Here is a 72,089-nt window from a genome sequence, read left to right as displayed (position 1 = left end):
GGTATGTCAAGCTAGTTCGAGGATGATATATCAAGCCACCCTGAGGAGGGTATGTCAAGCTAGTCTGGGGATGGTATGTCAAGCTAGCCTGGGGATGGCATGCCATGCCAGCCTTGGGATGGGATTTCAAGCTAGTCTTTGGATGGTATGTCAAGCCAGCCGGAGGATGATATGTCCAGCTAGTCTGATGATGGTATGTCAAGCTAGCCTGGGGATGGAATATCAAGCTTCCTTGTGGGGGGTGTATATCAAGCTAGCCTGGCTATGGTATGTCAAGAAATTCTTGGAATGGTATGTGAAGCCAACCTGGGGATGGTATGTCAAGCTACTTTGGGAATGGTATGTCAAGCCACCCTGAGGAGGGTATGTCAAGCGAGTATGTCAAGATAGCCTGGGGATGGTATGTCACACCAGCTTGGGGATGGTATGTCACGCTAGCCTGGGGATGGTATGTCAAACCAGCCAGAGAATGGTATGTCAAGACTGCTTAGGGATAGTATGTCAAATCAGCAAGAGGATGATATTTCAAGCTAGTCTGGGGATGGATGTGATGGTATGTAAAACCTGCTTGGGGATGGTATGTCAAACCAGCCTGGGGATGGTATGCCAAGTAAGTCCGGATATAGTATGTTATGCCTGCCTGCGGATGGTCTGTCAAGCCAGTCTGGGGATGGTATGTCAAGCCACCTTGGGGATGGTATGTCAAGCTAGCCCGGGGGTTGTATGTCAACCTAGCCTAAGTATGGTATGTCAAGCCAGCCTGGGTATGGGATGTCAAGCTATTCTGTGGATTGTATGTCAAGCCAGCCTGGGAATGGTATGTGAAGCTAGTCTGGGGAAGGTTTGTCAAGCTAGCCTATGGATGGAATTACAAGCTTCCTTGGGACGCGGGGAGGTATGTCAAGCCAGCCTGGGGATGGTGTGTCAAGCCAGCCTTGGGATGATATCTTAAGCAAACCTGGGGATGGTATGTCAAGCCATTTCGGGGATGGTATATCAAGCTACCCTGAGGAGGGTATGTCAAGCTAACCTGGGGATGGTATGTCAAACCAGCCTAAGGATGGTATGTCAAGCCAACCTAGGAATGGTATAACAAGCCAGCCTGGGGATAGTTTGTCAAGCCTTCTTGGGCATAGTATGTCAAATCAACCTGAGGGTGGTATGTCAAGCTAGTCCAGGGATGGAATATCAAACCAGTAATGTGATGGTATGACAAACCTATTTGGGGATGGTATGTCAATCCAGCCAGGGGATGGTATGTAAAGCTAGCCTGGGTATGGTATGTCAAACCAGCCTCGGGATGGTATATCAAGGTAATCCCGGGATGGTTTGTCATGCCAGCCTAGGATGGTATGTCAAGCTAATCTGGGGACGGTATGTCAAGCCAGCCTGAGGATGGTATTTCAAGCCAGCCTGGAAATGGTATGACAAGCCAGCCTGGGGATGGTATAACAAGCTAGCCTGGGAATGGTATGTCAAACTAGTCTGTGGATGGTATGTCAAGCTAGTCCTGGGATGGTATGTCAAGCTAGTCCTGGGATGGTATGTCAAGCAAGCGTGGGGATGGTATTTCGAGCCTGCTTGGTGAGGGTATGTCAAGCCAACCTGGGAGTGGTATGTCAAGCCAGCCTATGGATGGTATGCCATGCCAGCCTGGAAATGGTATCACAAGCCTGCTTAGGGATAGTATGTCAAATCAGCCTAGGGATGATATCTCAAGCTAGACTGGGATGGAATGTCAAACCAGTCAGGTGATGGTATGTCAAACCTGCTTGGGGATAGTATGTCAAGCCAGCCTTGGGAGGGTATGTCAAGCCTGCTTGGGGATGGTATGTCAAACCAGCCTGGGCATGGTATGTCAAACAAGCCTGGGGATGATATGTCAAGTCAGTCCGGGGATGGTGTGTCATGCCTGCCTGGGGATGGTCTGTCAAGCCATTCTGGGGATGGTATGTCCAGCCACCTTAGGGATGGTATGTCAAGCCAGCCTGGGGATTGTATGTCAACCTAGCTTGGAGATGGTATATCAAGCCAGCCTGGGGATGGGATATCAAGCTAATCTGTAGATGTTATGCCAAGCCAGCCTGGGGATGGTATGTCAAGCTAGTCTGGGGATGGTACGTCAAGCTAGTCTGGGGATGGTATGTCAAGCTAGCCTGGGGATAGTATTTCAATCTTCGTTGTTCGAGGTGGGGGAGGTGTATTTCAAGGCAGCCTGGGGATGGTGTGTCAAGCCAGCCTTGGGATGGTATGTTAAGCCAACATGGGGATGGTATGTCAAGCTAGTTCGAGGATGATATATCAAGCCATCCTGAGGAGGGTATGTCAAGCTAGTCTGGGGATGGTATGTCAAGCTAGCCTGGGGATGGTAAGTCAAACCAGCCTTGGGATGGTATGTGAAGCCAGCCTGGGGATGGTATGTCAAGCCTGCTTGGGCATAGCATGTCAAATCAGCCTAGGGATGGTATGTCAATCTAGTCTGAGGATGGAATGTCAAACCAGTAATGTGATGGTATGTCAAGCCAGCCTAAAGATGGTATGCTAAGCCTGCTTGGAGATGGTATGTCAAACCAACCTCGGGATGGTATATCAAGGTAGTCCGGGGATGGTTTCTCGTGCCAGCCTAGGATGGTATGTCAAGTTAATCTGGGGATGGTATGTCAAGCTAATATGGGGATGGTATGTCAAGCCAGCCTGGGGATGGTACAACAAGCCAGCCTGGGGATGGTATGTCAAACTAGTCTGTGGATGGCATGTCAAGCCACCCTGAGGAGGGTATATCAAACTAGTCTGGGAATGGTATGTCAAGCTAGCCTAGGGATGGTACGTGAAGCCAGCTTGGGGATGATATGTCAAGCTAGTTCAGGGATGGTACATCAAGCTAACCTGGGGATGGTATACCAAGCCAGCCTAGGGACGGTATGTCATACCTGCTTAGGGATGATATGTCTAATCAGCCTGGGGATGATATTTCAAGGTAGACTGGGATTGAATGTCAAACCAGTCAGGTGAGGGTATGTCAAACCTGCTGGTATGTAAATCCAACCTTGGGATGGTATGACAAGCCTGCTTGGTGATGGTATGTCAAAGAAGCCTGGAGATGGTATGTCAAGTAAGTCCTGGGATGGTATGTCATGCCTGCCTGGAGATGGTCTGTCAAGCCAGTCTGGGGATAGTGTGTCAAGCCACCTTGAGGATGGTGAGTCAAACCAGCCTGGGGATTGTAAGTCAATCTAGCCTGGAGATGGTATATCAAGCCAGTCTGGGGATGGGATGTCAAGCTAGTCTGTGAATGGTATGTCAAGCCAGCCTGGGGATGGTACGTGAGGATAGTCTGGGGAAGGTATGTCAAGCAAGGCTGGGGATGGTATTTCAAGCTTCCTTAGGAGAGGGAGGGGGGGGATGTCAAGCCAGCCTGAGGATGGTGTGTCAAGCCAGCCTTGGGATGGCATGTCAAGCTAATTCGGGGATGGTATATCAAGCCACCCTGAGGAGGGTATGTCAAGCTAGTCTGGGATGGTATGTCAAGCTAGTCTGGGATGGTATGTCAAGCTAGCCTGGCGATGGTATGTCAAACCAGCCTGGGATATGTCACGTCAGCCTAGGGATAGTATGTCAAGCCAGTCTAAGGATGGTATGTCAAGCTAGCCTTGGGATGGTATGTCAAGCCTGCTTGGGCATAGTATGTCAAATCAGCCCGAGGATGGTATGTCAAGCTAGTCTGGGGGTGGAATGTCAAACCAGTAATGTGATGGTATGTCAAACCTGCTTAGGGATGGTATGTCAAGCCAACCTGAGGATGATATGTCAAGCCTGCTTGGAGATGGTATGTCAAACAAGCCTCGGGAGGGTATATCAAGGTAGTCCAGTGATGGTTTGTCATGCCAGCCTAGGATGGTATGTCATACTAATCTGGGGGTGGTATGTCAAGCCAGCCCGGGGATGGTATAACAAGCCAGCCTGGGAATGGTATAACAAACTAGTCTGTGGATGGTATGTCAAGCCTCCTTGGAGATGGTGTTTCAAGATAGTCCGGGGAGAGTATGTCAAGCTAGCGTGGGGATGGTATGTCGAGCCTGCTTGGTGAGGGTATGTCAAGCCAGCCTGGGGATGTTATGTCAAGCCAGCCTAGGGATGCTGTGTGAAGCCAGCTTAGGGATGGTATGTCAAGCTACTCCGGGGATGGAACATCAAGCTAGCCTGGGGATGGTATGTCAAACTAGTCTGGGTATGGTATGTCAAGCCAGCGTAGGGATGGTACGTCAAGCCTGCTTTGGGATGGTATGTCGAACTAGCCTAGGGATGGTATACCAATTTGGTCCGGGGATGGTATGTCATGCCTGCCTGGGAATGGTCTGTCAAGCCGTCTGAGGATGGTATGTCAAGCCACCTTATGGGTGATATGAGAAGCCAGCCTGGGGTTTGTACGTCAACCTACCCTGGGGATGGTATGTCAACCAAGTTTGGGGATGGGATGTCAAGCTAATCTGTGGATGGTATGTCAAGCCAGCCTGATGAAGGTACGTCAAGCTAGTCTGGGGATGGTATGCCAAGCTAGCCTGGGGAGGGTATGTCAAGCTAGTCAGGGGATGGTATATCAAGCTAGCCTGGGGATGATATGACAAGCCAACCTGGGAATGGTATGTCAAGCCATCCTAGGGATGGTATGTAAAGCCAGCCTAGGGATAGCAAGTCAAGCCAGCCTGAGGATGGTATGTTAAGCCTGCTTGGGGATAGCATGTCAAATCAGCCTGGGGATGTTATGTCAAGCTAGTTTGGGGATGGAATGTCAAACCAGTCAGGTGATGGTATGTCAAGCCTGCTTGAGGATGGTATGTCAAGCCAGCCTGGGGATGGTATATCAAGCCTGCTTGGAGAGGGTAGGTCAAGCCAGCTTGTTGATGGTATGTCAAGCTAGCCTGAGGGTGGTATGTCAAGCCAAATTGGGGATGGTATGTCAAGCCTGCTTGGGGAAGGTAGGTCAAGCCAGGCAGATGATGGTATGTCAGGTCAGCCTAGGGGTGGTATGACAAGCCTGCTTAGGAATGGTATGTCAAAACAGCTTGTGTATGGTATGTCATGCCAGCCTAGGGATGGTATGTCAAGCTAGTTTTGGGATAGTATGTCAAACCAGCCTGGGGATGGTATGTCAAGTCTGCTTGGAATTGGTATGTCAGAGCAACCTGGGGATAGTATGTCAAGATAGTCTGGGGATGGTACGTCAAACCCGTCTGGTGATGGTATGTCAATCCTGCTTGGGGATGGTATGTCAAGCTAGTCTGGGTACAATATATCAAGCTAGCCTCGGGATGGTATGTCAAAGCTGCTTGGGGAGGTTATGTCAAACCAGCCTGTCGATGGTATGTTAAGTTACTCTGGGGATAGTATGTCAAGCCAACTTGGGGATGGTACGTCAAGCTAGTCTGGGTACAATATATCAAGCTAGCCTCGGGATGGTATGTCAAAGCTGCTTGGGGAGGTTATGTCAAACCAGCCTGTTAAGTTACTATGGGGATAGTATGTCAAGCCAACTTGGGGATGGTATGTCAAGCTTGTCTGGGTACAATATATCAAGCTAGCCGCGGGATGGTATGTCAAAGCTGCTTGGGAAGGTTATGTCAAACCAGCCTGTCGATGGTATGTTAAGTTACTCTGGGGATAGTATGTCAAGCCAACTTGGGGATGGTATGTCAAGCCAGCCTGAGGATGGTAAGTAAGTCTAGTCTGGGGATTGTATGTCAAACCAGCCTGGGGATGGTATGTCAAGCCTGCTTGGGGATGGCATGTCAAAGAAGCCTGGGTAAAGTATGTCAAGCTAGTCTGGGGATGGTATGTAAAACCAGTCTGGCATTGGTATGTCAAGTCTGCTTGGGGATGGTATGTCGAGCTAGTATGGGAATATGTCAAGCTAGACTGGGGATGGTATGTCAAGCCTGCTTCGGGATGGTATGTTAAACCAGCCTGGGGATGGTATGTCAAGCCATCCTGGGAATGGTATGTCAAACTAATCTAGGGATAGTATGTCAAGCCAGCCTGGAGATGGTATGTCAAGCCAGCCTGGGGATGGTATGTCAAGTCTGCTTGGGGATGGTATATCAAAGCAGCCTGGGGATGGTATGTCAAGCTCGTCTGGGAATGGTGCGTCAAACCAATCTGGTGATGGTATATCAAGCCTGCTTGTGGATGGTATGTCAAGCTATTCTGGGAATGGTATGTAAAGCTAGCCTGGGAATGGTATGTCAAGCCTGCTTGTGGATGGTATGTCAAACCAGCCTGGGAATGGTATGTCAAGCCAGGTTGTGGATGTTATGTCAAGCCAGAATGGGAGCAGTATATCAAGCCAGCAGGGGATAGTGTGTTAAACTAGACTGTAGATAGTATGTCAAGCCAGCCTGGGGATGGTATGTCAAGCCAGCCTGTCGATGGTATGTCATGCCAGCCTGGAGATGGTATGTCAAGCCAGACTGGGGATGGCAAGCCAAGCTATCTTAGGGATGGTATGTCAAGTCAGCCTGGGAATAGTATGTCAACCCTGCTTCAAGGTGGTATGTCAAAGCAGCCTGGGGATGGTATGTTAAGCTATTCTGGGGATGTTGTCAAACCAATCTGGGGATGGTATGTCAAGCGAGCCTGGGGATGGTATGTCAAGTTAGTCCGGGTTGGTTGTTTCATCCCTGCCTGGGGATGAATTGTCAAGCCAGTCTGAGGATGGTATGTAAATCTAGTCTGGGGAAATTATGTCAAGCTAGCCTGTGGATAGAATTACAAGTTTCCTTGGGAGGGGTAGTATGTCAAGCCAGCCTTCGGATGATATGTCAAGCCAGCCTGGAAATGGTATGTCAAGCCTGCTTAGGGATAGTATGTCAAATCAGCCTAGGGATAATATTTCAAGCTAATCTGGGGATGGAATGTCAAACCAGTAATGTGATGGTATGTCGAACCTGGTTTGGGATGATATGTCAAACCAGCCTGGGGATGGTATGTCAAGCCTGCTTGGAGATGGTATGTCAAACCAGCCTCGGGATGGTATATCAAGGTATTTCAGGGATGGTTTGTCATGCCAGCCTAGGATGGTATGTCAAGCTAATCTGGGGATGGTATGTCAAGCCAGCCTGGGGATGGTATGTCAAGCCAGCCTGTGGATGATATCATAAGCCAGCCTGGAGATGGTATAACAAGCCAGCCTGGGGATACTATGTCAAACTAGTCTGTGGATGGTATGTCAAGCCATCCTGGGGATGGTATGTCAAGCTAGTCCGGGGATGGTATGTCAAGCTAGCGTGGGGATGGTATGTCGAGCCTGCTTGGTGAGGGTATGTCAAGCCTGCCTGGGGATGGTATGTGAAGCCGCCTTGGGGATGGTATGTCAAGCTAGTCCGGGGATGGTACATCAAGCTAGCCTGGGGATGGTATGTCAAACTAGTCTGAGTATGGTATGTCAAGCCATCCTGAGGAGGGTATGTCAAGCTAGCCTGGGGATCGTATGTCAAGCCAACCTGGGGATGGTATGTCAAGCCGCCTTGGGGATGGTATGTCAGGCTTGTCTGAGATTGTATGTCAAGCCAGCCTAGGGATGCTATGTCAGGCGAGCATGCAGAAGGTATATCATGCCAGCCTGGTGAAGGAATGTCAAGCCTGCCTGGGGATAGTATATCAAGCCAGACTAGGGTTGGTGAGTCAAGCCTCCTTGGGGAAGGTTGGTGAAGCCAGTCTGTTGATGGTATGTCAAGCCAACCTTGGGATGGTACGTCAAGTCTACTTGGGGATAGGTATGTCAAGCCTGCTTTTGGAAGGTAGGTCAAGCCAGCCTGTTGATGGTATGCCAACTCAGCCTGGGGATTGTATGTCAAGCCTGCTTGGGGATGGTATGTCTAACCAGTCTGGTGATAGTACGTCAAGCTATCCTTGGGATGGTATGTCAAGCCTACTTGTGGATGGTATGTCAAACCTGCTTTTGGAAGGTAGGTCAAGCCAGCCTGTTGATGGCATGTCAACTCAGCCTGGGGATTGTATGTCAAGTCTGCTTGGGGATGGTATGTCAAACCAGTCTGGTGATAGTATGTCAAGCCATCCCTTGGGATGGTATGTCAAACCTACTTGGGATGGTATGTCAAGCCTGCTTTTGGAAGGTAGGTCAAGCCAACCTGTTGATCGTATGTCAACTCAGCCTGGGGATTGTATGTCAAGCCTGCTTGGGGATGGTATGTCAAGCCAGCTTTGGGCTGGTATGTCAAGCCCGCCTGGGGATGGTATGTGAAGCCAGCTTGGGGATGGTACGTCAAGCTTGTCTGGGATGGCATGTTAAGCCAGCGTGGGGTTGGTATGTCAAGAAAGCCTCGGGATAGAATATCAATCTAGCCTGAGTATGGCATGTCAAGCCAGCCAGGGGATGGTATGTCAAGCTAGTCTGTTGATGGTATGTCTAACCTGCTTGCGGATGGTATGTTAAGCCAGCCTGGGGATGGTATGTCAAGTCTGCTTGGGGATAGTGTGTCAAACCAGCCTGGGGATGGTATCAAACTAGTCAGGGGATAGCATGTCATGCCTGCCTGGGGATGGTCTGTCAACTTAGCCTGAGGATGGTATGTCAAGCCAGTCTGGGGATAGGATGTCAAACTAGTTTGTAGATGGTATGTCAAGAGAGCGTGGGGATGGTATGTCAAGCTAGGCTGGGGATTGTATGTCAAGCTAGCCTGGGGATGGTATTTCAATCTTTCTTTGGGGAGGAGGGGTAGGTGAGTCCAGCTTGGTGATGGTATGTCAAGCCAGCCTTGGAATGGTATGTGAAGCCAACCTGGGGATGGTATGTCAACCCAGCCTGAGGAGGGTATGTCAAGCTAGCCTGGGGATAGCATATCAAGCCAGCCTGGGCATGGTATGTCAAGCCAGCCTAGGGATGGTATGTCAAGCCAGCCTAGGCATGGTATGTCAAGCCAGCTTAGGGATGGTATGTCAGGCCAGCCTGGGGATGGTATGTCAAGCCAGCCTGGGGATAGTATGTGAAGAAAACCTCGGGGTGGAATAGCAAGCTAGTCTGGGAATGGCATGTCAAGCCAGCCTGGGAATGGTATTTCAAACCAGCCTGGGGATGGTATGTCAAGCCAGCCAGGGGATGGTATTTCAGGCTAGTCTGAGGATGATATGTCAAGCCAGCTTGGGGATGGTATGGCAAGCCAGCCTGGGGATTGTATGTCAAGCTAGCCTGGGGGTGGTATGTTATGCCGGATGGTATGTCAAGCTTGTCTAAGATGGTATGTCAAGCCAGCCTAAGGATGGTATATCAAGCGAACCTGCGGATGGTATGTCAAGCCAACCTGGAGATCTAATGTCAAACCTGCCTGGGGATGGTATATCAAACCAGAGTGGGGATGATATGTCAAGCAACCCTGGGGAGGGTATGTCAAACCAGCTTGGGATGGTATGTCAAGCCTGCTTGGGTAGAACAAGCCAGCCTGTTGATGGTATGTCAAGCCAGTCTGAGGATGGTATGTCAAGCCAGTCTAAGGATGGTATGTCAATCCTACTTGAGGATGGTATGTCAAGCCTGCGTGGGGAAGGGAGGTCAAGCCAGCCTGTTGATGGTATGTCAAGTCAGCATGGGGATGGTATGTCAAGCCTGCTTAAGGATGGTATGTCAAGCTTACTTTTGGAAGGTAAGTCAAGCCAGCCTGTTAATGGTATGTCAAGTCAGCCTTGGGATGGTATGTCAAATAAGCCTGGGGATGGTATGTCAATCCAGCCTGGGGATGTTATGTCAAGCCAGCCTGGGAATGGTATGTCAAGCTAGTCTGGGGAGAGTATGTCAAGCCAGCCTTGGGCGGGTATGTCAAGCCTGCTTGGGGATGGTATGTCAAAGCAGCCTTGGGATGGTATGTCAGACTAGTCTGAGGATGGTATGTCAAGCTAGCCTGGGGATGGTATGTTAAGCCTGCTTGGGGATGGTATGTCAAACCAGCCTGAAGATATGTCAAGCTACACTGGGGATAGTATGTCAAGCCAACCTGGGTATGGTATGTCAAGCCAGCCTGGGGATGGTATGTCAAGCTAGTCTGGGGATAGTATGTCAAACCAGCCTGGGGATAGTATGTCAACCCTGCTTGGGGATGGTATCTCAAAGCAGGCTGGGGATGGTATGTAAAGCTAGTCTGGGGATGGTGTCAAACCATTCTGGTGATGGCATGTCAAGCCTGCTTGGGGATGATATGTCAAGCTAGTCTGGGGATGGTATGTCAAGCTAGCCTGGGGATGGTACGTCAAGCCTGCTTGGGAATGGTATGTCAAATTAGCCAGGGGATGGTATGTCAAGCCAACCTAGCGATGGTATGTCAAGCCAGCCTGGAGATGGTATGTCAAGCCAGACTGGGGATGGCATGTCAAGCCAGACTGGGAATGGTGTCAATCCTGCCTGGGGATGGTATGTCAAGCCTGTTTCGGGATGGTATGTCAACGCAGCCTGGGGATGGTATGTCAGGCCTGCTTGGGGATGGTATGTCAAACCAGCCTGGGGATGGTATGTCAAGCTAGTCCGGAGATGGTAGGTCAAGCCAGCTTGGTATGGTATGCCAAGCCAGCCTGGGGATGGTATGTCAAGCCTGCTTGGGGATGGTATGTCAAAGCAGCCTGGGGATGGTATGTCAAAGCAGCCTGGGGATGGTATATCAAGCAGGCTTGACATACCATCCACAGGCTAGTTTAACATACCATCTCCATACTAGCTTGACATACCATCCCCACGCTGGTTTGACATACCATCACCAAACTAGCTTGACATACCATCCCCAGGCTGGCTTGACAAACCATCACCAAGCTGGCTTGACATACCATCCCCATGCTAGCTTGACATACCCTTCCCAGGCTGGCTTGACATACCATCCCCATGCTAGCTTGACATACCCTTCCCAGGCTGGCTCGACATACCATCCCCAGGTTGGCTTGACACCATCACCAGGCTGGCTTGACATACCATCCCCAAGCAGGCTTGACATACCATCCCCAAGCTGGCTTGACATACCCCTCACCAGGCAGGCCTGACATACCATCCCCATGCTAGCTTGATATACCCTTCCTAGGCTGGCTTGACATTCCATCCCCAAACATGCTTGACATACTATCCACAGGCTGGCTTAACATACTCATCCCCAGGCTGGCTTGACATACCACTCTCAGGCTGGTTAGGCATAACTACCCCACAAAGTAGCTTGACAAACCAATCTTGGCTGGCTATACACAACATTTCTAGGCTAACTAAACATACAATCCCCATTCTGTTTAGATATACCATCCCCAGTCTGGTTAGACATGCTATCCCAACGCGGGCTAGATACACCATCCCAAGGCTGGCTAAACAATCAATCACTAGATTGTCTAGACATATGATCCTCATGACGGATAAACATTCCATCTCCAGGTTGGTTAGACATGCTATACCCTATCTGGTTATCATATACCCTCCTCGTGCTGACTCGATATACCTTCCTCATGCTGGTTATGTAGATTCCCAGGCTAGCTAGACATAATATCCCCATCCTCCCTATACATACCTTCCCCCAGGCTGGCTAGATATTCCATCCTCTGGCTTGACATACAATCCCCAGGCTGAAGACTGAGGAGAGGGAGAACTTTATGTGGGAGGGCAAAAATGGGCATGCTTTTAGGAATATGATTGTACGGAGAAGGGTGGAGGTGTTGGAAATGAGATGCTTGAGGACAGACAATATGCGGTATGAGGTGGTTTGATAAAGTAAGTAATGAAACAGTAAGGGAGATGGTTAAAAGAGCAGAAGAGGGTGTGTTGAAATGGTTTGGACATACGGAGAGAATGAGTGAGGAAAGGTTGACAAAGAGGATATATGTGCCAGAGGTGGAGGGAACAAGGATAGCACAGAGACCAAATTGGAGATGGAAGGCATGACTGAAAAGGATTTTGAGTGATCAAGGCTGTGAACATGCAGGAGGGCGAAGGGCATAACTGGAATAGAGTGAATTGGAACGATGTGGTATACTGGGGCCAACGTGCTGTGGGACTGAACCAGGGCAGGTGGAACGTTCGGGTTAAACCATAGAAAGTTCACTCCCGGGTATCTCAAACTTACTTCCCAACTAACTTGTCACTCAACCCTGCTGGAATTAATGACTTTGCTTTTATTTACATGTTCTTTCAACTTTTTCATTTCACACACCTTTCCAAACTCACTCATTCACTTTTGCAGTTTTTCACTCGAATCAGCCACTAATGCTGTATCATCGGCAAACAACTGATCCACTTCCCAGGCCCTCTCATCCCCAACATTCTACATACTCGCCCCTTTATCCAAGACTCTTGCATTCACCTCCCGTATCATCCCATCCATAAACTAATCAAATAAACACGGTGACATTACACACCACTGCAGCAGACCGACTTCACTGAGAACCAATCACTCTCCTCTCTCCCTGCTCGTACACATGCCTTACACCTTGATAAAATTTCTTTGCTTCTAGTAGCTTATCTCCCACAACATATATTCTTAAGACCTTCCACAAAGCATCTCTGTCAATCCTATCATGTATTCTCCAAATCCATAAATGCTACATACAAATCCATCTGTTTTTCGAAGTATTTCCCCACACACATTCTTCAAAGCTAACGCCTGATTCACAAATCTTCTACCATTTCTGAAACCACACAGTTCCTCCACAGTCTGATGCTCTGTACATACCTTCATCCTCTCAATCAACACCCTTGTCAAGAACAGACATGCTCTAGAGATGCGCTCGCCGACACCAGTTTCAGAGTTTTTTGTGTGACGCTTAGTGACCCACTTGTATCTTAGTGAAATCCATTGAATCTCAGTAAAACCTTTGAATCTTGGTGAAATTCTTGAAGATGGCTCCAGCTTCTTGAGTTGCCTGACCTAGATGCCAGCGGTATTTCATCAAGGGTCTCCTCACAGAAGGTGAGTGCGCTTTTTGTTTGTTCTGCGATGTGTTTGATAGGCTTTCGGTAGGTGTTAGGAAGGTGAAGCCTTGGAGAAAGTAAATGTTAGGATGAAAGGGTGGGAACAAGCTGGGTTCTCGGCGGCGAAATCGATTGCAATACAGGAACAGACACAGATATATCACCTAAGGTAGACAGCTTAGATAGTAAGATGGCAGCCGTTGAGACGAAGCTGGAAGATACTTCCACCTTCCAACCTGCGAGGAAAACTTGTCGCCGTATTACTGAACAGCCTACTGGCAACGAATTCTCCACTCACAATAGGTTTAGCGCTCCAGATGATGAAGTACAGCATGATCATCCTGCTCAAGGATTCTATAGTCAGACATCATTTTTGTCATTCAGGTGGGGACGAACAATGCAGTTAATGGGTGATCGGAGGAAGTATAAGCGAATTATAGGGAACTTATCAGCAAGTTTAAAGAAAGTCGTAAGCTTATAACATCGGGATTGCTGCCAAGGTATGACGTCGATTCCTGTACCTCAGTAGAATGCTGGGGATAAACAGAAGAATCTAAGCTCTGTAGGGAGGAGGATAGTGTGTTTAGTATAGACCTGTGGGACCATTTTAGTCATGAGAGATCTCTGTACGATAGGGATGGTCTTCACTTAAATAGGGATAGCCCGCCTTAGCAGAGTATTAGATGAGAACATTAGGCGTTTTTCCAGTAAAACTACTTATGAGAGCAAATCACGGTCGAGCTATCGAAGGACTAGGAGAATGGGTGAGGGTGAGGGGGTAGCTGTTGGAGGTGGGTCAATGCAAGGGCACCAGTGTAATAGGGATCTGAGCAAAATAGCATCCAGTTTGACCACTATAAGGAAAGAGGATGGATGGGACCTAGGCAGTAGGGATCCTCCGGGATTAGCGGGAACCTCACAGGCAGAGGAACCAGCAAAGAAAGGTCAAGTAGGGACAATTGTGGACACCTCAGGCAGTACAAGTAGCATGTTAGCTACAGGCTGGTAGAGTCCAGTGCGGGGAGAGTCAGAGTAAGGCCGCGAACCCAAAACAGATTGAGAAGTCTCTCTCCTTCTGCACACGCAGACATTAACATTGATAATACAAACACGCATACCAACAGAAAAAAAGGGAAAATTTAGTCCAAAAATCATCTCCAAGGAAAATAAGTTTATCATTATTATTGTTATTATTTTGCTTTGTCGCTGTCTCCAGCGTTAGCAAGGTAGCACAAGAACCAATCACTTTTCTCTCTTCCGACACGTACACATGCCTTACATTCTCGATAAGAACTTTTCACTGCTTCTAACAATTTGCCTCCCACACCATATATTCTTAATACCTTACACAAGTGATTGGTTCTCAGTGAATGTAGGTTTGCGGCAGGGGTGTGTGATGTCTCCATGGTAGTTTAATTTGTTTATGGATGGGGTTGTTAGGGAGGTGAATGCAAGAGTTTTGAAAAGGGGCAAGTATGCAGTCTGTTGTGGATGAGAGAGCTTGGGAAGTGAGTCAGTTGTTGTTCGCTGATGATACAGCGCTGGTGGCTGATTCATGTGAGAAACTGCAGAAGCTGGTGACAGTTTGGTAAAGTGTGTGAAAGAAGAAAGTTGAGAGTAAATGTGAATATGAGCAAGGTTATTAGGTACAGTAGGGTTGAGGGTCATGTCAATTGGGAGGTAAGTTTGAATGGAGAAAAACTGGAGGAAGTAAAGTGTTTTAGATATCTGGGAGTGGATCTGGCAGCGGATGGAACCATGGAAGTGGAAGTGAATCATAGGGTGGGGGAAGGGGCGAAAATTCTGGGAGCCTTGAAGAATGTTTGGAAGTCGAGAACATTATCTCGGAAACCAAAAATGGGTATGTTTGAAGGAATAGTGGTTCCAACAATGTTGTATGGTTGCGAGGCGTGGGCTATGGATAGAGTTGTGCGCAGGAGGGTGGATGTGCTGGAAAAGAGATGTTTGAGGACAATAAGTGGTGTGAGGTGGTTTGATCGAGTAAGTAATAATAGGGTAAGAGAGATGTGTGGAAATAAAAAGAGTGTGGTTGAGAGAGCAGAAGAGGGTGTTTTGAAATGGTTTGGTCACATGGAGAGAATGAGTGAGGAAAGATTGACCAAGAGGATATATGTGTCAGAGGTGGAGGGAACGAGGAGAAGTGGGAGACCAAATTGGAAGTGGAAAGATGGAGTGAAAAAGATTTTAAGTGATCGGGGCCTGAACATGCAGGAGGGTGAAAGGCGTGCAAGGAATAGAGTGAATTGGAACGATGTGATGTAGTATACCGGGGTCGACGTGCTGTCAATGGATTGAACCAGGGCATGTGAAGCATCAGGGGTAAACCATGGAAAGTTCTGTGGAGCCTGGATATGGAAAGGGAGCTGTGGTTTCGGTGCATTATTACATGACAGCTAGAGACTGAGTGTGTACGAATGTGGCCTTTGTTGTCTTTTCCTAGCGCTACCTTGCACACATGAGGGGGGAGGGAGTTGTTATTCCACATGTGGTGGGGTGGCCATGGGAATAAATAAAAGCAAACTATGAATTATGTACATGTGTATATATGTATATGTCTGTGTGTATATATGTGTGTACATTGAGATGTATAGGTATGTATATTTGCGTGTGTGGACATGTTTGTATATGCATGTGTATGTGGGTGGGTTGGGCCATTCTTTCGTCTGTTTCCTTGCGCTACCTCGCTAACGCGGGAGACAGCGACAAAGCAAAATAAATAAATAAAAATAAATAACCTTACACAAATGCCCAGAACATCATTACAAAATGCAATGAACTTACAAACTATGCAATACAGTTACTGAAAAGATAAAAAATTATTGCATCTCAGAAATGTGGGTAAACTCTGAGAATAAACACTTAATCGCCGAGTTAGTAATACCTGGATACAAACTATTCACGGAAGATCGCTTGTACAGGGTAAGTGGTGGAGTTTTGATCTAACTTGATAACAATCTAAGTGCTATTAAAATAAAGTAGAAACACACACTTACGACTTTATATTAACATTACTGACAAGTTCAAAAGTGAACAATCTCTCGAGTTACTTACAGACCTCCTAGCAAAAGACAAGATATTATACTTTATACAATGAAATCAAAACTGTATTAAACAGTAAAGAGGTTATAATAGTACGAGACTTCAACAATCCAAACATAAACTTGAACATGTTAACAGGTGACCAATAGAGAACGAGACTAACAGAACTGATAGGAGACTTTTTAAAATAAAGAAAAAAATAAAAAATGTAAAAAGAACTTAAGAGGTAAAAACATTTTTGATCTTGTCTTCACCAGTGACACAAAACTTAATCAACTCTTGTGAAGTAGGAGAGTGTTTGTCAAACAGCAATCACAGTTTGATTACATTAAAGTTAAATTCAGATTATGAAATTAATGACAACAAATTCTTGATTCCAGATTACTGGCGAGCAAATTTTGAAAACCTTATACAAGAAATTTGCAGTGATAAACCAACAACTTCTTGACGTTCACACAGTTGAGGAAATGTTGAATTCTAAAAACATGCTACTTGAGTGAAAACAAACATATTTCATGAATTACGAAGAGAACTTGCAATATTTCAGAACCATCATGGATGAATAGGAGAATAGAATTAATCTGCCAGAAGAAGAAAACATAAGAAATTCAAATCAATGGCAACCAATGAAAATTGCCAGGAATTACTCAAAATCCAAAGAGAATGCAGGAAGGTCATTAGACAGAGTAAGAGTGAGGGAGAAAAAAAAATTTCCTTGAAAGTTAAGAATAATCCTAAGAAATTTTTCAAATATACAAGACAAAGAAAGAAAGCAAAAGAAGGAATTGGACCATTACAAAATGAGCATGACTCATTAACAAGAAAATGGCTACTATACTAAATCATTCTTTTTACTCATTATTCTCAATTGAAGAAACTTCTCGAATACCATGACCAATGAAAATGTTTAAAGGATCCGATGAAGAAGAGTTGAAGGTTAGAGAAATAGAGCTCTGGAGTACTTTAATACCTGGACCAATTAACAAATCCATTAGCCCGGACAAGTTAGCTCTAAATTCTTAAAGGAGGTCAGGAGACAGCTGATATACCCCATTCAACAGATCTCCATTGGATGGTCAGGTGCCAAATGACTGGAAACTAGCAAATGTTTTATTATATATCAAAAAGGAGACAAAAGGTGTGCCTTTAACTACTACCCAATTAGCTGTACATTAGCATTAGGTGAAACGATGGGAAAAATAATACGAGATAGGATTGTCAAGTTTCTAATCGAAAACTAACTAAAGCAAATGAAGAAATGGATCTTGGAGTTGTCATTAGCAACAATCTGAAGTACACTAAAGTGTCAAGCAACAAGTGAAAAAGGCAACCAAATGTTAGGTTTCATAGCCAGGATCATAGATTACAGTACACCAAAAACAGTTCATACTTATTAATTCTCTAGTAAGACCACGCCATGAATATGCAGACACATTTTTGGTCCCCAAACTATAAAAAGGACAAGGAAAAATTACAGCATGTACAAGGCTGCGCAACGAAATTTGTCCCATCACTCAGAAATCTGGCATACAAAGAGGCTAAAACAATCGAATCTCTTCTCCCTAAAAAAAAAATCAGCAACTTAGTTCAAGTGTTCAAAATTCTGAAGTTCAATAACATAAACCACTAACATGTTTTCAAAATACAAGAAAATACGGTTACTGTGACAAATAGAGTATAATTCAAAGCTAAAGATGTAGTACTGACATGGGAAAAAGCCTCTTTTCCTGCAGGTGTGTTGAGCACTGGAATAAGGTACCATCAGACGTAGTGATTCATTTTTTTTTCATTTTTTTTCAAACTATTCGCCATTTCCCGCGTTAGCGAGGTAGCGTTAAGAACAGAGGACTGGGCCTTTGAGGGAATATCCTCACCTGGAACCCTTCTCTGTTCCTGCTTTTGGAAAATTAGAAAAAAAAAATGATGGGAGGATTTCCAGCCCCCCGCTCCCTGTTTGATATATTTGTGGTGAAGATACATTAGATAAATAATACTGTAAGGAGGTAATTGCATGCATCAGCAGTATAAGCTACTACCACTAGAAGTCTGTCAGTCACACTGTCATAATTTAATGGTAGTGATTCATAGTTCAGTTTCAGTTTATTCTTCTTGAAATTCTGGATAATAGGCATGCAAAATAATTTGGTTGCGAGGAATGATAACTGAAGTTTGCTGGCAAAGTGAGTTGAACATAACATATAGTATGTCATTTTTTTGCTAATTGAAAAGTTTTAATGAAAAGGTTCAAAAGAGCTACCCTCTAAACACTGTCAGCATTTGATATGTAGTGGTACATTTCCTACTGACAGTTTCACAAGCTGTTATCAATACTGCAGATCTAAAAATTACTGTACTTTTGTCAATATTCTATGGTCATACATTAGCTTAGTGTGTAAGCAATAATATGAGAACTATTTGACTTCTTGGACATTACTGCAAGTTAGGATTTAAATGGGATTAGCTATTTCACCATGTTAATGGTGGTAGACCCACTGTCAAATTGAGATGAGTACACCCTGCAAGCAGCACATTTGTTAGTGGAGGAGAACTTTTTAATGCACGGGACCAAAGTTTTGCTGTCTGCTCAGATCATGCTTAAACCTGGGGATGGTCTCGCTGGGGTATGTTAACAGGGAATCCAAGTTGCTTCTTAATGTAACTTGGATTGTAGTGTAGTGATTCATAACACTATTAATACCTTCAAAAGCTGTTGAGACAAATATCTTATAAATTCAGGTATACCATGAGAAAAATGCCTTAAATAAACTGTATACAAGACAGCAGTAACAGGGAGTAGAAAGCTAATGTACAGCAGCAGGGAGTCGGTGATAGCTTAAAAAAATGCTGAGCAGAATTAAATGCTGAGCGGAATTAAATTTTCTTGTCAAGTCAAACTTCTCTTTTTTCAGACAACCCAGTCATGGGCCTATCAGGTCTCTGTTGTCTGTCTTTCTCACGTAAACTTCTCATGTAAACTTACGCCTCTGTAGTTTGAACACTTATCTTTGTCCCCCTTTGCCTTTATACATTGGCACTAAACATACATTCCACCAATCCTCAGGCAGTTCACCATGATCCCTACATACAGTGAATGTTCTTACCAACCAACCATCCAACAACCAAATTCAACTGCAATACCATCTTCTCCCACAACTTTCCCACACTGCATCTTCCACAAAGTTTTAACCACCTTTTCTCTCTTCACCTTTTCTTTATAACTCTCTCACTTCGCATACCACCCTGACCAAAACAATCTACATCTGCCACTTTGTCATCAAATACATTCAACAAACCTTCCAAATACTAACTCCATCTCCCTCATTTCATCACTACCTGTTATCACTTACCCCCTTGACCGCTGTTCCCATTTATTCTCATCTTTCATACATTACTTACCTCCTTCCAAAACATCTTTTTATTTTTGCTAGTTTAATGATATTCTCTCTCACCCCAACTCTCATTTATCCTCTTTTTCAACCCCCGCAACTATGATTAAAGGTTTTCTTCTCTAATATCTATTGTCTTGTAAGAGTATCACATCTTCAAGTACATAATGTGAGGACACATACCTTATCCATGATGCAGACCTTGATATCTCCACACACACTCATCAATGCACGGAAGTAAATAAATAGCCTATATTGTCTGGTAACAATGTGTGGTATGCACTAAAGCATAAATGGTTATTCAGTATATTTCATCTTGAGGCTGAGGTGGAAGGTTCAAGAATCTTAAACATCTACACCTCAGCAATAATGGAAAAAAAAATTCTAGTGACTTGGTTCAGGAATTGGGTTAAATACGTGGTTCCTCATAACAAGGAAAATTGTACTATCAACTGACACATGAAATATAACTGTGCAACAATTTGGAATACAATAATTACAGTAACAGTTAAGCAAAATAATTAGATAATGTTAAATCATGTACATTTATAATTCCCTCCAGCAAAATCATGAACAAATTAGCCACTCTTGTAGACTCCTTCCAACTCAATCTTCTTCTACTCAACATTCAAGGTCATTACATGGAAATCATAACTTCTAAGCGTAGAATAAAACTGGCATTTATTTTCATATTCAAAAGGAAAAATTAAAAAAAAAATATTTTATACATTTTATTATAAAGTACAGAAAGGCATAATAATAAACAAATCAGAATCCACCTGATTTACTGATTGTAACAATACCCAATAATGCAAACAATAGTTCAATCCCCTCAAATGCAAGCCCAATAGATGCAAGTATAACTTCGAGGCGAAGAACATATGTTTGCCAGAGAAGAAGATATAACATGGCAAGTACTGATGGAGCTGTAAATATTACTGAAAGGACTAAGGATAAGATTTTTTCTGTAAGGTTGCCTTTCTTTCCCATAAAAATTCTGACAGCCTCAACACCACCTAGGAAAAAAAGAAGGAACACCTCAGCCACAATGTTCCCATTAGGATAAGGAAGCACAGATGTCTTGAATATAAGTAGCAGCACCTCCACAACCAGGAAAGCCCCTACATACCAGCCATTAAGATACAGAAGAATTTGGTATGGCAAACTTGACTGACTTTCTGTTGGCAACATTATAGTATCTGCAAAGAAAATCCAAACAATTCCTTGTTATTTCTTTTCTGCACTTTCTTATTTGAAATATACATAGTTTACTCAGACCCAGGAGGAGGGTCAGGTGCGTAGACCCACTTAGTTTACTCACATCCTTGGGCTAAGTCAAGTGGGTTAAAGGGGAACATAAGTAATGTTCCAGTTTTGGGACACACTGCATCTAACAACGGACTATAACGGATTTTGATTTGCAATAGTAGTTTACTGTTTATAGAATAATACAAGCCTGGCAAAAAGTGATTTAGATCATTATCTTCTTTCTGCAGTAATAAATACATTAAACAGTAGGGAAGGCTATGAAGATTAAGGAAAATGTGGGGCTAATCAATCAAGTGCAGCAGGTCCTTGTAGAATGACAGCTCACATAGCAACATTTCAAGGAAGTGACAACCCAGAATTAGAATAAAAATTCATAGAATGGCTAGGTTTTTGAAAGAGTGACAGACTTCAAGATTTATATCTTTTTTAATATACTTTTTGAATGATAATCAAATATTTAAGTATACTGTAAGATTTTTCAGTTATAATGACTTTTATAAGGATATCAAAGCAAATGAATTCTACTCTTATTGTATTCCAGCCACTAATGGTCACCTTATAAGGAAAACCAGGTTTTCATATTCCTGAAATGCTAAAAAAAGAGATTTACCTAATTTGAAAATGTTAAATTAGGTATTATAATAGCCAAATACATCAACAAACATACGCCACATACTAAAACATCCAATTACATTGTAAGGTTTGACCATCCATTTGTTCCATTCCCATCATACTCCATCATCACCTACCTTCGTCCATTATCACCAGCATTCTCATTACAGATCATTAAATACTACATGATTTACAAGTTAAACAACAAAACCATCAGAAAAAGATAGTCATGACAGATTGTGGTACATTGTTCAGTAGCAAAGAATTTCTTTATTTAGTCCAATAAAGAATTAGTTTGGGAAAATCTATAGTTTGGAATATAAACCCTTTATAAAATGGGGTTCATTTACTCATGCAATGACGTTTTACTACAAAGACATTGCTAGGAATGTAACCCATTGTTCTGTGAGGTATTTCTGTAGGTGAAATACATACAAATCATTCAAAGTTATGAAGACCTTAGCCAGCTTCCCACAGCATCCAATATATACCTCATTTTCCAAGTTAATCGAAAAATGTGACAGTTATGGTATCATGTTTGGATCAAGGTCCTGGGAGGCTGTGTTAGCTTGTTAACAGTGAAACATAAACCACTGAATTTTCAGACACATACTCATAACATTTAACATTTTGGCAGGTACATCCCGACTATAAAGACTTGGGAAATCTTCAGTGCTAAGGTAAGGTGGGTGAGGCTTCATAGGTTCTGTTGATTTGTTAGTGTCTCACCTACTTTTACAGAGACTGACCCCACATTATCCATGTTTTTCACAGCCCTCTCTACTATCAACTTTTTTTTAAGCAGACTCTACGTGACATCACCTTAGTGATGTTTCACCCCCATCAATTAAGGAACAGCTTCACTCACTCAAGAAGTTCCACTTTTGTCACTAAAGTCATGAAAATGCAATGTTCAGTTATGTCTCGAGTTAACTTAAGTGATGAGTGATCCCCTTACTAGTAAGAAACCAAGAAAAAGCATCTCACTAGAAGTAATATCAAATGTTTTAAACCAGTCAGAAATAAGTGAAGAAGTAGGCACTGGGAGAGAACTTGAATTAATTCCCTTAACTGAAAAGCAATTTGTGGTCATTTAAAATAAATTTCAGAGGTTTTTCAGCTTGTTGAAGATGCAATGGCTCCATTCACATAACTCCATTCACACAACCACGCACAAAATACACTTCCACTATATCTAATTCCGAATATTCATCTGAAATACCTGTAACTGAAGTTAATTCCCTTACTTTACCTATCCATCTCAACATGAAACTAGTTCATAACACACCATCCTGATCTCTCTGTCATCTGATATTCATACTGTTTGATCATACCATCATATATGACTTTCAACTAAAAACCTTTTCAATGATTTCTTCATGAACAATATCCTTCTTACATTGGTGTTCTCTGACCTAACATTTTAATTCTTTCTTTACTATTTAGGTTAGTCATCTTTAATGCTCTTATTCTTCACCCAACCTAACCATCCTAACATATCTAATGACCATAAATTTTTTTACATAAATGTCTGATAAGACATAAGCTTAAACTTAGGTTAGGTTGCATTTGTTTAGGTTTGAATTGCAGTGTGATAATTTTGTCCTCTGTGATTCCCATCACCATAGCATATATTTAAATAAATGTGGCATGTCAAAGAAAGTGCTTCTCAAATAATATTACTTTCTGATGAAATGAAAGTTCTTTTATAACCATATAATACAGTAACAATACAGAATCCTAAATCAAGATTTCAAGTGGAGAGTAAGCCAAAGTAGTTAAAATACAAGAAAACTTTGGACAGAGAGACGGTCTTTTACCATTACTACATCACAGTGGACATTTGCCTACATATACTATACTGGTCTTTTACTAATATCCTTTGGTGCATGATCCAGCTTATGCAGTAGTTATGCTGTTTGGGAAATTCTGTAAGCTTTTCATTCAACATCTAATTCTATTTAAACCTACACCAAGTCCAAAGAGAGAGATGCAGTGGAAGGACATGATGTTAGAGTAGTTTGTTAGCACTATCTGCTCCTATAGCATATATATATATATATATATATATATATATATATATATATATATATATATATATATATATATCTTTCTTTCTTTCGTACTATTCGCCATTTCCCGCAATAGCGAGGTAGCGTTAAGAACAGAGGACTGGGCCTTTGAGAGAATATCCTCACCTGGCCCCCTTCTCTGTTCCTTCTTTTGGAAAATTGAAAAAAACGAGAGGGGAGGATTTCCAGCAACCCGCTCCCTCCCCTTTTAGTCGCCTTCTACGACACGCAGGGAATACGTGGGAAGCATTCTTTCTCCCCTATCCCCAGGGATATATATATATATATATATATATATATATATATATATTTTTTTTTTTTTTTTTTTTTTTATCGCTGTCTCCCGCGTTTGCGAGGTAGCGCAAGGAAACAGACGAAAGAAATGGCCCAAACCCACCCCATACACATGTATATACATACGTCCACACACGCAAATATACATACCTACACAGCTTTCCATGGTTTACCCCAGACGCTTCACATGCCTTAATTCAATCCACTGACAGCACGTCAACCCCGGTATACCACATTGCTCCAATTCACTCTATTCCTTGCCCTCCTTTCACCCTCCTGCATGTTCAGGCCCCGATCACACAAAAGCTTTTTCACTCCATCTTTCCACCTCCAATTTGGTCTCCCTCTTCTCCTCGTTCCCTCCACCTCCGACACATATATCCTCTTGGTCAATCTTTCCTCACTCATCCTCTCCATGTGCCCAAACCACTTCAAAACACCCTCTTCTGCTCTCTCAACCACGCTCTTTTTATTTCCACACATCTCTCTTACCCTTACGTTACTCACTCGATCAAACCACCTCACACCACACATTGTCCTCAAACATCTCATTTCCAGCACATCCATCCTCCTGCGCACAACTCTATCCATAGCCCACGCCTCGCAACCATACAACATTGTTGGAACCACTATTCCTACAAACATACCCATTATCTCGGATATATATACTTCCCACGTATTCCCTGCATGTCGTAGAAGGCGACTAAAAGGGAAGGGAGCAGGGGGCTGGAAATCCTCCCCTCTCGTTTTTTTTTTTTTTTTTTTTTTTTTTTTTTTTTTCAAAAGAAGGAACAGAGAAGGGGGCCAGGTGAGGATATTCCCTCAAAGGCCCAGTCCTCTGTTCTTAACGCTACCTCGCTATCGCGGGAAATGGCGAATAGTATGAAAAAAAAAAAAAAATATATATATATTCAACACATTCAACAAACCTTCAAAATACTCACTCCATCTCCTTCTCACATCACCACTACTTGTTATCACCTCCCCATTTGTACCCTTCACTGAAGTTCCCATTTGCTCCCTTGTCTTACACACTTTATTTACCTCCTTCCAGAACATCTTTTTATTCTCCCTAAAATTTAATGATGCTCTCTCACCCCAACTCTCATTTGCCCTTTTTTTCACCTCTTGCACCTTTCTCTTGACCTCCTGTCTCTTTCTTTTATACGTCTCCCACTCAATTTCATTTTTTCCCTGCAAAAATCGTCCAAATGCCTCTCTCTTCTCTTTCACTAATACTCTTACTTCTTCATCCCACCACTCACTACCCTTTCTAATCAACCCACCTCCCACTCTTCTCATGCCACAAGCATCTTTTGCACAATCCATCACTGATTCCCTAAATACATCCCATTCCTCCCCCACTCCCCTTACTTCCATTGTTCTCACCTTTTTCCATTCTGTACTCAGTCTCTCCTGGTACTTCCTCACACAAGTCTCCTTCCCAAGCTCACTTACTCTCACCACCCTCTTCACCCCAACATTCACTCTTCTTTTCTGAAAACCCATACAAATCGTCACCTTAGCCTCCACAAGATAATGATCAGACATCCCTCCAGTTGCACCTCTCAGCACATTAACATCCAAAAGTCTCTCTTTCGCGCGCCTGTCAATTAACACGTAATCCAATAACGCTCTCTGGCCATCTCTCCTACTTACATACGTATACTTATGTATATCTCGCTTTTTAAACCAGGTATTCCCAATCATCAGTCCTTTTATATATATATATATATATATATATATATATATATATATATATATATATATATATATCCCTGGGGATAGGGGAGAAAGAATACTTCCCATGTGTTCCCTGCGTGTCGTAGAAGGCGACTAAAAGGGGAGGGAGCGGGGGGCTGGAAATCCTCCCCTCTTTTTTTTTTCAATTTCCAAAAGAAGGAACAGTGAAGGGGGCCAGGTGAGGATATTCCCTCAGAGGCCCAGTCCTCTGTTCTTAACACTACCTCGCTAACGTGGGAAATGGTGAATAGTATAAAAAAAAAAAAAAAAAAAAAAAAAAAAAAAAAAATATATATATATATAGATATATATATATATATATATATTATTTTTTTTTTTTATTATACTTTGTCGCTGTCTCACGCGTTTGCGAGGTAGCGCAAGGAAACAGACGAAAGAAATAGCCCAACACCCCCCCCATACACATGTATGTACATACGTCCACACAAGCAAATATACATACCTACACAGCTTTCCATGGTTTACCCCAGACGCTTCACATGCCTTGATTCAATCCACTGACAGCACGTCAACCCCGATATACCACATCGCTCCAATTCACTCTATTCCTTGCCCTCCTTTCACCCTCCTGCATGTTCAGGCCCCGATCACACAAAATCTTTTTCACTCCATCTTTTCACCTTCAATTTGGTCTCCCTCTTCTCCTCGTTCCCTCCACCTCCGACACATATATCCTCTTGGTCAATCTTTCCTCACTCATCCTCTCCATGTGCCCAAACCACTTCAAAACACCCTCTTCTGTTCTCTCAACCACGCTCTTTTTATTTCCACACATCTCTCTTACCCTTACGTTACTCACTCGATCAAACCACCTCACACCACACATTGTCCTCAAACATCTCATTTCCAGCACATCCATCCTCCTGCGCACAACTCTATCCATAGCCCACGCCTCGCAACCATACAACATTGTTGGAACCACTATTCCTTCAAACATACACATTTTTGCTTTCCGAGATAATGTTCTCGACTTCCACACATTCTTCAAGGCCCCCAGAATTTTCGCCCACTCCCCCACCCTATGATCCACTTCCGCTTCCATGGTTCCATCCGCTGCCAGATCCACTCCCAGATATCTAAAACACTTCACTTCCTCCAGTTTTTCTCCATTCAAACTCACCTCCCAATTGACTTGACCCTCAACCCTACTGTACCTAATAACCTTGCTCTTATTCACATTTACTCTTAACTTTCTTCTTCCACACTTTACCAAACTCAGTCACCAGCTTCTGCAGTTTCTCACATGAATCAGCCACCAGCGCTGTATCATCAGCGAACAACAACTGACTCACTTCCCAAGCTCTCTCATCCCCAACAGACTTCATACTTGCCCATCTTTCCAAAACTCTTGCATTTACCTCCCTAACAACCCCATCCATAAACAAATTAAACAACCATGGAGACATCACACACCCCTGCCACAAACCTACATTCACTGAGAACCAATCACTTTCCTCTCCTCCTACACGTACACATGCCTTACATCCTCGATAAAAACTTTTCACTGCTTCTAACAACTTTCCTCCCACACCATATATTCTTAATACCTTCCACAAAGCATCTCTATCAACTATATATATATATATATATATATATATATATATATATATATATATATATATATATATATATATATAAATATATATATACATATATATATATATATATATATATATATATATATATATATATATATATATATATATATGTATGTAGCATTTATGGATCTGGAGAAGGCATATGATAGAGGAAGAGAGGAAAGTGATTGGTGCTCAGTGAATGTAGGTTTGCGGCAGGGGTGTGTGATGTCTCCATGGTTGTTTAATTTGTTTATGGATGGGGTTGTTAGGGAGGTAAATGCAAGAGTTTTGGAAAGAGGGGCAAGTATGAAGTCTGTTGGGGATGAGAGAGCTTGGGAAGTGAGTCAGTTGTTGTTCGCTGATGATACAGCGCTGGTGGCTGATTCATGTGAGAAACTGCAGAAGCTGGTGACTGAGTTTGGTAAAGTGTGTGGAAGAAGAAAGTTAAGAGTAAATGTGAATAAGAGCAAGGTTATTAGGTGCAGTAGGGTTGAGGGTCAAGTCAATTGGGAGGTGAGTTTGAATGGAGAAAAACTGGAGGAAGTGAAGTGTTTTAGATATCTGGGAGTGGATCTGGCAGCGGATGGAACCATGGAAGCGGAAGTGGATCATAGGGTGGGGGAGGGGGCGAAAATTCTGGTGGCCTTGAAGAATGTGTGGAAGTCGAGAACATTATCTCGGAAAGCAAAAATGGGTATGTTTGAAGGAATAGTGGTTCCAACAATGTTGTATGGTTGCGAGGCGTGGGCTATGGATAGAGTTGTGCGCAGGAGGATGGATGTGCTGGAAATGAGATGTTTGAGGACAATGTGTGGTGTGAGGTGGTTTGATCAAGTGAGTAACGTAAGGGTAAGAGAGATGTGTGGAAATAAAAAGAGCGTGGTTGAGAGAACAGAAGAGGGTGTTTTGAAGTGGTTTGGGCACATGGAGAGAATGAGTGAGGAAAGATTGACCAAGAGGATATATGTGTCGGAGGTGGAGGGATCGAGGAGAAGAGGGAGACCAAATTAGAGGTGGAAAGATGGAGTGAAAAAGATTTTGTGTGATCGGGGCCTGAACATGCAGGAGGGTGAAAGGAGGGCAAGAAATAGAGTGAATTGGAGCGATGTGGTATACCGGGGTTGACGTGCTGTCAGTGGATTGAATCAAGGCATGTGAAGCGTCTAGGGTAAACCATGGAAAGCTGTGTAGGTATGTATATTTGCATGTGTGGACGTATGTATATACATGTGTATGGGGGGGGGTTGGGCCATTTCTTTCGTCTGTTTCCTTGCGCTACCTCGCAAACGCGGGAGACAGCGACAAAGTATAATAAATAGAATAAAATAAAGAGCAGTGTGGTTTCAGAAGTGGTAGAGGATGTGTGGATCAGGTGTTTGCTTTGAAGAATGTATGTGAGAAATACTTAGAAATACTTTTTTTTATTATACTTTGTCGCTGTCTCCCGCGTTTGCGAGGTATCGCAAGGAAACAGACAAAAGAAATGGCCCAACCCACCCCCATACACATGTATATACATACGTCCACACACGCAAATATACATACCTACACAGCTTTCCATGGTTTACCCCAGAAGCTTCACATGCCCTGATTCAATCCACTGACAGCACGTCAACCCCGGTATACCACATCGATCCAATTCACTCTATTCCTTGCCCTCCTTTCACCCTCCTGCATGTTCAGGCCCCGATCACACAAAATCTTTTTCACTCCATCTTTCCACCTCCAATTTGGTCTCCCACTTCTCCTCGTTCCCTCCACCTCCGACACATATATCCTCTTGGTCAATCTTTCCTCACTCATTCTCTCCATGTGCCCAAACCATTTCAAAACACCCTCTTCTGCTCTCTCAACCACACTCTTTTTATTTCCACACATCTCTCTTACCCTTACGTTACTTACTCAATCAAACCACCTCGCACCACACATTGTCCTCAAACAACTCATTTCCAGCACATCCATCCTCCTGCGCACAACTCTATCCATAGGCCACGCCTCGCAACCATACAACATTGTTGGAACCACTATTCCTTCAATCATGCCCATTTTTGCTTTCCGAGATAATGTTCTCGACTTCCACACATTCTTCAAGGCCCCCAGAATTTTCGCCCCCTCCCCCACCCTATGATCCACTTCCGCTTCCATGGTTCCATCCGCTGCCAGATCCACTCCCAGATATCTAAAACACTTCACTTCCTCAAGTTTTTCTCCATTCAAACTCACCTCCCAATTGACTTGACCCTCAACCCTACTGTACCTAATAACCTTGCTCTTATTCACATTTACTCTTAACTTTCTTCTTCCACACACTTTACCAAACTCAGTCACCAGCTTCTGCAGTTTCTCACATGAATCAGCCACCAGCGCTGTATCATCAGCGAACAACAACTGACTCACTTCCCAAGCTCTCTCATCCCCAACAGACTTCATACTTGCCCCTCTTTCCAAAACTCTTGCATTTACCTCCCTAACAACCCCATCCATAAACAAATTAAACAACCATGGAGACATCACACACCCCTGCCGCAAACCTACATTCACTGAGAACCAATCACTTTCCTCTCTTCCTACACGTACACATGCCTTACATCCTCGATAAAAACTTTTCACTGCTTCTAACAACTTTCCTCCCACACCATATATTCTTAATACCTTCCACAGAGCATCTCTATCAACTCTATCATATGCCTTCTCCAGATCCATAAATGCTACATACAAATCCATTTGCTTTTCTAAGTATTTCTCACATACATTCTTCAAAGCAAACACCTGATCCACACATCCTCTACCACTTCTGAAACCACACTGCTCTTCCCCAATCTGATGCTCTGTACATGCCTTCACCCTCTCAGTCAATACCCTCCCATATAATTTACCAGGAATACTCAACAAACTTATACCTCTGTAATTTGAGCACTCACTCTTATCCCCTTTGCCTTTGTACAATGGCACTATGCACGCATTCCGCCAATCCTCACGCACCTCACCATGAGTCATACATACATTAAATAACCTTACCAACCAGTCAACAATACAGTCACCCCCTTTTTTAATAGATTCCCCTGCAATAACATCCAAACCTGCTGCCTTGCCGGCTTTCATCTTCCGCAAAGCTTTTACTACCTCTTCTCTGTTTACCAAATCATTTTCCCTAACCCTCTAACTTTCACACCACCTTGACCAATACACCCTACATCTGCCACTCTATCATCAAAAACATTCAACAAACCTTCAAAATACTCACTCCATCTCCTTCTCACATCACCACTACTTATCACCTACCCATTAGCGCCCTTCACTGAAGTTCCCATTTGCTCCCTTGTCTTACGCACTTTATTTACCTCCTCCCAGAATATGTTTTTATTCTCCCTAAAATTTAATGATACTCTCTCACCCCAACTCTCATTTGCCCTCTTTTTCACCTCTTGCACCTTTCTCTTGACCTCCTGTCACTTTCTTTTATACATCTCCCACTCAATTGCATTTTTCCCTGCAATAATTGTCCAAATGCCTCTCTCTTCTCTTTCACTAATAATCTTACTTCTTCATCTCACCACTCACTACCCTTTCTAATCAACCCACCTCCCACTCTTCTCATGCCACAAGCATCTTTTGCGCAATCCATCACTGATTCCCTAAATACATCCCATTCCATCCCCACTCCCCTTACTTCCATTGTTCTCACCTTTTTCCATTCTGTACTCAGTCACTCCTGGTACTTCCTCACACAAGTCTCCTTCCCAAGCTCACTTACTCTCACCACCCTCTTCACCTCAACATTCACTCTTCTTTTCTGAAAACCCATACAAATCTTCACCTTAGCCTCCACAAGATAATGATCAGACATCCCTCCAGTTGCACCTCTCAGCACATTAACATCCAAAAGTCTCTCTTTCGCGCGCCTGTCAATTAACACGTAATCCAATAACGCTCTCTGGCCATCTCTCCTACTTACATACGTATACTTATGTATATCTCGCTTTTTAAACCAGGTATTCCCAATCACCAGTCCTTTTTCACCACATAAATCTACAAGCTCTTCACCATTTCCATTTACAACACTGAACATTCCATGTATACCAATTATTCCCTCAACTGCCACATTACTCACCTTTGCATTCAAATCACCCATCACTATAACCCAGTCTTGTGCATCAAAACCAATAACACACTCATCCAGCTGCTCCCAAAACACTTGCCTCTCATGATCTTTCTTCTCATGCCCAGGTGCACATGCACCAATAATCACCCATCTCTCTCTATCAACTTTCAGTTTTACCCATATTAATCAAGAATTTACTTTCTTACATTCTATCACATACTCCCACAACTCCTGTTTCAGGAGTACTGCTACTCCTTCCCTTGCTCTTGTCCTCTCACTAACCCCTGACTTTACTCCCAAGACATTCCAAAACCACTCTTCCCCTTTACCCTTGAGCTTCATTTCACTCAGAGCCAAAACATCCAGGGTCCTTTCCTCAAACAAACTACCAATCTCTCCTTTTTTCACATCTTCGTTACATCCACACACATTTAGACACCCCAATCTGAGTCTTTGAGGAAGATGAGCACTCCCCACGTGACTCCTTCTGTTTCCCATTTTTAGAAAGTTAAAATACATATATATATATATATATATATATATATATATATATATATATATGTATATATTTTTTTTTTTTTTTTTTGCTTTGTCGCTGTCTCCCGCGTTTGCGACGTAGCGCAAATATATATATATATATACATATATATATATATATATATATATATATATATATATATATATATATATATATATATATAATTGCAGTGGAATTTATTAAAAAAGGGGGTGACTGTATTGTCGACTGGTTGGTAAGGTTATTTAATGTATGTATGACTCATGGTGAGGTGCCTGAGGATTGGCCGAATGCGTGCATAGTGCCATTGTACAAAGGCAAAGGGGATAAGAGTGAGTGCTCAAATTACATAGGTATAAGTTTGTTGAATATTCCTGGTAAATTATATGGGAGGGTATTGATTGAGAGGGTGAAGGCATGTACAGAGCATCAGATTGGGGAAGAGCAGTGTGGTTTCAGAAGTGGTAGAGGATGTGTGGATTGGGAGTTTGCTTTGAAGAATGTATGTGAGAAATACTTAGAAAAGTTAATGGATTTGTATGTAGCATTTATGGATCTGGAGAAGGCATTTGATAAGAGTTGATAGAGATGCTCTGTGGAAGGTATTAAGAATATATGGTGTGGGTGGCAAGTTGTTAGAAGAAGTGAAAAGTTTTTATCGAGGATGTAAGGCATGTGGACGTGTAGGAAGAGAGGAAAGTGATTGGTTCTCAGTGAATGTAGGTTTGCGGCAGGGGTGTGTGATGTCTCCATGCTTGTTTAATTTGTTTATGGATAGGGTTGTTAGGGAGGTGAATGTAAGAGTTTTGGAAAGAGGGGCAAGAATGAAGTCTGTTGTGGATGAGAGAGCTTGGGAAGTGAGTCAGTTGTTGTTCGCTGATGATACAACGCTGGTGGCTGATTCATGTGAGAAACTGCAGAAGCTGGTGACTGAGTTTGGTAAAGTGTGTGAAAGAAGGAAGTTAAGAGTAAATGTGAATAAGAGCAAGGTTATTAGGTACAGTAGGGTTGAGGGTCAAGTCAAGTGGGAGGTAAGTTTGAATGGAGAAAAACTGTAGGAAGTAAAGTGTTTTAGATATCTGGGAGTGGATCTGGCAGCGGATGGAACCATGGAAGCGGAAGTGAATCATAGGGTGGGGGAGGGGGCAAAAATCCTGGGAGCCTTGAAGAATGTGTGGAAGTCGAGAACATTATCTCGGAAAGCAAAAATGGCTATGTTTGAAGGAATAGTGATTCCAACAATGTTGTATGGTTGCGAGGCATGGGCTATGGATAGAGTTTTGCGCAGGACGGTGGATGTGCTGGAAATGAGATGTTTGAGGACAATGTGTGGTGTGAGGTTGTTTGATCGAGTAAGTAATGTAAGGGTAAGAGAGATGTGTAGAAATAAAAAGAGCGTGGTTGAGAGAGCAGAAGAGGGTGTTTTGAAATGGTTTGGGCACATGGAGAGAATGAGTGAGGAAAGATTGACCAAGAGGATATATGTGTCGGAGGTGGAGGGAAGGAGGAGAAGTGGGAGACCAAATTGGAAGTGGAAAGATGGAGTGAAAAAGATTTTGAGTGATCGGGGCCTGAACATGCAGGAGGGTGAAAGGCGGGCAAGGAATAGAGTGAATTGGATCGATGTGGTATACCGGGGTTGACGTGCTGTCAGTGGATTGAATCAGGGCATGTGAAGCGTCTGGGGTAAACCACGGAAAGCTGTGTGGGGCCTGGATGTGGAAAGGGAGCTCTGGTTTCGGGCATTATTGCATAGAAGCTAGAGACTTGAGTGTGAACGAATGAGGCCTTTGTTGTTATTTCCTAGCGCTACCCCGCACACATGAGGGGGTAAGGCGATGGTATTCCATGTGTGGGTAGGTGGCGATGGTAATGAATAAAGGCAGACAGTGTTAATTGTGTGCATGGGTATATATGTATGTGGCTGTGTGAGTATATATATGTGTACATTGAGATGTATAGGTACGTATATTTGCGTGTGTGGATATGTGTGTATATACATGTGTATGGGGGTGGGTTGGGCCATTTCTCTGACCTGTTTCCTTGCGCTACCTCGCAAACGCGGGAGACAGCGACAAAGGAAAATAAATGAATAATTATATATAATATATATATATATATATATATATATATATATATATATATATATATATATATATATATATATATATATATATATATTATCCCTGGGGATAGGGGATTAAGAATACATCCCACGTATTCCCTGCGTGTCGTAGAAGGCGACTAAAAGGGGAGGGAGCGGAGGGCTGGAAATCCTCCCCTCTCTTTTTTTTTTCTTTTTTTTTTTTTTTTTTTTTTTCAAAAAGAAGGAACAGAGGGGGCCAGGTGAGGATATTCCAAAGAAGGCCCAGTCCTCTGTTCTTAACGCTACCTCGCTATCGCGGGAAATGGCGAATAGTATGAAAAAAAAAAAAAATATATATATATATATATATATATATATATATATATATATATATATATATATATATATATATATATATATATATATATTATCCCTGGGGATAGGGGAGAAAGAATACTTCCCACGTATTCCCTGCGTGTCGTAGAAGGCGACTAAAAGAGAAGGGAGCGGGGGACTGGAGATCCTCCCCTCTCGTTTTTTTTTTTATTTTTTTCCCAAAAGAAGGAACAGAGAAGGGGGCCAGGTGAGGATATTCCCTCAAAGGCCCAGTCCTCTGTTCTTAGCGCTACCTCGCTAATGCGGGAAATGGCGAATAGTATGAAAAAAAAAAATATATATATATATATATATATATATATATATATATATACTTTCCGGCATGTTGGGTGACTCTATTTTTTTTTTTTTCTTTCTTTTGGCTTTGTCGCTGTCTCCTGCGTTTGCGAGGTAGCGCAAGGAAACAGACGAAAGAAATGGCCTAACCCACCCCCATACACATGTATATACATACGACCACACACGCAAATATACATACCTACACAGCTTTCCATGGTTTACCCAAGACGCTTCACATGCCCTGATTCAATCCACTGACAGCACGTCAACCCCGGTATACCACATCGATCCAATTCACTCTATTCCTTGCCCTCCTTTCACCCTCCTGCATGTTCAGGCCCCGATCACACAAAATCTTTTTCACTCCATCTTTCCACCTCCAATTTGGTCTCCCTCTTCTCCTCGTTCCCTCCACCTCCGACACATATATCCTCTTGGTCAATCTTTCCTCACTCATTCTCTCCATGTGCCCAAACCATTTCAAAACACCCTCTTCTGCTCTCTCAACCACGCTCTTTTTATTTCCACACATCTCTCTTACCCTTACGTTACTTACTCGATCAAACCACCTCACACCACAAATTGTCCTCAAACATCTCATTTCCAGCACATCCATCCTCCTGCGCACAACCCTATCCATAGCCCATGCCTCGCAACCATACAACATTGTTGGAACCACTATTCCTTCAAACATACCCATTTTTGCTTTCCGAGATAATGTTCTCGACTTCCACACATTCTTCAAGGCTCCCTGGATTTTCGCCCCCTTCCCCACCCTATGATCCACTTCCGCTTCCATGGTTCCATCCGCTGTCAGATCCACTCCCAGATATCTAAAACACTTTACTTCCTCCAATTTTTCTCCATTCAAACTTACCTCCCAATTGACTTGACCCTCAACCCTACTGTACCTAATAACCTTGCTCTTATTCACATTTACTCTTAACTTTCTTCTTTCACACACTTTACCAAACTCAGTCACCAGCTTCTGCAATTTCTCACATGAATCAGCCACCAGCGCTGTACCATCAGCGAACAACAACTGGCTCACTTCCCAAGCTCTCTCATCCCCAACAGACTTCATACTTACCCCTCTTTCCAAAATTCTTGCATTTACCTCCCTAACAACCCAATCCATAAACAAATTAAACAACCATGGAGACATCACACACCCCTGCCGCAAACCTACATTCACTGAGAACGTATGTAAGTAGGAGAGATGGCCAGAGAGCGTTATTGGATTACGTGTTAATTGACAGGCGCGTGTAAGAGAGACTTTTGGATGTTAATGTGCTGAGAGGTACAACTGGAGCGATGTCTGATCATTATCTTGTGGAGGCTAAGGTATGGGTTTTCAGAAAAGAAGAGTGAATGTTGGGGTGAAGAGGGTGGTGAGAGTAAGTGAGCTTGGGAAGGAGACTTGTGTGAGGAAGTACCAGGAGAGACTGAGTACAGAATGGAAAAAGGTGAGAATAATGGAAGTAAGGGGAGTGGGGGAGGAATGGGATGTATTTAGGGAATCAGTGATGGATTGCACAAAAGATGCTTGTGGCATGAGAAGAGTGGGAGGTGGGTTGATTAGAAAGGGTAGTGAGTGGTGGGATGAAGAAGTAAGATTATTAGTGAAAGAGAAGAGAGAGGCTTTTGGACGATTTTCGCAGGGAAAAAATGCAATTGAGTGGGAGATGTATAAAAGAAAGAGACAGGAGGTCAAGAGAAAGGTGCAAGAGGTGAAAAAGAGGGCAAATGAGAGTTGGGGTGAGAGAGTATCATTAAATTTTAGGGAGAATAAAAAGATGTTTTGGAAGGAGGTAAATAAAGTGCGTAAGGAGCAAATAGGAGTTTCAGTGAAGGGCGCTAATGGGGAGGTGATAACAAGTAGTGGGGATGTGAGAAGGAGATAGAGTGAGTATTTTGAAGGTTTGTTGAATGTGTTTGATGATAGAGTGGCAGATATAGGGTGTTTTGGTCGAGGTGGTGTACAAAGTGAGAGGGTTAGGGAAAATTATTTGGTAAACAGAAAAGAGGTAGTAAAAGCTTTGCAGAAGATGAAAGCCGGCAATGCAGCAGGTTTGGATGGTATTGCAGTGGAATTTATTAAAAAAAAGGGGGTGACTGTATTATTGACTGGTTGGTAAGGTTATTTAATGTATGTATGACTCATGGTGAGGTGCCTGAGGATTGGCGGAATGCGTGCATAGTGCCATTGTACAAAGGCAAAGGGGATAAGAGTGAGTGCTCAAATTACAGAGGTATAAGTTTGTTGAGTATTCCTGGTAAATTATATGGGAGGGTATTGATTGAGAGGGTGAAGGCATGTACAGAGCATCAGATTGGGGAAGAGCAGTGTGGTTTCAGAAGTGGTAGAGGATGTGTGGGTCAGGTGTTTGCTTTGAAGAATGTATGTGAGAAATACTTAGAAAAGCAAATGGATTTGTATGTAGCATTTATGGATCTGGAGAGGGCATATGATAGAGTTGATAGAGATGCTCTGAGGAAGATATTAAGAATATATGGTGTGGGAGGTAAGTTGTTAGAAGCAGTGAAAAGTTTTTATCGAGGATGTAAGGCATGTGTACGTGTAGGAAGAGAGGAAAGTGATTGGTCTATTTATATATTTACTTATTATACTTAGTCGCTGTCTCCTGCGGTAGCAAGGTAGTTTAAGGAAATAGAGGAAAGAGTGGCCCAACCAATCTACATTTTTTTTTTCTTTTTTTTTTTTGCCGGTCTCCCGCGTTTGCGAGGTAGCGCAAGGAAACAGACGAAAGAAATGGCCCAACCCACCCCCATACACATGCCTTGATTCAATCCACTGACAGCACGTCAACCCCGGTATACCATATCGCTCCAATTCACTCTATTCTTTGCCCTCCTTTCACCCTCCTGCATGTTCAGGCCCCGACCACACAAAATCTTTTTCACTCCATCTTTCCACCTCCGATTTGGTCTCCCTCTTCTCCTCGTTCCCTCCACCTCCGACACATATATCCTCTTGGTCAATCTTTCCTCACTCATTCTCTCCATGTGACCAAACCATTTCAAAACACCCTCTTCTGCTCTCTCAACCACGCTCTTTTTATTTCCACACATCTCTCTTACCCTTACGTTACTTACTCGATCAAACCACCTCACACCACACATTGTCCTCAAACATCTCATTTCCAGCACATCCATCCTCCTGTGCACAACTCTATCCATAGTCCATGCCTCGCAACCATACAACATTGTTGGAACCACTATTCCTTCAAACATACCCATTTTTGCTTTCCGAGATAATGTTCTCGACTTCCACACATTCTTCAAGGCTCCCAGAATTTTCGCCCCCTCCCCCACCCTATGATCCACTTCCGCTTCCATGGTTCCATCCGCTGCCAGATCCACTCCCAGATATCTAAAACACTTCACTTCCTCCAGTTTTTCTCCATTCAAACTCACCTCCCAATTGAATTGACCCTCAACCCTACTGTACCTAATAACCTTGCTCTTATTCATATCTACTCTTAACTTTCTTCTTTCACACACTTTACCAAACTCAGTCACCAGCTTCTGCAGTTTCTCACATGAATCAGCCACCAGCGCTGTATCATCAGCGAACAACAACTGACTCACTTCCCAAGCTCTCTCATCCCCAACAGACTTCATACTTGCCCCTCTTTCCAAAACTCTTGCATTCACCTCCCTAACAACCCCATCCATAAACAAATTAAACAACAATGGAGACATCACACACCCCTGCTGCAAACCTACATTCACTGAGAACCAATCACTTTCCTCTCTTCCTACACATACACATGCCTTACATCCTCGATAAAAACTTTTCACTGCTTCTAACAACTTGCCTCCCACACCATATATTCTTAATACCTTCCACAGAGCATCTCTATCAACTCTATCATATGCCTTCTCCAGATCCATAAATGCTACATACAAATCCATTTGCTTTTCTAAGTATTTCTCACATACATTCTTCAAAGCAAACACCTGATCCACACATCCTCTACCACTTCTGAAACCACACTGCTCTTCCCCAATCTGATGCTCTGTACATGCCTTCACCCTCTCAATCAATACCCTCCCATATAATTTGCCAGGAATACTCAACAAACTTATACCTCTGTAATTTGAGCACTCACTCTTATCCCCTTTGCCTTTGTACAATGGCACTATGCACGCATTCCGCCAATCCTCAGGCACCTCACCATGAGTCATACATACATTAAATAACCTTACCAACCAGTCAACAATACAGTCACCCCCTTTTTTAAGAAATTCCACTGCAATACCATCCAAACCTGCTGCCTTGCCGGCTTTCATCTTCCGCAAAGCTTTTACTACCTCTTCTCTGTTTACCAACTCATTTTCCCTAACCCTCGCACTTTGCACACCACCTCGACCAAAACACCCGATATCTGCCACTCTATCATCAAACACATTCAACAAACCTTCAAAATACTCACTCCATCTCCTTCTCACATCACCACTACTTGTTATCACCTCCCCATTTGCGCCCTTCACTGAAGTTCCCATTTGCTCCCTTGTCTTACGCACTTTATTTACCTCCTTCCAGAACATCTTTTTATTCTCCCTAAAATTTCATGATACTCTCTCACCCCAACTCTCATTTGCCCTTTTTTTCACCTCTTGCACCTTTCTCTTGACCTCCTGTCTCTTTCTTTTATACATCTCCCACTCAATTTCATTTTTTCCCTGCAAAAATCGTCCAAATGCCTCTCTCTTCTCTTTCACTAATACTCTTACTTCTTCATCCCACCACTCACTACCCTTTCTAATCAACCCACCTCCCACTCTTCTTATGCCACAAGCATCTTTTGCGCAATCCATCACTGATTCCCTAAATACATCCCATTCCTCCCCCACTCCCCTTACTTCCATTGTTCTCACCTTTTTCCATTCTGTACTCAGTCTCTCCTGGTACTTCCTCACACAAGTCTCCTTCCCAAGCTCACTTACTCTCACCACCCTCTTCACCCCAACATTCACTCTTCTTTTCTGAAAACCCATACAAATCTTCACCTTAGCCTCCACACGATAATGATCAGACATCCCTCCAGTTGCACCTCTCAGCACATTAACATCCAAAAGTCTCTCTTTCGCGCACCTGTCAATTAACACGTAATCCAATAACGCTCTCTGGCCATCTCTCCTACTTACATAAGTATACTTATGTATATCTCGCACATATAATACATACCTATACATTTCAACATGTACATATATATACATACACAGTCATATACATATACACACGTACATAAATCATACTTGCTGCCTTTATTCATTCCCATTGCCACCCCGCCACACAGGAAATGACAACCCCCATCAACATTTGTGCGAGATAGCGCTAGGAAAGACAACAAAGGCCACATTCGTTCACACTCAGTCTCTACCTGTCATGTATAATGCACTGAAACCACAGCTCTCTTTCCACATACAGGCCCCACACAACTTTCCATGGTTTACCCCAGATGCTTCACATGCCCTGGTTCAATCCATTGACAGCATATCAACCCTGGTATACCATATCGTTCCAATTCACTCTATCCCTAGCACGCCTTTCACCCTCCTGCATATTCAGGCCAAGATCGCTCAAAATCTTTTTCTCTCCATCTTTCCACCTCCAATTTGGTCTCCCACTTCTCCTCATTCCCTCCACCTCTGACACATATAACCTCTTTGTCAATCTTTCCTCACTCATTCTTGCCATGTTACCAAACTTTTTCAAAACACCCTCTTCTGCTCTCTCAACCAAACTCTTTTTATTACCACACATCTCTCTTACCCTTTCATTCCTTATTCGATCAAACCACCTCACACCACATGTTGTCCTCAAACAACTCATTTCCAGCACATCTACCCTCCTCTGCACAACTCTATCTATAGCCCACGCCTTACAACCATATAACATTGTTGGAACCACTATTCCTTCAAATATACCCATTTTTGCTTTCCGAGATAATGTCCTCGCCTTCCACACATTTTTCAATGCTCCCAGAATTTCTGCCCCCTCCCCCACCCTGTGACTCACTTCAGCTTCCATGGTTCCATCCAGAGCCAAATCCACTCCCAGATATCTAAAACACTTCACTTCCTCCAGTTTTTCTCCATTCAAACTTACCTCCCAATTGACTTGTCCCTCAACCCTACTGTACCTGATAACCTTGCTCTTATTCACAATCACTCTCAGCTTTGTTCTTTCAAACACTTTACCAAACTCAGTCACCAGCTTCTGCAGTTTCTCACATGAATCAGCCACCAGCGTTGTTATCATCAGCGAACAACAACTGACTCACTTCCCAAGCTCTCTCATCCACAACAGACTGCATGCTTGCATCTCTTTCCAAAACTCTTGCATTCACCTACCTAACAACCCCATCCATAAACAAATTAAACAACCATGGAGACATCACACACCCCTGCCGCAAACCTACATTCACTGAGAACCAATCACTTTCCTCTCTTCCTACACTTACACAAGCCTTACATCCTCGATTAAAGCTTTTCACTGCTTCCAACAACTTGCCCCCCACACCATATATCCTTAATACCTTCCACATAGCATCTCTATGAACTCTATCATATGCCTTCTCCAGATCCATAAATGCTACATACAAATCCATTTGCTTTTCTAAGTATTTCTCACATACATTCTTCAAAGCAAACACCTGATCAATACATCCTCCACCACTTTCGAAACCACACTGCTCTTCCCCAATCTGATGCTCTGTACATCCCTTCACCCTCTCAATCAATACTCTCCCATATAATTTAACAGGAATACTCAACAAACTTATACCTCTGTAATTTGAGCTCTCACTTTTACCTACTTTGCCTTTGTACAATGGCACTATGCAAGAGTTCCTCCAATCCTCAGGCATCTCACCATGAGTCATATATACATCAAATAGCCTTACCAACCAGTGAACAATACAATCACCCCCTCTTTTAATACATTCCACTGCAATATCATTCAAGCCCGCTGCCTTGCCGGCTTTCATCTTCCGCAAAGCTTTTACTACCTCTTCTCTTTTTACCAAATCATTCTCCCTAACCCTCTCACTTTGCACACCACCTTGACCAAAACACCCTATATCTGCCACTTTATCATAAAACACATTCTACAAACCTTCAAAATACTCATTCCATCTCCTTCTCACAGCACCACTACTTGTTATCACCTCTCCATTAGCCCCCTTCACTGAAGTTCCTATTTGTTCCCTTGTCTTATGCACTTCATTTACCTCCTCCCAAAACGTCTTTTTATTCTCCCTAAAATTTAATGATACTCTCTCACCCCCAACTCTCATCTGCCCTCTTTTTCACCTCTTGCACCTTTCTCTTGACCTCCTGCCTCTTTCTTTTATACATCTCACACTCATTTGCATTATTTCCCTGCAAAAATCATCCAAATGCCTCTCTCTTCTCTTTCGCTAATAATCTTACTTCTTCATCCCACCACTCACTACCCTTTCTAATCTACCCACCTCCCATGCATCTCATGCCACAAGCATCTTTTGCGCAAACCATCACTGCTTCCCTGAATACATCCCATTCCTCCCCCACTCCCCTTACGTCCTTTGTTCTCACCTTTTTCCATTCTGTACTCAGTCTCTCCTGGTACTTCCTCACACAAATCTCCTTCCCAGGCTCACTTACTCTCACCACTCTCTTCACCCCAACATTCTCTCTTCCTTTCTGAAAACCTCTGCAAATATCCATCCAAAAGTCTCTCTTCTGCGCGCCTATCAATTAACACGTAATCCAATAACGCTCTCTGGCCATCTCTCATACTTACATACGTATACTCATGTACATCTCTCTTTTTAAACCAGGTATTCCCAATCACCAGTCCTTTTTCAGCACATAAATCTACAAGCTCTTCACCATTTCCATTTACAGCACTGAACACTCCATGTACACCAATTATTCCCTCAACTACCACATTACTCATCTTTGCATTCAAATCACCCATCACTATAACCCGGTCTCATGCATGAAAACTACTAACACACTCACTCAGCTGCTCCAAAAACACTTGCCTCTCATGATATTTCTTCTCATGCCCAGGTGCATATGCCCCAATAATCACCCATCTCTCTCCATCTACTTTCAGGTTTTTTTTTTGGTTTTTTTTTTTTTTTTTGCTGCTGTCTCCCGCGTTTGCGAGGTAGCGCAAGGAAACAGACGAAAGAAATGGCCCAACCCACCCACATACACATGTATATACATACGTGCACACATGCAAATATACATACCTACACAGCTTTAAATGGTTTACCCCAGACGCTTCACATGCCCTGATTCAATCCACTGACAGCACGTCAACCATGGTATACCACATCGATCCAATTCACTCTATTCCTTGCCCTCCTTTCACCCTCCTGCATGTTCAGGCCCCGATCACACAAAATCTTTTTCACTCCATCTTTCTACCTCCAATTTGGTCTCCCACTTCTCCTCGTTCCCTCCACCTCCGACACATATCCTCTTGGTCAATCTTTCCGCACTCATTCTCTCCATGTGCCCAAACCACTGCAAAACACCCTCTTCTGCTCTCTCAACCACGCTCTTTTTATTTCCACACATCTCTCTTACCCTTACGTTACTTACTCCATCAAACCACCTCACACCACATATTGTCCTCAAACATCTCATTTCCAGCACATCCATCCTCCTGCGCACAACTCTATCCATAGCCCACGCCTCGCAACCATACAACATTGTTGGAACCACTATTCCTTCAAACATACCCATTTTTGCTTTCCGAGATAATGTTCTCGACTTCCACACATTCTTCAAGGCTCCCAGAATTTTCGCCCCCTCCCCCACCCTATGATCCACTTCTGCTTCCATGGTTCCATCCGCTGCCAGATCCACTCCCAGATATCTAAAACACTTTACTTCCTCCAGTTTTTCTCCATTCAAACTTACCTCCCAATTGACTTGACCCTCAACCCTACTGTACCTAATAACCTTACTCTTATTCACATTTACTCTTAACTTTCTTCTTTCACACACTTTACCAAACTCAGTCACCAGCTTCTGCAGTTTCTCACATGAATCAGCCACCAGCGCTGTATCATCAGCGAACAACAACTGACTCACTTCCCAAGCTCTCTCATCCACAACAGACTTCATACTTGCCCCTCTTTCGAAAACTCTTGCATTCACCTCCCTAACAACCCCATCCATAAACTAATTAAACAACCATGGAGACATCACACACCCATGCCGCAAACCTACATTCACTGAGAACCAATCACTTTCCTCTCTTCCTACACGTACACATGCCTTACATCCTCGATAAAAACTTTTCACTGCTTCTAACAACTTGCCTCCCACACCATATATCCTTAATACCTTCCACAGAGCATCTCTATCAACTCTATCATATGCCTTCTCCAGATCCATAAATGCTACATACAAATCCATTTGCTTTTCTAAGTATTTCTCACATACATTCTTCAAAGCAAACACCTGATCCACACATCCTCTACCACTTCTGAAACCACACTGCTCTTCCCCAATCTGATGCTCTGTACATGCCTTCACCCTCTCAATCAATACCCTCCCATATAATTTACCAGGAATACTCAACAAACTTATACCTCTGTAATTTGAGCACTCACTCTTATCCCCTTTGCCACTGTACAATGGCACTATGCACGCATTCCGCCAATCCTCAGGCACCTCACCATGAGTCATACATACATTAAATAACCTTACCAACCAGTCAATAATACAGTCACCCCCTTTTTTAACAAATTCCACTGCAATACCATCCAAACCTGCTGCCTTGCCGGCTTTCATCTTCCGCAAAGCTTTTACTACCTCTTCTCTGTTTACCAAATCATTTTCCCTAACCCTCTCACTTTGCACACCACCTCGACCAAAACACCCTATATCTGCCACTCTATCATCAAACTTTCAGTTTTACCCATATCAATCTAGAGTTTACTTTCTTACACTCTATTACATACTCCCACCACTCCTGTTTCAGGAGTAGCACTACTCCTTCCCTTGCTCTTGTCCTCTCACTAACCCCTGACTTTACTCCCAAACCATTCTTCCCCTTTACCCTTGAGTATCGTTTCACTCAGAGCCAAAGCATCCAGGTTCCTTTCCTCAAACATACAACCTATCTCTCCTTTTTTCTAGTCTTGGTTACATCCACACACATTTAGACACCCCAATCTGAGCCTTTTTCACTCCAACTTTCCACTTGGTCTCCCACTTCTCCTCGTTCCCTACACCTCAGACACATATATCCTCTTTGCCAATGTTTACTTATTCATTCTCTCCATGTGACCAAACCATTTCAAAACACCCTCCTCTGCTCTCTCAACCACACTTTTTTTATTACCACACATCTCTCTTACCCTTTCATTACTCGATCAAACCACCTCCCACCACATATTGTCCTCAAACATCTCATTTCCAGCACATCCACCCTCCTCCACACAACTCTATTTATAGCCCACACCTCACAGCCATATAACATTGTTGGAACCACTATTCCTTCAAACATACCCATTTTTGCTTTCAAAGATAACGTTCTTGACTTCCACACATTTTCCAATGCTCCCAGAACTTTCGCCCCCTCCCCCACTCTATGATAATATATATATAAATATATTATCCCTGGGGATATGGGAGAACGAACACTTCCCACATATTCCCTGCATGTCATAGAAGGCAATTAAATGGGGTGTCAGCAGGCTGGCTGGAAATCCCCCCTTCAGTATTTACTTTTCCAAAAGAAGGAAGAGAAAAAGTAGCCAAGTAAGGATTTTCCCCTCTAAGGCTCATTCGTCTGCTCCTGACTCTACCTCCCTCCTCTGGGAGATGGCAATCATGTATGAAAAAAATTAATTCTACCTCAGCATTTCCAGCATGTTGTCAAAGGCAACTAAAGGGGCAAAAGTGGGAAGGCTGGAAACCCTCCCCTTCTAGTATTTCAATTTCTAAAAGAGGAAACATGAAGGAATCAAGCAGGGAGTGCTCATCCTCTTCAAAGGATCAGCTTCAGGTGTCTGAATGTGTATGGATGTGACCAAGAAAGGAGAGACAGGTGGCAAGTTTGAGGAAAGAAACATGGATGATCTGGCTCTGAGTGAAATGAAGCTCAAGGGTAAAGGGGATGAATGGTTTTGAGATGTCTTGGGAGTAGTCAGGGGTTGATGAGAGGACAAGAGCTAAGGAAGGAGTAATACTACTCCTGAAGCAAGGATTGTGTGAATGTACGATTGAGTGTAAGGAATTCTAAACTGATGTGGGTAAAACAGAAAGTGGATGATGAGAAATGGATGATTATTGGTGCTTATGCACCTAGTCATGAGAAGATCATGAGAGGCAAGTGTCTTGAAAGCAGCTGAGTGAATGAGTCAGCAGGTTTGGTGCAAGAGACCAGTATTAGTAATGGGTCATCTATTAGTAATGTGGCTGTTGAGGACATGATTGGTGTGCATAAGGTATTCAGTATTATGAATGGATATGGTGAAGAGCTTGTGAAGTTGCGGGCAGAAAAAAGACTGGTGATTGGGAATACCTGGTTTAAAAAGAGAGATATACACAAGTATACATATGTGTATAGGAAAGACTGGTCAGTGGGCATTATAAGATTATGTATTAACTGATAAACATGTAAAACAGAGACTTTTGGATGTAAATGTGGTGGGATCTCTGATCACTGTCCTTTGAAGGCGAGGGTGAAGATCTGTAGAGGATTTTGAAAAAGAGGAGACAATGTCTGGGAAAGGAGAGTGATGAGTAAGTGAGCTTGGAAAGGAGACTTGTGTGAAGAAATGCCAGGAGACTGAGAGTACAATGGCAAAAAGTGAGGGCAAGTGAAGAGAACGGAGTGAGTGAGGAATAGGATATAATTAGGGAAACTGTTGGCATGTGCAAGAGATGCATGTGGCATGCAAAAGTTGGGGGGTGGGCAGATTAGAAAGGGTACTGAATGGTGGGATGAAGAAGGAGAGTTCCCGGTATAAGATAAAAAAAAGAGGGTTCAAGCAGTACTTGCAAGAAAGGAGTGCAAATGATTGGGAGATATATGAGAAATGGTTAGGAGATAAAGAGGAAGGTGCAGGGGTTGAAAGAGGGCAAATGAGTGTTGGGGTGAAAGAGTATCATTAAACTTGAGGGAGAATTAAAAGATGTTTTGAAAGGAAGTAAATAATGTGCAAAAGACAAGAGAACAAATGAGAACATAGGTGAAGGGCGCAAAAGGGGAAATGACAACAGGTAGTGATGAAGTGAGGAGGAGATAGAGCATTTTGAATGGTTGAATGTATGTGATGACAGAGTGAAAGATCTAGGGTATTTTGGTTAGAGTTGTGTGCATAGTGAGAGAGTCAGGGAGAGTGGTTTGGTGAAGAGAGGAGATGAAAGCTTTGCAGAAGATAAAATCCAGCAAGGCAGAGGGAAAGGAAGACACTGCAATTAAATTTACCAAGAAAGGGGGTGATTGTGTTGCTGACTGGTTGTTAAGGATATTCAGTGTATATATGGATCATGGTGAAGTGCCTGAGGATTGGTAGAATGCATGTATAATGCCATTATATAAAGGTAAAGGGGATAAAGGTGAGTGTTCAAACTACAGAGGCATAAATTTGTTGAGTATACGTGGAAAATTGTATAGGAGGGTATTGACTGAGAGTGTAAAGGCATGTACAGAGCACCAGATTGGGGAGGAGCAGTGTGGTTTAATAAATTGTAGGTTATGTGTGGATCAGGTGTTTGCTTTGAAGAATGTGGCATTGATGGATCTGAGGAAGGTATATGATAGGGATGATAAAGATATTTTGTGGGAGGTCTTAAGAATATATGGTGTGGGAGGTAAGCTACCACAAGCAGTGAGAAGTTTTTTATTAAAGTTGTACGGCATGTGTATGATTAGGAAGAGAGGGGGTGACTGGTTCCAAGTGAAGGTCGTTCTGTGAGAGGGGTGTGAGATGTCACTATAGCTGTTTAATTTGTTTATGGATGGGGTGGTTAACAATGTAAATGAAAGACTTCTGGGAAGAGGGGTGAATATGCACTGTTGGGGATGTGAGGGCTTGGGAAGTGTCATTTGTTTTTTGTCTATGATAAACTGTGGTGGCTGATTCAAGTGAGAAACTGCATAAGTTGGTGACTGAGTTTTGAAGTGTGTGAAAGGAGAAAGTTGAGAGTATATGTGAATAAAAGCAATATTATTAGATTCAACAGGGTTGGGGGACAAGTTAGTTGGAAAGTAAAGTTGAATGGAGATAAACTGGAGGAAGTGAAGTGTTTTAAATGTCTGGGAGTGAACTTGGCAGCAAATGGAACCATGAAAGCAGAAGTGAGTCTTAAGGTGGGGAAGGGGGCGAAGGTTCTGAGGGCAATGAAGAATGTGTGGAAAGAGAGACATTTATCTGGGAGGGCAGAAATGGTTATGTATGAAGGAATAGTAGTTTCAACAATATTATATGGTTGTGCAGCATGGGCTACAGATAGGGTTGTGTGAAGGAGGATGGATGCATTAGAAATGAATGAAGGGACACTGCTGTGCACTGCCACAGGCATGACTGGCCAAAGCAGACTGAATTCTCTGTAGGGATGAACAACATCAAGTGGGAGCCAATGGTGGACCCTGGGAAGGTGGTCATGCCATTACTACATATAAAATGAGGCCTTATGAAACAAAATGTCACAGCTCTAGTTACTTTCCCACCACTGCACATAAAATCAGGCCTCAGGAAACAATGTGTTACAGAGTCTGCAGCCTTCAGGTACCTTCAAGACCTTCCTTAAGCTGTCTGAGGCAAAGGTCAAAGCTGGTGTCTTTGTTGGACCATGGATAAAGAAGATTCTTAAGCGCAAGGAATTCCCCAAGAAGCTCACTAGGAAGGAGAAAGGAGCTTAATACAGCTTTCTCACCTTAGTTCAGGGTCACCTGGGCAATCACAAGGCCAAAAACTGTGTAGCGCTAGTTGAGACTATGGTAAAGAACTATGGCAAAATGGGCAGCAGGATGTCCCTAAAAGTCCATATCCATGACACTCACCTGGATAAATTCAAGAACATGGAAGCGTATTTGAAGGAACAAAGCAAGCGCTTCCAACAGGATATATTGGACTGAACGCCACTACTAATGAATGTATAACAAGAACATGATAGATTACATTTGGGGTCAAATTCGTGAAAGTGACTTACAATACAATCATAAATCTCGAAAAACTACTCACTTCTAAATCTTTTGTGATCACTTTTGTTTAACATTACTGCGTATACATGTTAATTTTGATTCATATGTTGTTTTTCTGACTTTATATGAATAAAAATTTGCAAATCAACCTGTTGTCCAACTGGAATTAAGTAAATTTCAAAATATCACTGTCTGGTCACAAAAGCAAAGTTTGAAGGGAAAAACAGCCTTTTTCTCTACTTTTTACACACAGGTAATTGGGAAATAACACATACTACCCAGGAACATAAATTGTGTTACACATGAAATCACACAGCAAATGATAAACACACCTGAACAAATTTTCAAGTAACTGAATGGAATGACATCATAATATTCACATTCTTTAATATTAACATAAAAATTATAAACTTTGGTTGCTATAGGAATTTAGATGAGGGTTTATTTGGTTGAGCTGACTTTGAGAAGCATTCCCTTAAGTTTTACCAACTCATCACAGCCCATCATTATCTTATTACTGTAATATAATGTTCCCTATCATGTTGGAGCCTAAATCAGTATCAGAAGTCCAGTGACAAGCATTACTTCCAAATCCATGTTATTTTTTTACTGGCGCCTATAAACTGAAACTTTACCATTATTTCATTGATGTTACTGATGAGGGGCAAGTAAGTGAAGGGCCAACTTCATGTTAAAATTACTTTTCGGATGTATAAATAATGTTTTCCGACGGTTATGATGCATTTTGCACAATTCTAACCATTATTCATACCAGAAATAACAACCATTTGATATCCACCCTTTATTCTATGACAATGGAGGGCCCCAATAGGAACAGGGACTTTGAGTAGGAGAAATCACAAAAAATTTTTTTTTATACTACTGAAGGTCAGAATCATTCGAGACATCAAAATCCAACGGAAAAACAAATTTAAACCAAAGCAAATCTAAACTGTATGTCTGAAAGGGTAATAATACAGAAATAACACAAACCAAACGCAATAATAAAGGTGCGAAAATGGATTGTATTGTACAAATACTGTGCGAAATAAACAATCTTCGTTCCTGCCAGAATTTTGAGTTAATTAACCGTATATATACTCACACAAGTTAACTTATTATCAGATATATCTACAGTTAATTAGGTCTTCGGGGTCTGGGGTTGTAGCCAATTCTTTCTTCAATTATTTCTTTTCTAGTCTTTTGTGGTTCCAGGCCAGGGCTTCCCTCCAGTTTGTCTCCCACTCTCTTGGCTTCACTTTCGCCTTTTAGTTTGTTAGCAAGTTCCTGCAGGTCCTCCAGCTTTAACTCAATCTTGGTAGGGTTACGCCTAAGCATTATTATTGCCAAAAGTAATTCGACCTTAATTGTCACTCATAACGATTGAAATCGTCGTGAAAAGTGCGAATCCGGATTCAAAATTGTTTGTTTACATATCCGCCAACATGGCGAATGATGTATGGATGGGATTATGAAATTTAGGCTTATAAGGAAAGCACGGGAGCTTCTTAGGATAATCAACACTTAATATACATTAGAATATACTATCCTAGATATTCATTTCGTTTAGAAAAAAAAAAAAAAAATATATATATATATATATATATATATATATATATATATATATATATATATATATATATATATATAATTTTATTTTTTTTATTATACTTTGTCGCTGTCTCCCGCGTTTGCGAGGTAGCGCAAGGAAACAGACGAAAGAAATGGCCCAACCCCCCCCACCCCCATACACATGTATATACATACGTCCACACACGCAAATATACATACCTACACAGCTTTCCATGGTTTACCCCAGACGCTTCACATGCCCTGATTCAATCCACTGACAGCACGTCAACCCCGGTATACCACATCGCTCCAATTCACTCTATTCCTTGCCCTCCTTTCACCCTCCTGCATGTTCAGGCCCCGATCACACAAAATCCTTTTCACTCCATCCTTCCACCTCCAATTTGGTCTCCCTCTTCTCCTTGTTCCCTCCACCTCCGACACATATATCTTCTTGGTCAATCTCTCCTCACTCATCCTCTCCATGTGCCCAAACCACTTCAAAACACCCTCTTCTGCTCTCTCAACCACGCTCTTTTTATTACCACACATCTCTCTTACCCTTACGATACTCACTCGATCAAACCACCTCACACCACACATTGTCCTCAAACATCTCATTTCCAGCACATCCATCCTCCTGCGCACAACTCTATCCATAGTCCACGCCTCGCAACCATACAACATTGTTGGAACCACTATTACTTCAAACATACCCATTTTTGCTTTCCGAGATAATGTTCTCGACTTCCACACATTTTTCAAGGCTCCCAAAATTTTCGCCCCCTCCCCCACCCTATGATCCACTTCCGCTTCCATGGTTCCATCCGCTGCCAGATCCACTCCCAGATATCTAAAACACTTCACTTCCTCCAGTTTTTCTCCATTCAAACTCACCTCCCAATTGACTTGACCCTCAACCCTACTGTACTTAATAACCTTGCTCTTATTCACATTTACATATATATATTTTTTTTTTCACACTATTTGCCATTTCCCGCGTCAGCGAGGTAGCGTTAAGAACAGAGAACTGGGCCTCAGAGGGAATATCCTCACCTGACCCCCTTCTCTATTCCCTTCTTTGGAAAACCGAAAAAAATGAGAGGGGAGGAAAGGTCTGTGGGAGATGTGTAAAAGAAAGAGACAGGAGATAAAGAGAAAGGTGCAAGAGGTGAAAAAGACCGCAAATGAGAGTTGGGTTCAGAGAGTATCATTAAATTTTAGGGAGAATAAAAACATGTTCTGGAAGGAGGTAAATAAAATGCGTAAGACAAGGGAGCAACTGGGAACTTCAGTAAAGGGCGCAAATGGGAGGTGATAACAAGTAGCGGTGATGTGAGGAGATGGAGTGAGTATTTTGAAGGTTTGTTGAATGTGTTTGATGGTAGAGTGGCAAGTATAGGGTGTTTTGGTCGAGGTGGTGTGCAAAGTGAGAGGGGTAAGGAAAATGATTTGGTAAACAGAGAAGAGGTAGTAAAAGCTTTGCGGAAGATGAAAGCCGGCAAGACAGCAGGTTTGGATGGTATTGCAGTGGAATTTATTAAAAAGGGGGGTGACTGTATTGTTGACTGGTTGGTAAGGTTATTTAATGTATGTATGACTCATGGTGAGGTGCCTGAGGATTGGCGGAATGCGTGCATAGTGCCATTGTACAAAGGCAAAGGGGATAAGAGTGAGTGCTCAAATTACAGAGGTATAAGTTTATTGAGTATTTGAGTGTTCAAATTACAGAGGTATAAGTTTGTTGAGTATTCCTGGTAAATTATATGGGAGGGTATTGATTGAGATGAGGGCATGTACAGAGCATCAGATTGGGGAAGAGCAGTGTGGTTTCAGAAGTGGTAGAGGATGTGTGGATCCGGTGTTTGCTTTGAAGAACGAATGTGAGAAATACTTAGAAAAGCAGATGGATTTCTATGTAGCATTTATGGATCTTGATAAGGCATATGATAGAGTTGATAGAGATGCTCTGTGGAAGGTATTAAGAATATATGGTGTGGGAGGCAAGTTGTTTGAAGCACTGAAAAGTTTTTATCGAGGATGTAAGGCATGTGTACGTGTAGGAAGAGAGGAAAGTGATTGGTTCTCAGTGAATGTAGGTTTGCGGCAGGGATGTGTGATCTCTCCATGGTTATTTAATTTGTTTATGGATGAGGTTGTTAGGGAGGGGAATGCAAGAGTTTTGGAAAGAGAGGCAAGTATGAAGTCTGTTGGGGATGAGAGAGCTTGGGAAGTGAGTCAGTTGTTGTTCGCTGATGATACAGCGCTGGTGGCTGATTCATGTGAGAAACTGCAGAAGCTGGTGACTGAGTTTGGTAAAGTGTGTGAAAGAAGAAAGTTAAGAGTAAATGTGAATAAGAGCAAGGTTATTAGGTACAGTAGGGTTGAGGGTCAAGTCAATTGTGAGGTAAGTTTGAATGGAGAAAAACTGGAGGAAGTAAAGTGTTTTAGATATATGGGAGTGGATCTGGCAGCGGATGGAACCATGGAAGCGAAAGTGAATCATACGGTGGGGGAGGGGGCGAAAATCCTGGGAGCCTTGAGGAATGTGTGGAAGTCGAGAACATTATCTCGGAAAGCAAAAATGGGTATGTTTGAAGGAATAGTGGCCCCAACAATGTTGTATGGTTGCGAGGCGTGGGCTATGGATAGAGTTGTGCGCAGGAGGGTGGATGTGCTGGAAATGAGATGTTTGAGGACAATGTGTGGTGTGAGGTGGTTTGATCGAGTAAGTAATGTAAGGGTAAGAGAGATGTGTGGAAATAAAAAGAGCGTGGTTGAGAGAGCAGAAGAGGGTGTTTTGAAATGGTTTGCGCACATGGAGAGAATGAATAAGGAAAGATTGACCAAGAGGATATATGTGTCGGAGGTGGAGGGAACGAGGAGAAGTGAGAGACGAAATTGAAGGTGGAAAGATGGAGTGAAAAAGATTTTGTGTGACCGGGGCCTGAACATGCAGGAGGGTGAAAGGTGGGCAAGGAATAGAGAGAATTGGATCGATGTGGTATACCGGGGTTGACGTGCTGTTAGTGGATTGAATCAGGGCATGTGAAGCGTCTTGGGTAAACCATGGAAAGTTGTGTGGGGCCTGGATGTGGAAAGGGAGCTGTGGTTTCAGGCATTATTGCATGACAGCTAGAGACTGACTGTGAACGAATGGGGCCTTTTGTTGTCTTTTCCTAGTGCTACCTCGCACACATGAGGGGGGAGGGGGATGGTATTCCATGTGTGGGTAGCTGGCGATGGGAATGATTGTGTGCATGGGTATATATGTATGTGTCTGTGTGTGTATATATATGTATACATTGAGATGTATAGGTATGTATCTTTGCGTGTGTGGACGTGTATGTATATACAGGTGTATGGGGGTGGGTTGGGCCATTTCTTTCGTCTGTTTCCTTGCGCTACCTCCCAAACGCGGGAGACAGCGACATATATATATATATATATATATATATATATATATATATATATATATATATATATATATATATATATATATATATATATATATATATATATATATATATTCTCATGCCACAAGCATCTTTTGCGCAATCCATCACTGATTCCCTAAATACATCCCATTCCTCCCCCACTCCCCTTACTTCCATTGTTCTCACCTTTTTCCATTCTGTACTCAGTCTCTCCTGGTACTTCCTCACACAGGTCTCCTTCCCAAGCTCACTTACTCTCACCACCCTCTTCACCCCAACATTCACTCTTCTTTTCTGAAAACCCATACAAATCTTCACCTTAGCCTCCACAAGATAATGATCAGACATCCCTCCAGTTGCACCTCTCAGCACATTACCATCCAAAAGTCTCTCTTTCGCACGCCTGTCAATTAACACGTAATCCAATAACGCTCTCTGGCCATCTCTCCTACTTACATAAGTATACTTATGTATATCTCGCTTTTTAAACCAGGTATTCCCAATCATCAGTCCTTTTTCAGCACATAAATCTACAAGCTCTTCACCATTTCCATTTACAACACTGAACACCACATGTATACCAATTATTCCCTCAACTGCCACATTACTCACCTTTGCATTCAAATCACCCATCACTATAACCCGGTCTCGTGCATCAAAACCACTAACACACTCATTCAGCTGCTCCCAAAACACTTGCCTCTCATGATCTTTCTTCTCATGCCCAGGTGCATATGCACCAATAAGCACCCACCTCTCTCCATCAACTTTCAGTTTTACCCATATTAGTCGAGAATTTACTTTCTTACATTCTATCACATACTCCCACAACTCCTGTTTCAGGAGTATTGCTACTCCTTCCCTTGCTCTTGTAGTGAGTGGTGGGATGAAGAAGTAAGAGTATTAGTGAAAGAGAAGAGAGAGGCATTTGGACGATTTTTGCAGGGAAAAAATGCAATTGAGTGGGAGATGTATAAAAGAAAGAGACAGGAGGTCAAGAGAAAGGTGCAAGAGGTGAAAAAAAGGGCAAATGAGAGTTGGGGTGAGAGAGTATCATTAAATTTTAGGGAGAATAAAAAGATGTTCTGGAAGGAGGTAAATAAAGTGCGTAAGACAAGGGAACAAATGGGAACTTCAGTGAAGGGCGGAAATGGGGAGGTGATAACAAGTAGTGGTGATGTGAGAAGGAGATGGAGTGAGTATTTTGAAGGTTTGTTGAATGTGTTTGATGATAGAGTGGCAGATATAGGGTGTTTTGGTCGAGGTGGTGTGCAAAGTGAGAGGGTTAGGGAAAATGATTTGGTAAACAGAGAAGAGGTAGTAAAAGCTTTGCGGAAGATGAAAGCCGGCAAGGCAGCAGATTTGGATGGTACTGCAGTGGAATTTATTAAAAAAGGGGGTGACTGTATTGTTGACTGGTTGGTAAGGTTATTTAATGTATGTATGACTCATGGTGAGGTGCCTGAGGATTGGCGGAATGCGTGCATAGTGCCATTGTACAAAGGCAAAGGGGAAAAGAGTGAGTGCTCAAATTACAGAGGTATAAGTTTGATGAGTATTCCTGGTAAATTATATGGGAGGGTATTGATTGAGAGGGTGAAGGCATGTACAGAGGATCAGATTGGGGAAGAGCAGTGTGGTTTCAGAAGTGGTAGAGGATGTGTGGATCAGGTGTTTGCTTTGAAGAATGTATGTGAGACATACTTAGAAAAGAAAATGGATTTGTATGTAGCATTTATGGATCTGGAGAAGGCATATGACAGAGTTGATAGAGATGCTCTGTGGAAGGTATTAAGAATATATGGTGTGGGAGGCAAGTTGTTAGAAGCAGTTAAAAGTTTTTATCGAGGATGTAAGGCATGTGTACGTGTAGGAAGAGAGGAAAGTGATTGGTTCTCAGTGAATGTAGGTTTGCGGCAGGGGTGTGTGATGTCTCCATGGTTGTTTAATGTGTTTATGGATGGGGGTTGTTAGGGAGGTAAATGCAAGAGTTTTCGAAAGAGGGGCAAGTATGAAGTCTGTTGGGGATGAGAGAGCTTGGGAAGTGGGTCAGTTGTTGTTCGCTGATGATACAGCGCTGGTGGCTGATTCATGTGAGAAACTGCAGAAGCTGGTGACTGAGTTTGGTAAAGTGTGTGGAAGAAGAAAGTTAAGAGTAAATGTGAATAAGAGCAAGGTTATTAGGTACAGTAGGGTTGAGGGTCAAGTCAATTGGGAGGTGAGTTTGAATGGAGAAAATCTGGAGGAACTGAAGTGTTTTAGATATCTGGGAGTGGATCTGGCAGCGGATGGAACCATGGAAGCGGAAGTGGATCATAGGGTGGGGGAGGGGGCGAAAATTCTGGGGGCCTTGAAGAATGTGTGGAAGTCGAGAACATTATCTCGGAAAGCAAAAATGGGTATGTTTGAAGGAATAGTGGTTCCAACAATGTTGTATGGTTGCGAGGCGTGGGCTATGGATAGAGTTGTGCGCAGGAGGATGTATGTGCTGGAAATGAGATGTTTGAGGACAATGTGTGGTGTGAGGTGGTTTGATCGACTGAGTAACGTAAGGGTAAGAGAGATGTGTGGAAATAAAAAGAGCGTGGTTGAGAGAGCAGAAGAGGGTGTTTTGAAGTGGTTTGGGCACATGGAGAGAATGAGTGAGGAAAGATTGACCAAGAGGATATATGTGTCGGAGGTGGAGGGAACGAGGAGAAGAGGGAGACCAAATTGGAGGTGGAGAGATGGAGTGAAAAAGATTTTGTGTGATCGGGGCCTGAACATGCAGTAGGGTGAAAGGAGGGCAAGGAATAGAGTGAATTGGAGCGATGTGGTATACCGGGGTTGACGTGCTGTCAGTGGATTGAATCAAGGCATGTGAAGCGTCTGGGGTAAACCATGAAAAGCTGTGTAGGTTGTATATTTACGTGTGTGGACGTATGTATATATATGTGTATGGGGGGGGGGGGGGTTGGGCCATTTCTTTCGTCTGTTTCCTTGCGCTACCTCGCAAACGCGGGAGACAGCGACAAAGTATATTAAAAAAATAATTATAATATATAGATATATTATTTTACTTTTTTTTTTGGGGGGGGGGCCTTTGTCGCTGTCTCCCGCGTTTGCGAGGTAGCGCAAGGAAACAGACGAAAGAAATGGCCCAACCCACCCCCATACACATGTATATACATACGTCGAACACACGCAAATATACATACCTACATAGCTTTCCATGGTTAACCACAGACGCTTCACATGCCCTGATTCAATCCACTGACAGCACGTCAACCCCAGTATACCACATCGATCCAATTCACTCTATTCCTTGCCCTCCTTTCACCCTCCTGCATGTTCAGGCCCCAATCACACAAAATCTTTTTCACTCCATCTTTCCTCCTCCAATTTGGTCTCCCACTTCTCCTCGTTCCCTCCACCTCCGACACATATATCCTCTTGGTCAATCTTTCCTCACTCATTCTCTCCATGTGCCCAAATCATTTCAAAACACCCTCTTCTGCTCTCTCAACCACGCTCTTTTTATTTCCACACATCTCTCTTACCCTTACGTTACTTACTCGATCAAACCACCTCACACCACACATTGTCCTCAAACATCTCATTTCCAGCACATCCATCCTCCTGCGCACAACTCTATCCATAGCCCACGCCTCGCAACCATACAACATTGTTGGAACCACTATTCCTTCAAACATACCCATTTTTGCTTTCCGAGATAATGTTCTCGACTTCCACACATTCTTCAAGGCTCCCAGGATTTTCGCCCCCTCCCCCACCCTATGATCCACTTCCGCTTCCATGGTTCCATCCGCTGCCAGATCCACTCCCAGATATCTAAAACACTTTACTTCCTCCAGTTTTTCTCCATTCAAACTTACCTCACAATTGACTTGACCCTCAACCCTACCGTACCTAATAACCTTGCTCTTATTCACATTTACGCTTAACTTTCTTGTCTCACACACTTTAGCAAACTCAGTCACCAGCTTCTGCAGTTTCTCACATGAATCAGCCACCAGCGCTGTATCATCAGCGAACAACAACTGACTCACTTCCCAAGCTCTCTCATCCCCAACAGACTTCATACTTGCCCCTCTTTCCAAAACTCTTGGATTCACCTCCCTAAAAACCCCATCCATAAACAAATTAAACAACCATGGAGACATGACACACCCCTGCCGCAAACCTACATTCACTGAGTACCAATCACTTTCCTCTCTTCCTACACGTACACATGCCCTACATCCTCGATAAAAACTTTTCACTGCTTCTAACAACTTGCCTCCCACACCATATATTCTTAATACCTTCCACAGAGCATCTCTATCAACTCTATCATATGCCTTCTCCAGATCCATCAATGCTACATACAAATCCATTTTCTTTTCTAAGTATGTCTCACATACATTCTTCAAAGCAAACACCTGATCCACACATCCTCTACCACTTCTGAAACCACACTGCTCTTCCCCAATCTGATGCTCTGTACATGCCTTCACCCTATCAAACAATACCCTCCCATATAATTTACCAGGAATACTCAACAAACTTATACCTCTGTAATTTCAGCACTCACCCTTTGCCTTTGTACAATGGCACTATGCACGCATTCCGCCAATCCTCAGGCACCTCACCATGAGTCATACATACATTAAATAAACTTACCAACCAGTCAATAATACAGTCACCCCCTTTTATAATAAACTCCACTGCAATACCGTCCAACCCTGCTGCCTTGCCGGCTTTCATCTTCCGCAAAGCTTTTACTACCTCTTCTCTGTTTACCAAATCATTTTCCCTAACCCTCTCACCTTACACACCACCTCGACCAAAACACCCTATATCTGCCACTCTATCATCGAACACATTCAACAAACCTTCAAAATACTGACTCCATTTCCTTCTCACATCACCACTACTTGTTATCACCTCCCCATTTGCGCCCTTCACTGAAGTTCCCATTTGCTCCCTTGTCTTACGCACTTTATTTACCTCCTTCCAGAACCTCTTTTCATTCTCCCTAATATTTAATGATACTCTCTCACCCCAACTCTCATTTGCGGTCTTTTTCACCTCTTGCACCTTTCTCTTGACATCCTTTCTCTTTCTTTTATACATCTCCCACTCAATTGCATATATATATATATACATATATATATATATATATATATATATATATATATATATATATATATATATATATATATATATATATATATATATATATATATTTTTTTTTTTTTTCTTCCTTTTTTGCTTTGTCGCTGTCTCCCACGTTTGCGAGGTAGCGCAAGGAAACAGACGAAAGAAATGGCCCAACCCACCCCCATACACATGTATATACATACGTCCACACACGCAAACATACATACCTACACAGCTTTCCATGGTTGTCCCCAGACGCTTCACATGCCCTGATTCAATCCACTGACAGCACGTCAACCCCGGTATACCACATCTATCCAATTCACTCTATTCCTTGCCCTCCTTTCACCCTCCTGCATGTTCAGACCCCGATCACACAAAATCTTTTTCACTCCATCTTTCCACCTCCAGTTTGGTCTCCCACTTCTCCTCGTTCCCTCCACCTCCGACACATATATCCTCTTGGTCAATCTTTCCTCACTCATTCTCTCCATGTGCCCAAACCATTTCAAAACACCCTCTTCTGCTCTCTCAACCACACTCTTTTTATTTCCACACATCTCTCTTACCCTTACCTTACTTACTCGTTCAAACCACCTCACACCACACATTGTCCTCAAACATCTCATTTCCAGCATATCCATCCTCCTGCGCACAACTCTATCCATAGCCCACGCCTCGCAACCATACAACATTGTTGGAACCACTATTCCTTCAAACATACCCATTTTTGCTTTCCGAGATAATGTTCTCGACTTCCACACATTCTTCAAGGCTCCCAGGATTTTCGCCCCCTCCCCCACCCTATGATCCACTTCCGCTTCCATGGTTCCATCCGCTGCCAGATCCACTCCCAGATATCCAAAACACTTTACTTCCTCCAGTTTTTCTCCATTCAAACTTACCTCCCAATTGACTTGACCCTCAACCCTACTGTACCTAATAACCTTGCTCTTATTCACATTTACTCTTAACTTTCTTCTTTCACACACTTTACCAAACTCAGTCACCAGCTTCTGCAGTTTCTCACATGAATCAGCCACCAGCGCTGTATCATCAGCGAACAACAACTGACTCACTTCCCAAGCTCTCTCATCCCCAACAGACTTCAAACTTGCCCCTCTTTCCAAAACTCTTGCATTCACCTCCCTAACAACCCCATCCATAAACAAATTAAACAACCATGGAGACATCACACACCCCTGCCGCAATCCTACATTCACTGAGAACCAATCACTTTCCTCTCTTCCTACACGTACATATGCCTTACATCCTCGATAAAAACTTTTCACTGCTTCTAACAACTTGCCTCCCACACCATATATTCTTGATACCTTCCACAGAGCATCTCTATCAACTCTATCATATGCCTTCTCCAGATCCATAGATGCTACATACAAATCCATTTGCTTTTCTAAGTATTTCTCACATACATTCTTCAAAGCAAACACCTGATCCACACATCCTCTACCACTTCTGAAACCACACTGCTCTTCCCCAATCTGATGTTCTGTACATGCCTTCACCCTCTCAATCAATACCCTCCCATATAATTTACCAGGAATACTCAACAAACTTATACCTCTGTAATTTGAGCACTCACTCTTATCCCCTTTGCCTCTGTCCAATGGCACGATGCACGCATTCCGCCAATCCTCAGGCACCTCACCATGAGTCATACATACATTAAATAACCTTACCAACCAGTCAATAATACAGTCACCCTCTTTTTTAATAAATTCCACTGCAATACCATCCAAACCTGCTGCCTTGCCGGCTTTCATCTTCCGCAAAGCTTTTACTACCTCTTCTCTGTTTACCAAATCATTTTCCCTAACCCTCTCACTTTGCTTATCACCTCGACCAAAACACACTATATCTGCCACTCTATCATCAAACACATTCAACAAACCTTCAAAATACTCACTCAATCTCCTTCTCACATCACCACTACTTGTTATCACGTCCCCATTTGCGCCTTTCACTGAAGTTCCCATTTGCTCCCTTGTCTTACGCTCTTTATTTACCTCCTTCCAGAACATCTTTTTATTCTCCCTAAAATTTAATGATACTCTCTCACCCCAACTCTCATTTGCCCTCTTTTTCACCTCTTGCACCTTTCTCTTGACCTCCTGTCTCTTTCTTTTATACCTCTCCCACTCAATTGCATTTTTTCCCTGCAAAAATCGTCCAAATGCCTCTCTCTTCTCTTTCACTAATAATCTTACTTCTTCATCCCACCACTCACTACCCTTTCTAATCAGCCCACCTCCCACTCTTCTCATGCCACAAGCATCTTTTGCGCAATCCATCACTGATTCCCTAAATACATCCCATTCCTCCCCCACTCCCCTTACTTCCATTGTTCTCACCTTTTTCCATTCTGTATTCAATCTCTCCTGGTACTTCCTCACTCAAGTCTCCTTCCCAAGCTCACTTACTCTCACCACCCTCTCCGCCCCAACATTCACTCTTCTTTTCTGAAAACCCATACAAATATTTACCTTAGCCTCCACAAGATAATGATCAGACATCCATCCAGTTGCACCTCTCAGCACATTAACATCCAAAATTCTCTCTTTCGTGCGCCTGTCAATTAACACGTAATCCAATAACGCTCTCTGGCCATATATATATATATATATATATATATATATATATATATATATATATATATATATATATATATATATATATATATATATATATATATATATATATATTTTTTTTTTTTTCTTTCTTTTTTTTTATACTTTCTCGCTGTCTCCCGCGTTTGCGAGGTAGCGCAAGGAAACAGACGAAAGAAATGGCCCAACCCCCCCCCCCATACACATGTATATACATACGTCCACACACGCAAATATACATACGTACACAGCTTTCCATGGTTTACCCCAGACGCTTCACATGCCTTGATTCAATCCACTGACAGCACGTCAACCCCGGTATACCACATTGCTCCAATTCACTCTATTCCTTGCCCTCCTTTCACCCTCCTGCATGTTCAGGCCCCGATCACACAAAATCTTTTTCACTCCATCTTTCCACCTCCAATTTGGTCTCCCTCTTCTCCTTGCTCCCTCCACCTCCGACACATATATCCTCTTGGTCAATCTTTCCTCACTCATCCTCTCCATGTGCCCAAACCACTTCAAAACACCCTCTTCTGCTCTCTCAACCACGCTCTTTTTATTTCCACACATCTCTCTTACCCTTACGTTACTCAGTCGATCAAACCACCTCACACCACACATTGTCCTCAAACATCTCATTTCCAGCACATACATCCTCCTGCGCACAACTTTATCCATAGCCCACGCCTCGCAACCATACAACATTGTTGGAACCACTATTCCTTCAAACATACCCATTTTTGCTTTCCGAGATAATGTTCTCGACTTCCACACATTCTTCAAGGCCCCCAGAATTTTCGCCCCCTCCCCCACCCTATGATCCACTTCCGCTTCCATGGTTCCATCCGCTGCCAGATCCACTCCCAGATATCAAAAAAACTTCACTTCCTCCAGTTTTTCTCCATTCAAACTCACCTCCCAATTGACTTGACCCTCAACCCTACTGTACCTAATAACCTTGCTCTTATTCACATTTACTCTTAACTTTCTTCTTCCACACACTTTACCAAACTCAGTCACCAGCTTCTGCAGTTTCTCACATGAATCAGCCACCAGCGCTGTATCATCAGCGAACAACAACTGACTCACTTCCCAAGCTCTCCCATCCCCAACAGACTTCATACTTGCCCCTCTTTCCAAAACTCTTGCATTTACCTCCCTAACAACCCCATCCATAAACAAATTAAACAACCATGGAGACATCACACACCCCTGCCGCAAACCTACATTCACTGAGAACCAATCACTTTCCTCTCTTCCTACACGTACACATGCCTTACATCCTCGATAAAAACTTTTCACTGCTTCTAACAACTTTCCTCCCACACCATATATTCTTAATACCTTCCACAGAGCATCTCTATCAACTCTATCATATGCCTTCTCCAGATCCATAAATGCTACATACAAATCCATTTGCTTTTCTAAGTATTTCTCACATACATTCTTCAAAGCAAACACCTGATCCACACATCCTCTACCACTTCTGAAACCACACTGCTCTTCCCCAATCTGATGCTCTGTACATGCCTTCACCCTCTCAATCAATACCCTCCCATATAATTTACCAGGAATACTCAACAAACTTATACCTCTGTAATTTGAGCACTCACTCTTATCCCCTTTGCCTTTGTACAATGGCACTATGCACGCATTCCGCCAATCCTCAGGCACCTCACCATGAGTCATACATACATTAAATAACCTTACCAACCAGTCAACAATACAGTCACCCCCTTTTTTAATAAATTCCACTGCAATACCATCCAAACCTGCTGCCTTGCCGGCTTTCATCTTCCGCAAAGCTTTCACTACCTCTTCTCTGTTTACCAAATCATTTTCCCTAACCCTCTCACTTTGCACACCACCTCGACCAAAACACCCTATATCTGCCACTCTGTCATCAAACACATTCAACAAACCTTCAAAATACTCACTCCATCTCCTTCTCACATCACGACTACTTGTTATCACCTCCCCATTTGCGCCCTTCACTGAAGTTCCCATTTGCTCCCTTGTCTTACGCACTTTATTTACCTCCTTCCAGAACATCTTTTTATTCTCCCTAAAATTTAATGATACTCTCCCACCCCAACTCTCATTTGCCCTTTTTTTCAACTCTTGCACCTTTCTCTTGACCTCCTGTCTCTTTCTTTTATACATCTCCCACTCAATTGCATTTTTTCCCTGCAAAAATCGTCCAAATGCCTCTCTCTTCTCTTTCACTAATACTCTTACTTCTTCATCCCACCACTCACTACCCTTTCTAATCAACCCACCTCCCACTCTTCTCATGCCACAAGCATCTTTTGCGCAATCCATCACTGATTCCCTAAATACATCCCATTCCTCCCCCACTCCCCTTACTTCCATTGTTCTCACCTTTTTCCATTCTGTACTCAGTCTCTCCTTGTACTTCCTCACACAGGTCTCCTTCCCAAGCTCACTTACTCTCACCACCCTCTTCACCCCAACATTCACTCTTCTTTTCTGAAAACCCATACAAATCTTCACCTTAGCCTCCACAAGATAATGATCAGACATCCCTCCAGTTGCACCTCTCAGCACATTACCATCCAAAAGTCTCTCTTTCGCACGCCTGTCAATTAACACGTAATCCAATAACGCTCTCTGGCCATCTCTCCTACTTACATAAGTATACTTATGTATATCTCGCTTTTTAAACCAGGTATTCCCAATCATCAGTCCTTTTTCAGCACATAAATCTACAAGCTCTTCACCATTTCCATTTACAACACTGAACACCCCATGTATACCAATTATTCCCTCAACTGCCACATTACTCACCTTTGCATTCAAATCACCCATCACTATAACCCGGTCTCGTGCATCAAAACCACTAACACACTCATTCAGCTGCTCCCAAAACACTTGCCTCTCTTGATCTTTCTTCTCATGCCCAGGTGCATATGCACCAATAATCACCCACCTCTCTCCATCAACTTTCAGTTTACCCATATTAATCGAGAATTTACTTTCTTACACTCTATCACATACTCCCACAACTCCTGTTTCAGGAGTATTGCTACTCCTTCCCTTGCTCTTGTCCTCTCACTAACCCCTGACTTTACTCCCCAGACATTCCCAAACCACTCTTCCCCTTTACCCTTGAGCTTCGTTTCACTCAGAGCCAAAACATCCAGGTTCCTTTCCTCAAACATACTACCTATCTCTCCTTTTTTCACATCTTGGTTACATCCACACACATTTAGGCACCCCACTCTGAGCCTTCGAGGAGGATGAGCACTCCCCGCGTGACTCCTTCTTCTGTTTCCCATTCTAGAAAGTTAATACAAGGAGGGGAGGATTTCTGGCCCCCCGCTCCCGTCCCCTCTAGTCGCTTTCTACGACACGCGAGGAATACGTGGGAAGTATTCTTTCACCCCTATCCCCAGGGATAATATACATATATATATACATATACACATACACACACATACACATACATACGCACATATACCCACACACACACATACATATATATATATATATATATATGGAAAATGTAAGAAACAATTTAGAAAACTGAAACTTCTAGCTTGAAATGAATGAAAAAAATGAATGTCACATAATGGTTCAACCTCCGGCTATGGAAAAAAGGAAATGTATAATCTATTTACACAAACGTCAATAGCAGTTCTCATCAATTTAACCACTGTATATATATATATATATATATATATATATATATATATATATATATATATATATATATATATATATATATATATATATATATATATATATATATTACGCCAATCCTCAGGCACCTCACCTCATGGTGAGGTGCCTGAGGATTGGCGGAATGCGTGCATAGTGCCATTGTACAAAGGCAAAGGGGATAAGAGTGAGTGCTCAAATTACAGAGGTATAAGTTTGTTGAGTATTCCTGGTAAATCATATGGGAGGGTATTCATTGAGAGGGAGAAGGCATGTACACATCATTAGATTGGGGAAGAGCAGTGTGGTTTCAGAAGTGGTAGATGATGTGTGGATCAGGCGTTTGCTTTGAAGAATGTATGTGAGAAATATTTAGAAAACCAAATAGATTTGTATGTAGCATTTATGGATCTGGAGAAGGCATATGATAGAGTTGATAGAGATGCTTTGTGGAAGGTATTAAGAATATATAGTGTGGTTGGCAAGTTGTTAGAAGCAGTGAAAAGTTTTTATCGAGGATGTAAGGCATGTGTACGTGTAGGAAGAGAGGAAAGTGATTGGTTCTTAGTGAATGTAGGTTTGCGGCAGGGGTGTGTGATGTCTCCATGGTTGTTTAATTTGTTTATGGATGGGGTTGTTAGGGAGGTGAATGCAAAAGTTTTGGAAAGAGGGGCAAGAATGAAGTCTCTTGTGGATGAGAGACCTTGGGAAGTGAGTCGTTGTTCGCTGATGATACAGCGCTAGTGGCTGATTCATGTAAGAAACTGCAAAAGCTGGTGACTGAGTTTGGTAAAGTGTGCGAAAGAAGGAAGTTAAGAGTAAATGTGAATAAGAGCAAGGTTATTAGGTACAGTAGGGTTGAGGGTCAAGTCAATATGGAGGTAAGTTTGAATGGAGAAAAACTGGAGGAAGTAAAGTGTTTTAGATATCTGGGAGTGGATCTGGCAGCGGATGGAACCAAGGAATCGGAAATGAATCATACGGTGGGGGAGGGGGCGAAAATCCTGGGAGCCTTGAAGAATGTGTGGAAGTTGAGAACAGCACGTCAACCCCTGTATACCACATCGATCCAATTCACTCTATTCCTTGCCCTCCTTTCACCCTCCTGCATGTTCAGGCCCCGATCACACAAAATTTTTTTCACTCCATCTTTCCACCTCCAATTTCGTCTCCCACTTCTCCTCGTTCCCTCCACCTCCGACACATATATCCTCTTGGTCAATCTTTCCTCACTCATTCTCTCCATGTGCCCAAACCATTTCAAAACACCCTCTTCTGCTCTCTCAACCACGCTCTTTTTATTTCCACACATCTTTCTTACCCTTACGTTACTTACTCGATCAAACCACCTCACACCACACATTGTCCTCAAACATCTCATTTCCAGCACATCCACCCTCCTGCGCACAACTCTATCCATAGTCCACGCCTCGCAACCATACAACATTGTTGGAACCACTATTCCTTCAAACATACCCATTTTTGCTTTCCGAGATAATGTTCTCAACTTCCACACATTCTTCAAGGCTCCCAGGATTTTCGCCCCCTCCCCCACCGTATGATTCACTTCCGCTTCCTTGGTTCCATCCGCTGCCAGATCCACTCCCAGATATCTAAAACACTTTACTTTCTCCAGTTTTTCTCCATTCAAACTTACCTCCCAATTGAATTGACCCTCAACCCTACTGTACCTAATAACCTTGCTCTTATTCACATTTACTCTTAAATTTCTTCTTTCACACACTTTACCAAACTCAGTCACCAGCATCTGCAGTTTCTCACATGAATCAGCCAACAGCGCTGTATCATCAGCGAACAACAACTGACTCACTTCCCAAGCTCTCTCATCCACAACAGACTTCATACTTGCCCCTCTTTCGAAAACTCTTGCATTCACCTCCCTAACAACCCCATCCATAAACTAATTAAACAACCATGGAGACATCACACACCCCTGCCGCAAACCTACATTCACTGAGAACCAATCACTTTCCTCTCTTCCTACACGTACACATGCCTTACAACCTCGATAAAAACTTTTCACTGCTTCTAACAACTTGCCTCCCACACCATATATTCTTAATACTTTCCACAGAGCATCTCTATCAACTCTATCATATGCCTTCTCCAGATCCATAAATGCTACATACAAATCCATTTGCTTTTCTAAGTATTTCTCACATACATTCTTCAAAGCAAACACCTGATCCACACATCCTCTACCACTTCTGAAACCACACTGCTCTTCCCCAATCTGATGCTCTGTACATGCCTTCACCCTCTCAATCAATACCCTCCCATATAATTTACCAGGAATACTCAACAAACTTATACCTCTGAAATTTGAGCACTCACTCTTATTCCCTTTGCCTTTGTACAATGGCACTATGCACGCATTCCGCCAATCCTCAGGCACCTCACCATGAGTCATACATACATTAAATAACCTTACCAACCAGTCAATAATACAGTCACCCCCTTTTTTAATAAATTCCACTGCAATACCATCCAAACCTACTGCCTTGCCGGCTTTCATCTTCCGCAAAGCTTTTACTACCTCTTCTCTGTTTACCAAATCATTTTCCCTAACCCTCTCACTTTGCACACCACCTCGACCAAAACACCATATATCTGCCACTCTATCATCAAACACATTCAACAAACCTTCAAAATACTCACTCCATCTCTTTCTCACATCACCACTACTTGTTATCACCTCCCCATTTGCGCCCTTCACTGAAGTTCCCATTTGCTCCCTTGTCTTACGCTCTTTATTTACCTCCTTCCAGAACATCTTTTTATTCTCCCTAAAATTTAATGATACTCTCTCACCCCAACTCTCATTTGCCCTCTTTTTCACCTCTTGCACCTTTCTCTTGACCTCCTGTCTCTTTCTTTTATACATCTCCCACTCAATTGCATTTTTTCCTGCAAAAATCGTCCAAATGCCTCTCTCTTCTCTTTCACTAATAATCTTACTTCTTCATCCCACCACTCACTACCCTTTCTAATCAACCCACCTCCCACTCTTCTCATGCCACAAGCATCTTTTGCGCAATCCATCACTGATTCCCTAAATACATCCCATTCCTCCCCCACTCCCCTTACTTCCATTGTTCTCACCTTTTTCCATTCTGTACTCAGTCTCTCCTGGTACTTCCTCACACAAGTCTCCTTCCCAAGCTCACTTACTCTCACCACCCTCTTCACCTCAACATTCACTCTTCTTTTCTGAAAACCCATACAAATCTTCACCTTAGCCTCCACAAGATAATGATCAGACATCCCTCCAGTTGCACCTCTCAGCACATTAACATCCAAAAGTCTCTCTTTCGCGCGCCTGTCAATTAACACGTAATCCAATAACGCTCTCTGGCCATCTCTCCTACTTACATACGTATACTTATGTATATCTCGCTTTTTAAACCAGGTATTCCCAATCACCAGTCCTTTTTCAGCACATAAATCTACAAGCTCTTCACCATTTCCATTTACAACACTGAACACCCCATGTATACCAATTATTCCCTCAACTGCCACATTACTCACCTTTGCATTCAAATCACCCATCACTATAACCCGGTCTCGTGCATCAAAACCACTAACACACTCATTCAGCTGCTCCCAAAACACTTGCCTCTCATGATCTTTCTTCTCATGCCCAGGTGCATATGCACCAATAATCACCCATCTCTCTCCATCAACTTTCAGTGTTACCCATATTAATCGAGAGTTTACTTTCTTACATTCTATCACATACTCCCACAACTCCTGTTTCATGAGTACTGCTACTCCTTCCCTTGCTCTTGTCCTCTCACTAACCCCTGGCTTTACTACCAAGACATTCCCAAACCACTTTTCCCCTTTACCCTTGAGCTTCGTTTCACTCAGAGCCAAAACATCCAGGTTCCTTTCCTCAAACATACTACCTATCTCTCCTTTTTTCACATCTTGGTTACATCCACACACATTTAGACACCCCAGTCTGAGCCTTCGAGGAGGATGAGCACTCCCCGCGTGACTCCTTCTTCTATTTCCCATTTTTAGAAAATTAAAAAATACAAGGAGGGGAGGATTTCTGGCCCCCCGCTCCCGTCCCGTCTAGTCGCCTTTTACGACATGCGAGGAACGCGTGGGAAGTATTCTTTCACCCGTATCCCCAGGGATGATATACATATATATGCATATATATATACATATACACATACATACGCACATATATACACATACACACATATACATATATATACATATGAAAAATGTAAGACATAATTTAGAAAACTGAAACTTCTAGCTTGAAATGAAATGAAAAAAATGAATGTCACATAATGGTTCAACCTCTGGCTATGGAAAAGAGAAATGTATAATTTATTTACACAAACGTCAATAGTAGTTTTCATCAATTTAACCATCAATTTAACCATATACAGTATATGGTCTTTAATACATATCTCACCAGCAGTGTATGCCCTGTAGCGTAGCTGTCACAAACAGTATGTGGCCTGTAGTGCAGCTATCACTAACAATATATGATCTGCAGTGCAGCTGTTACACACAGTATATGGCCTGTGGTGCAGCTGTCACCAAGAGTAAATAACCTGTTGCGCAGCTGTCACTAACAGTATGTAGCCTGTAGTGCAACTGTCACAAAAAGTCTTTGGCCTTTAGCCTTTGGCCTTATATATATATATATATATATATATATATATATATATATATATATATATATATATATATATATATATATATATATATATATATATATATATATATATATATATATATATATATATACATTTATATATATATATATATATATATATATATATATATATATATATATATATATATATATATATATATATATATATATATATATATATATATATATATATATACATTTATATATATATATATATATATATATATATATATATATATATATATATATATATATATATATATATATATATATTTCTTTCTTTTTTGCCACTGTCTCCCGCGTTTGCGAGGTAGCGCAAGGAAACAAGAAAAAAATGGCCCAACCCACCCCCATACACATGTATATACATACACGTCCACACACGCAAATATACATACCTATACATCTCAACGTATACATATATATACACACACACAAACATATACATATATACACATGTACATAATTCATACTATCTGCCTTTATTCATTCTCATCGCCACCTCGCCACACATGTAATAACAACCCCCTCCTCCCTCATGTTTGCGAGGTAGCGCTAAGAAAAGACAACAAAGGCCCAATTCGTTCACACTCAGTATCTAGCTGTCATGTAATAATGCACCAAAACCACAGCTCCCTTTCCATATCCAGGCCCCACAGAACTTTCCATGGATTACACCAGACCTTTCACATGCCCTGGTTCAATCCATTGGCAGCATGTCGACCCCGGTATACCACATCGTTCCAATTCACTCTATTCCTTACACGCCTTTCACCCTCCTGCATGTTCAGGCCCCGATCACTCAAAATCTTTTTCACTCCATCTTTCCACCTCCAATTTGGTCTCCCACTCTCCTCGTTCCTTCCACCTCTGACACATATATCCTCTTTGTCAATCTTTCCTCACTCATTCTCTCCATGTGACCAAACCATTTCAAAACACCCTCTTCTGCTCTCTCAACCACGCTCTTTTTATTACCAGACATCTCTCTTACCCTATTATTACTTACTAGATCGAACCACCTCACACCACATATTGTCCTCAAACATCTCATTTCCAGCACATCCACCCTCCTCCGCACAACTCTATCCATAGTCACGCCTCGCAACCATACAACATTGTTGGAACCACTATTCCTTCAAACATACCCATTTTTGCTTTCCGAGATAATGTTCTCGACTTCCACACATTCTTCAAGGCTAACAGAATTTTCGCTAACTCCCCGACCCTATGATTCACTTTCTCTTCCATGGTTCCATCCGCTGCCAAATCCACTCCTAGATATCTAAAACACTTCACTTCCTCCAATTTATCTCCATTCAAACTTACCTCCCAATTGACTTGACCCTCAACCCTACTGTACCTAATAACCTTGCTCTTATTCACATTTTCTCTTAACTTTCTTCTCTCACACACTTTACCAAACTCAGTCACCAGCTTCTGCAGTTTCTCATATGAATCAGCCACCAGCTCTGTATCATCAGCGAATAACAACTGACTCACTTCCCAAGCTCTCTCATCCACAACAGACTGCATACTTGCCCCTCTCCCCAAAACTCTTGCATTCACCTCCCTAACAACCCCATCCATAAACAAATTAAACAACCATGGAGACATCACACACCCCTGCCGCAAACCTACATTCACTGAGAACCAATCACTTTCCTCTCTTCCTATACGTACACGTGCCTTACATCCTCGATAAAATCTTTTCACTGCTTCTAACAACTTGCCTCCCACACCATATATTCTTAATACCTTCCACAGAGCATCTATATCAACTCTATCATATGCCTTCTCCAGATCCATAAATGCTACATACAAATCCATTTGTTTTTCTAAGTATTTCTCACATACATTCTTCAAAGCAAACACGTGATCCATACATCCTCTACCACTTCTGAAACCACACTGCTCTTCCCCAATCTGATGCTTTGTACATGCCATCACTCTCTAAATCAATACTGTCCCATATAATCTACCAGGAATACTCAACAAACTTATACCTCTGTAATTTGAGCACTCACCTTTGTCCCCTTTGCCTTTGTACAATGGCACTAAGCAAGCATTCCGCCAATCCTCAGGCACCTCACCATGAGTCATACATACATTAAATAACCTTACCAACCAGTCAACAATACAGTCACCCCCTTTTTTTATAAATGCCACTGCAAAACCATCCAAACCCGCTGCCTTGCCGGCTTTCATCTTCCGCAAAGCTTTTACTACCTCTTCTCTATTTACCAAATCATTTTCCCTACCCCTCTTACTTTGCACACCACCTCGACCAAAACACCCTATATCTGCCACTCTATCATCAAACACATTCAACAAACCTTCAAAATACTCATTCCATCTCCTTCTCACATCA

At 42.6% G+C, this 72,089-nt stretch overlaps 1 long non-coding RNA gene across 1 annotated transcript; it reads right to left on the bottom strand.

Moving 5' to 3' along the window:
- Window positions 1-20,101: 20,101 nt before the first annotated feature.
- On the bottom strand, window positions 20,102-49,951 carry LOC139754952 (uncharacterized). The gene is made up of 2 exons (XR_011713987.1): window positions 49,657-49,951; window positions 20,102-20,582 (listed from the first exon to the last, which is right to left on the bottom strand). It is a non-coding gene; the product is annotated as an uncharacterized lncRNA (long non-coding RNA).
- Window positions 49,952-72,089: the final 22,138 nt, after the last annotated feature.

Source organism: Panulirus ornatus, chromosome 18 (genome assembly GCF_036320965.1).
Source record: "Panulirus ornatus isolate Po-2019 chromosome 18, ASM3632096v1, whole genome shotgun sequence".
Lineage (NCBI taxonomy): Eukaryota > Metazoa > Arthropoda > Malacostraca > Decapoda > Palinuridae > Panulirus > Panulirus ornatus.
Note: the sequence above shows the minus strand (reverse complement) of the source record. Positions and strands in the feature narration are given on the sequence as shown.